This window comes from Nicotiana sylvestris, chromosome 8 (assembly GCF_000393655.2).
Source record: "Nicotiana sylvestris chromosome 8, ASM39365v2, whole genome shotgun sequence".
Taxonomy (NCBI): Eukaryota; Viridiplantae; Streptophyta; class Magnoliopsida; order Solanales; family Solanaceae; genus Nicotiana; species Nicotiana sylvestris.
The window spans coordinates 47,118,823-47,190,911 of NC_091064.1; the positions used below are offsets into that span (position 1 = coordinate 47,118,823).

Consider the following 72,089-nt stretch of genomic DNA (forward strand, 5'->3'; position numbering starts at 1 on the left):
AGAAGGCTAGAAGTGCGGGGATTCAATATCTAGGAATAATAGCGGCATCGCTAGTAGCATATCCTCCATCCTATGGTCTAGGTATCGAGAAGCCTGATTAAGAGAGTAAAGAAGAGTTAGAGATGATTTGATATCTCTCTTGATATTCCAGAAGGACATAAGGAAATCTTGTAACGACCCAGCCGGTCATTTTAAAAATTAACGCCCTGATTCCCTATTAACTGCTTTCTCTGTGTTTATTCTATTGTGAGTTGTCGGGAGGATTCGTTTGGAGTTTTAGAGTGTTTTGGGACACTTAGTCCCTCAATGAGAGCCTAAGCTTTAGAATTTGGACCGTGGTTGGAACAGTGTAAAAACGGCCTTAGAATGGAATTCCGTCGGTTCTGTTAGCTCCGTTGGGTGATTTCAGGCTTTGGGGTGTGTTCAGATTGTGTTTTGGAGGTCCGTAGCTTATTTAGGCTTGAAATGCCGAAAGTTTAATTTTGAAGTTTCCTGTTTGATGGTGAGATTTTGATATAGGAGTCAGAATGGAATTCCGGAAGGTTGGGTAGGTCTGTGGTGTCATTTGGGACATGTGCACAAAATTTTAGGTCATTCAGACGAAGTTTGATAGACTTTTTGATCGAAAGCGGAATTTTGAAGTTTTGGGACCCTTAGGCTTGAATCCGAGGATGTTTTGATGATTCGATGTTGTTTTAAGTGTTTTGAAGATTGGTAATATTTTGAATAGTGGTATATGACTTGTTTGTACTTTTAGTTGAGGTCCCGGGGGCTTCGGGATGATTCCAGATGGTTGACGGGAAGTTGGGAATTAGAGTGTGCAGCTAACGCTGCTGAATTACTATCATAACCGCACCTGCAGATTGGGGACCATAGGTGTGGAACCGCAGAAGCGTGTGGTCAGCCGCAGATACGGCCAGATGAGGGAAAGTCAGAAGTCGCAGGTGCAGGTGGTTTATCGCACCTGCAGGACCGCAGGAGTGGGTATATGGGCGTAGGTGCAGTCCTAGTGCATTAACCTATTTGGTTAGACCGCAAAAGCGACACCGCAGAAACGTAAAGAGGGCCGCAGGCGCGAAATCCCTGGGCCAGAACCTATATAAGGTTTCCTTCGCGATTTTCAGCTTTATTTCACCATTTTCAAGTCGGATTGGGAGCTTTTTGGGAGATTTTGGAGAGGGAATTCGAGAGAACTTCATGGAGGTAAGATTTTTGGAACCAAAACTCATTTCTATGGTGATATTCTTCTGATTAGACAAGAAATTTATGGAATTAGTGGTTAAAAAATGGGGGTTTAGGGTTTGAAATTGGAGACTTTGATTTAGGGATTTGAGGGGTTGTTTGTGGTCGGATTTTGATGTATTTTGTATGTATGAACTCGAGAGAGTGTAAGGATTCTAGTTTTATATAACTTTAAGTAACTAATTTAAACAATTAATTCGAAGGTAACACGCGAAATTAAGAATATCGCCAAAAAAGTCCCCCAGGCCCACGTCTCTGAAACAGATAAAATTTATTTACATTATGCAATTACTTTGAATAGATTTGAGCCATTTGGAGTCGGGTACTCATGGCAAGAACGTGAATTCGAGTTGATTGAGCTAGTTCGAGGTTTGTGGCTTGCCTAAACTTATGTGGGGGAACTCCCATTAGGATTTGGTATCATTGTTATATGAGTGCCGTGTACGTGAGGTGACGAGTGCATACACGTGCTAATTGTTGAAATCCCATTTTCATTAAGCTAATACCTATGTTTCTTGTAATTTAGGAAATACTTGTACTTGAAGCCTTTTGTTTATATTAGGAAAAGCATGCTTATGTGACTTAATTGTCTTACCTGCCTTAATTGCCTACTTGTACTCTTTGCAACATGTTAGATTAGAAATTTCCCGTTTAATTCTTGAGCAGAACTGTATATTCTTCTGAGATCGTTGTGTGTTTACTTTGGAACTACGGGACGATATCCAGGAGATTCCCCTACTTGTTTACTTTGGGACTACGGATCGTTATTCCGGTAGATCTCACTGCACATTTATGATTGGGACTACGTGACAACACCTGGTAGATTCTCCGTACTGGATCTTTACTTTGGGACTACAGATTAGTATTCCGGGAGTTTCCCTTTCACATTTATGATTTGGATTACTGGACGATATCCCAGGAGATCCTCTATACATTTACGTTTGGGACTACGGGACGATACCCCGGGAGATCCCCTATTTCTATTCCTGTGTACTGAGTTAGATTCTTTTTGTGATTTTATTCGTTATAGACTGTTAGCACTTTAATCATATTGTCGTATTCTATACTGCTTCACCTTATTTTTCATCTATAATCAGTAGGGCCCTGACCTTCCTCATCGCTACTCGACCGAGGTTAGGCTTGGAACTTACTGAGTACTATGGTGTACTCATGCCCTTTCTTGCACATGTTTTTTGTGTGCAGATCCAGGTTCTTCGGCTCAGCCATACCATTAGTGAGGCGAGACGATCTTCAGAGACTTCGAGGTATATCTGTTGCGTCCGCAGATCGAGGATTCCCTCTCTATTATCCCCTCTAGTTGTAGCTCTCCTGTATTTACTTTTGTTTAGACATTCTGGAGTTAGAACACTTGTAGTTATTCAATAGCTTGTGATTTCATGAGATTCCGGGTTTTGAGAGTTGATTCAGTTTGACAGTTTATATTTGTATATGTCGAGCGACATCTTAAACATTTTATTTATGTTTTATCAATAGTTTTTGGCTATTTTTATATTTTGTTTCATTTTTTCGCAAATTGTTAGGCTTACCTAGTTGTAGAGACTAGGTGCCGTCACGACAGTTTACGGAAGGCGAACTCGAGTCATGAAAAGTTGGTATCAAAGCTCTAGATTCATGAGAGTCATGAATCACAAGCCGGTTTATTAGAGTCTCACAGATCGGTATGCAGATATCTGTACTTATCTACGAGAGGCTATGTAACTGTTAGGAAAATTCCACTTCATTTGATTTCCTTGTCGTGCGAGATTTTTGGTATCACAATTCTAAACTTCTATCTTCTATTCTCTCAAAGATGGTGAAGACACGCGCTACCCGAGATGACTAGGCATCCGTGCCCCTACTAGAGCCATTAAAGGTCGGGCTGGGGTAGAGGTCGAGGACGCTCCCCTGGTGCAGCCAGAGCACTCACATGAGCTGCCATAGAGGAGCCACCAGCAGCTCCAACCAGAGTCCAGGTGCCTGATACGCCTACTGCTACTACTATTCTAGCCCTTCAGGAGACTCTTGCATTGTTCGTGAGCATGTACACCACTCTAGCTTAGGCAGGGTTGATTCCCTTTGCTGTAGCCATATCCTAGGCCGGAGGAGGAGCACAGACTCCCTCTGCCCGTACCCCTGAGCAGCGGGTCCAGGTTGATCAGATCCTAGAGGTTATACCGATACTGTCGGTGGCCCCAGTTTAGCCCGAGGACATGGCAGCGCCTTCAGAGGATGAGTAGTGGAGGCTTAAAAGGTTCAAGAAGTATAAGCCTCCTGTATTCAGTGGTTTAGCATCAGATGATGCCCTGGAATTTATGGAGGAGTTTTATTGTATCCTCCGCACTATGGGTATATCAGGATCAAGTGTGGTTTCTTTCACTGCCTTCCAGCTTCAAGGAGCAGCGTACCAGTAGTGGCATACTTTTGAGTTGGACAGTCCAGCTGAGGCAGCATCCCTTACTTGGACTCAGTTTTCAGATATGTTCTTCAGAGAGTTATCCCTCAGACCTCAAGGACGCATGACATGCAGAGTTTGAGCATTTGCGCCTGGGCACTATGGCTGTTTTGGAGTATGCTATCCATTTCACTGACTTGGCTAGGCATGTACCAGCCTTGGTTGCTACAGTTCATGAGTGGGTTCGTCGGTTTATTGAGGGGCTCATTCCCAGCATCAGGTCTAGCATGGCTCGTAAGTTGGAGATGGATATTTCTTATCATCAGGTGGTGAGCATTGCTAGGAGAGTGGAGGTATGCATGCTCAAGAAAGAGAGGAGAGGGAGGCCAAGAGGTCTCGAGAGTCGGGCCATTATTCTGGTGCCCGTGCTCTAGATGTAGTTCGTCATGGTAGGGGTTATATGGGTCTCCCCGTTCACTCAGTTCTTCCAATAACCAGTGGTATTTTAGCTCCTACTAGTCCTTAGGAGCCTTATTATGCACCTTTAGTATCTAGTGCGCCTCCTGCACGGGGTGATTTCAGTGGTTAGTCCAGCAGACCTGGCCCGATCTAGTCACAACCACCACGTCCTCTTGGATCTTGTTTTAAGTGTGGTGTCACACACCATATGGTTAGGGATTGCCCTAGACTTAGAAAAGGTGCACCTCCACAGACTCCTCAGCCACAACATACCCTGCAGAGTTCCCAGGCTATGGTTCAAGCACCAGTTGCTACCCCACCTGCTCAGCTAGCTAGAGGTGGAGGTCGGGGAGGTAGAGGTCACCCTAGAGGGGGAGGCCAGGCCAGATATTATGCCCTTCCTGCCCGTACTGAGGCTGTCACCTCCTATTCTGTCATCACAGGTATTGTCCTAGTTTGTCATAGAGATGCATCAGTTCTATTCTATCCAGGCTCCACTTATTCTTATGTGTCTTCTTATTTTGCCCAACATTTGGGCGTATCTCGAGATTCTTTGAGTTGCTTGTTTATGTTTCGACTCATATGGGGGATTCTCTTATTGTGGACCGCATTTATCGGTCGTGTTTTGTTGCTCTTAGTGGTTTTAAGACTAGAGCCGATTTTGTATTTCTCAATATGGTAGATTTCGATGTTATCTTGGGCATGGACTGGTTGTCACCCCATTATGCTATTCTTGATTATCACGCCAAAATTGTGACGCTGACTATTCCAGGTGTATCGCGAGTAGAGTGGAGGGGTACTTTAGATCACACTCGTAGTAGAGTTATTTCTTTCTTTAAAGCTCAACGAATGGTTGAGAAGGGGTGTGATGCATATCTAGCCTATGTAAGAGATGTTAATGTTAATACCCCCACAGTTGATTCAGTCCCAATCGGACTTCTCTAATGTATTTTCAGCTGATCTTCAGGGTATGCCACCCGACAGGGATATTGATTTTGTCATTGATTTGTTGCCGGGCACTCAGCCTATTTCTATCTCTCTGTACTGTATGGATCCTCCTGAGTTGAAGAAGCAGTTATAAGAATTGCTTGATAAGGGTTTTATTCGGCCCAGTGTATCACCTTGGGGTGCTCCTATCTTGTTTGTGAAGAAGAATAAGGATGGTTCTATACGTATGTGCATTGATTATCGCCAGTTGAAAAAGTTACAGTGAAGAACTGGTATCCTTTGCCTTGTATTGATGATTTGTTTGACCAGTTACAGGGTTCATAAGTGTTTTCTAAGATTGACTTGCATTCGGGTTACCATCAGTTGAATATTCGGGAGCCAAATATCCCGAAGACTGCCTTCCGGACTCGGTGTGGTCATTACGAGTTCCTTGTTATGTCATTTGGGCTGACCAGTGCCGCAACAACCTTCATGCATTTGATGCACAGTGTGTTCCAACCATATGTTGACTCGTTCGTCATTGTCTTTATTGATAATATTCTGGTATACTCCCGAAGTCAGGAGGATCATGAACGCACCTAAGGACAGTGCTTCAGACTTTGAGGGAAAAGAAATTATATGCAAAGTTCTCAAAATGTGAGTTTTGGTTGGATTATGTGGCATTCTTAGGTCACGTGGTATCGAGTGAAGGGATACAGGTGGATCCGAAGAAAGTGGAAGCAGTGCAGAGTTAGCCCAAATCATCCTCAGCTACAGAGATACGCAGTTTTCTTGGCTTAGCGGGTTATCACTATCGATTTGTTGGGGTTTTACATCTATTGCAGCACCTATGACCAGGCTAACCCAGAAGGGTGCTCCGTTCCAGTGGACGGAAGAGTGTGATCCGAAGAAAGTGGAAGCAGTGCAGAGTTAGCCCAGATCATCCTCAGCTACAGAGATCCGCAATTTTCTTGGCTTAGCGGGTTACTACTATCGATTTGTTGGGGTTTTACATCTATTGCAGCACCTATGACCAGGCTGACCCAGAAGGGTGCTCCATTCCAGTGGATGGAAGAGTGTGAGGCGAGCTTCCAGAAGCTCAAGACAGCTTTGACTACAACCCCAGTATTGATATTGCCTACAGGTTCGGGGTCTTATATTGTTTATTGTGATGCCTCGAGGATTGGCCTTAGAGCGGTATTGATGCAGCACAGTAGGGTGATTGCCTATGCGTCTAGATAGTTGAAGGTGCATGATAAGAATTATCCTTTCCATGATCTTGAGTTAGCTGCTATTGTTCACGCCTTGAAGATCTGGCGTTATTATTTGTACGGTGTTCCTTGTGAGATCTATACTGATCACCAGAGTTTGCAGCATCTATTCAAGTAGAAGGATCTTAATTTGTGCCAGAGGACATGGTTAGAGCTGCTGAAGGACTATGATATCACTATCTTGTATCACTCGGGAAAGGCCAATATGGTGGTCGATGCTTTGAGTCATCGGGCAAAGAGTTTGGGTGTTCGGCTAATCTACCAACAGCGGAGAGGCCTATGGCGATGGATGTTCAGGCCTTAGCCACCTAGTTTGTGAGATTGGATCTTTCGGAGCCCAGTCGGGTTCTAGCTTGCGTGGTCTCTCGATCTTCCTTATTTGATCGTACTAGGGAGCGTCAGTATGATGACCCTCATTTTCTTGTCCTCAAGGACAAGGTTCTGCACACTGATGCCAGAGACGTGACTATTGGTGATGATGGGGTATTGAGGATGCAAGGTCGGGTATGTGTACCTAATGTTTATGGGCTTCGGGAGTTAATTCTAGAGGGGGCCCATAGTTTGCAGTATTCCATCCATCCGGGCACCGCGAATATGTACTAGGATTTGAGGCAGCATGATTGGTGGAGGCGGATGAAGAAAGATATAGTTGGGTTTGTAGCTCGGTGCCTCATTGTCAGCAGGTAAAGTATGAGCACCAGAGACCGGGTGGATTGCTTCATCAGATAGAGATTTCGGAGTGGAAGTGGGTGCTGATCACCATGGACTTCGTAGTTGAACTCCCATGGACTTTGAAGTAGTTCGATGCCATTTGGGTGATTGTGGATCGACTGACCAAGTCCGTGCACTTCATTCTTGTGTGTACTACGTATTCTTCGGAGTGGTTGGCGGAGATTTATATATGGGAGATTTATTGTCTGCATGGTATTCCAGCTTCCATCATTTCAGATTGAGGTCCTCAGTTCACATCGCGGTTCTAGAGGGCCGTAAAACATGAGTTGGGTACTTGGGTGGAGTTGAGCATAGCATTTCCACCCTAGATGGACGGACAGTCCGATCGCACTATTCAGATTCTTGAGGATATGCTCCGTGCATGTGTGATGGAGTTTGGAGGTTCTTGGGATCAGTTCTTGCCACTGACGGAGTTTTCCACCAACAACAACTATCAGTCCAACATTCAGATGGTACCGTATGAGGCTTTATATGGTAGGCGGTGTATATCCCCGGTGGGTTGGTTTGAGCTGTGTAAGGCTAGATTATTGGGCACAAACTTAGTTCAAGATGCCTTGGAGAAGGTTAAGGTGATTCAGGATAGACTCTATATTGCCCAGTCCATACAGAAGAGTTACGCAGACCGAAAGGTTCGTGATGTTTCCTATATGGTTAGAGAGTGGGCCTGCTTCGAGTCTCGCCTATGAAGGATGTTATTAGATTTGGGAAGAAAGGGAAGTTGAGCCCGAGGTTTATTAGTCCTTTTGAGATATTGAGATGTGTTCGGGAGGTTGCTTATAAGCTTGCCTTACCTCCCAGCTTGGCAGGAGTTCATCCGGTATTTCATGTTTTGATGCTCCGGAAGTATCACGGTGACACATCACACGTGTTGGATTTTAGTTCAGTGTAGTTGGACAAGGATCTATCTTATGTTGAGGAGCCAGTGGCAATACTGGACAGGCAGGTTTGAAAGCTGAGGTCAAAGAATATTGCATCAGTGAAGGTTCAGTGGAGGGGTCAGCTGGTTGAGGAGGCGACTTGGGAGACCGAGCAGGATATGCGCAGCCGTTACCCTCATCTTTTCACCACTTCTGGTATGTCTCTATGCTCGTTCAAGGACGAACAAATGTTTTAAGAGGGGGAGGATGTAACGACCCGACTGGTCATTTCAAAAATTAACGCCCTGATCCCCTATTAACTGCTTTCCCCGTGTTTATTTCTGCTATTATGAATTGCCGGGAGGATTCGTTTGGAGTTTCGGAGTGTTTTGGGACACTTAGTCCCTCAATGAGAGTTTAAGCTTATGAATTTAGACTGTAGTCGGAGCAGTGTGAAGACGGCCTCGGAATGGAATTCCGTCGGTTCCGTTAGATCCGTTGGGTGATTTCGGGCTTAGGGACGTGTTCGAATTGTGTTTTTAAAGTCTGTAACTTATTTAGGCTTGAAATGCTGAAAGTTGAATTTTGAAGTTTCCCGTTAGATGGTGAGATTTTGATATAGGATTCGGAATGGAATTCCGTGGTGTCATTTGGGACATGTGCGCAAAATTTCAGGTCATTCGGGAGAGGTTTGATAGACTTTTTGATCGAAAGCGGAATTTGGATATTTTGGGACCCTTAGGCTTGAATCTGAGGGTGTTTTGATGATTCAATGTTGTTTTAAGTGTTTCAAAGATTGGTATAAGTTTGAATAGTGGTATATGACTTGTTTGTACTTTTGGTTGATGTCCCGGGCATCTCGAGATGATTCCGGATGGTTGATGGGAAGTTAGGAGTTAGAGTGTGCAGCTGAATTACTGTCATAATCGCACCTGTAGATTGGGGACCGCAGGTGCGGAACCGCAGAAGTATGTCACGCCCCAATCCTTGGGGAGCACGATCGGTGCACGACCGAGTGAACCCGGTTGAGCAAGCCTACCCAGCCTTCCTACCCGACTCATTCAATATCCGAAGGAGTAATGCATCGCCAATTGTTAAACACGGGGAAGAGTTGTTATATAAATGCATAAACGTTGCTAGTTAAATTTCTACTTAAATATAACATGCCATAGTTAAGTTTCTAATAGTACATACAGTTGACAATCTATTTGGAGAAAAGTTTCAAAATACACCATGAACCTATGACTACCCCAACACCCATACATGACCCAAATAAATGTCAACGGAGCCTCTAAGGATACAAAAGACCAAAATGACCATGTCGGTGCAAGGCCCCGGCTATAACTCAAAATATGGAAATTTGTATAAAAGAAAAACTACAAAACCCCTGGGAGAAATGGGGGCTCACCAAGACTGTTGTAGAGAGAGAAAGAGAGCACCATTATCTCCGATCGGCTCTATCAGCAACGGAACCACCTACATCCACTCAAAGATGTAGCGCCCCCGGCAAAAGGGACATTATTATTGTGGAATAGTACTAGTATGTAAAGCAAACACAATTCTTAATAGGATGAACAATGAACGAATATAAGGCAGTTATAACATCAACAAGTACTTTAAAGGGTTACAAGGAAAAAAACACCAAATAAGGTTCACATAGTTCCTGTTATGTCTTTCCATTCCTTTAGGTTAACATTCTTTAGTGCCAAGTGCCATAACCCATAATTCCACCATGATTTTACACGGATTCCGGTCTCGGTCCGACTGGCTAAGCTATCCCAAGTGAGACATATCCAAATCCACAATGATAATCAGAAATCCAATGTAAATGCCACCATGTTTACAGCATGGCGTCCGATCTCGGCCCGGTCGGCTAAGCCATCTCACTTGGGACATAGACTCTTTCAATTCTTCCTTAGTTCACATTTCTTTCCATTTTTCCATTACATGCCACAACACACCTCTTTTATTAATTAATTCTTGGCACTTGGATATCTTTTTAAAAATCAAGTCTTCCCCTTATTTATTCGTTCATAAAGCTTCATCATCCATGTCGATAAGGACTATCATATAAGGCATGCGCACATGAGGAAAGAAAAGAACACTTGAAGAACATAATCATATTTTTCAACTAGCATGGTTTCAGGGTAAACACATAGAACAATTTTGGAACAAAAATCTGTCAACCCAACACATTAATGCAATCCATCTAGTATGATCAATTTGGAAGTCACACCAACTATTTGGACACTGAGAATTCAATACTAAGAAGAAGTGGGTTATACATACACACCTCAACAAAGCTTTTTCTTAAATTCTTACATAAATTCCAGAACTCTTAGCCACTTCGATCTATTTTATGAGAATTACAAGTTGAACCAATAATTAGAGAGATAATCGAGATTCTAGCTCACTTGAGCACATTATCAAACACTAAGTGGGCGTTATGAATTTTAAGGTCTTTTTGTGAAAAATTCTATTATCCTATAGCCCATTTGTTACATTCGTAGTTCACAATCTCACCATACCCTTTTATCATACATGCATGCAAAACCATCAATCCTTATACCCATGAACCTATTTGTTGATTACTTATTTTAGTAGGAATTTCGAAATCAAAGGCTAGAGCACAAGTTCTTACCTCTTAGGATGAAGGCCTAGTACTTTTACTTGATAATCTTCAAGGATTTGGGAAATGATTGAGTAGAGGCTTGGTGAGGATCACTTTCTCCCTCTAGAAATCTTGCTCTCACTGTAAATGTAGTAGAAATTAGATCAAGAGGGTCTAACGGGGTGTTTTTAACGGAATGGGGTCGAGTTTTAAAAGTTAGAAAATAGGAGCCCCGATTTGATCTGCGGTCGCATATGCAACCACATAACTGATATGTAGCCCGCAAAAGGGACCACAAAAGTGGCCCTCAAGACTTGGATACTCTTCCCGGGTACGCGACCAATATGCGGTCCACATACCTGTTCTGCGGTCGCATAATGCACCGCAGAACTGCCCTATGCGAAAATCCCATGGAGGTTATGCGACGACTATGCTGCCCACATATCGATTATGCGATTGCATAATCGGCCGCATTATTGTCCTCAAATTGGCCAGCATACTAACTCATTCTGTGGCAGGTATGCGTCCCGCATTGGTATTTTGCCACCGTATAATGGGTCGCAGAAATGCGCTCCTCTAAAAAACATTTTTCCTTAACATTTTCATGCACATGTCAATCCAAAAGGTCCTAACACAGATTCTTAACTTGGGACTATGAGATTTCAGGTTTTTGGCTAAAATTTCATGGGGCCTTACATCCTCCCCCACTTAAGATCATTCGTCCTCGAATGAGGAATAAGGTTCACTTATGGAACCTTATGCAACTTCAGCTCCACATCACGCACCAGCAACCCCCAAATTTGACTAACTTTCTAGATTTCAAAATTTTTGCTAGAGTTTCCTTCGTATCTAGGCCTATCCACCTGCTCGAAATCCCTCGAAACACATCCTAACAACATATATGATCAAATAACACGACAGAATGCATAACAACACCAACTGAGGCCTCATGAAGGACATATAATTAGGAAGGAAGGTCTTTATATTAATTAAACAAGTAACACAAAAATTTAGGGGAAACAACTTCATAGAACTATTACATGGTTATTCAAACAGATGGAGGTACTTCTCTTTCATTTCATTCTCAGCTTCTCAATTAGCTTCTTCGACTTGCTGATTTTCCATAATACCTTTACGGATGCAATCTCTTTGTTCCTCAACTTTCGGACCTGTCTATCAAGAATAGCAACTGGAACCTCTTCATATGACAATTCTTCGCTAGCGTCAATGGTCTCAACTGGTACAATAACAGACGGATCTCCAACTACCTTTTTCAACATGGACACATGGAATACCGGATGCACTTGTGACATTTCAGGGGGCAGCTCAAGCTTGTACGCTACCTGACCTATCCTTTGAATGATTCTACATGGTCCTACATACCTCGGGTTCACTTTTCCTTTCTTCCTAAACTGCATGATACCCTTCATGGGGGATACCTTCAAGAACACCCAATTATCTTCCTTGAATTCTAAGTCTCTGCGAAAACATCCGAATAGGACTTCTGATGACTCTGAGCAGTTTTCATCCACTATTCTATAATTTTAACCTTCTCCATAGCTTGATGCACAAGGTCTAGTCCTATCAGCTCGGCTTCTCCAACCTCGAACCACCCAATCGACGACCTATATCTTCTACCATACAATGCCTCAAATGACACCATTTAAATACTGGCATGGAAGCTGTTGTTGTAAGCAAATTCTATAAGCGGCAAGTGATCATCCCAGCTATCTTTAAAGTCAAGCATACAAGCATGCAACATGTCCTCAAGAGTCTGAATAGTCCGTTATGCTTTCCTGTCAGTCTGTGGATGGAAAGTTGTACTGCGATTTATCTACGCACCCAAATCTTGCTGAAATTTCTTCCAGAAATTAGCTGTGAACTTGGCCCCCCAATCAGAAATAATGGAAACAGGAGTGCCATAAAGACTTACTATTTCCTTGATATACAATTAAGCATACTGTTCTGCAATGTCAGTGGATTTAACTAGTAAGAAGTGTGCCAATTTCGTGAGTCGATCCACGTTTACCCAAATTGAGTCAAACTTACTTGGAGTTCATGGTAACCCTACCACAAATTCCATATTGATCATTTCCCATTTTCATATTGGAATTTCTATACTCTGAGCTAACCCACCGGGCCTTTGATGTTCGGCCTTGACCTCCGCCACAAGTGACGATTCCGCCCTATTTCGCACAATCATTCTCCCTTCGTTAGAGTCCACAAGACGAACTCCCAAATTGGCCAACTGGTGAACCTCTCTGGCCAAGGGACTTTGACCTGCTTCCAAGTGAGCCAAACTACCCATAGATTTCCGACTAAGAGCATCCGCCACCACATTAGCTTTCCCGGGGTGGTACAGAATGTCAATGTCATAATATTTGAGTAATTCAAGCCACATTCTTTGCCTCAAGTTCAATTCCTTCTGTTTGAAAATTTATTGAAGGCTCTTGTGGTCTGTGAATACATCCACGTGGACTCCATACAAATAATGATGCCATATTTTTAATGCAAAAACCATCACTGCCAGCACTAAGTCATGAGTTGGGCAGTTCTTTTCATGATTCTTAAGTTTCCTTGAAGCATAAGTAATAAACTTATCATGTTGCATTAATACACACCATAGACCGATTCTTGAAGCATTGCAATACACCACAAACTCTTCTGTACCATCAGGCAGGGCCAACACCGGCGCCGAAGTCAATCTTGACTTCAATTCTTGAAAACTCCTTTCACAAGCATCGGACCACTAGAACTTGGATGCTTTCTGTGTCAATTTAGTCAATGGAGAGGCAAGAGTGGAGAATCCCTCCACGAACCTCCTAAAGTACCCGGCCAAACCCAAGAAATTGCGAATCTCCATCAGAGTGGTAGGTCTAGTCCAATCCTTTACCTCTTTGATATTTTGAGGGTCTACCTTAATTCGTTCTCTAGAGACGACATGCCCCAAAAATATAACAGATTCAAGCCAAAATTCGCATTTTGAGAATTTTGCATACCATTGGTGCTGATGAAGAGTCTACAAAACTGCCCTGTGGTGGTCAGCGTGGTCTTCTCAATTTCGTGCTTACACAAACATATCGCCAATGAATACTATCATAAAGGAGTCAAGAAACGGCTTGAAGACTCGGTTCATAAGATCCATGAAAGCTGCCAGGGCATTTGTTAGCCCAAAAGACATTACCATAAAAATTAAAATGCCCATACCGGGTTCTAAAAGCTGTTTTTGGGATATCCTGCTCCCTTATCTTCAATTGATGATACCCAAATCGCAAATCAATCTTGGAGAAGAACTTATCACCTTGTAATTGATCAAGCAAATCTTCTATTCTTGGCAATGGGTACTTGTTTTTGATTGTGACTTTGTTGAGTTGCCGGTAGTCAATACACATCCGCAACAACCCATCTTTCTTTACGACAAAGAGGACCAGTGTGCCCCAAGGCGACGCACTCGGTCGGATGAAACCCTTCTCTAGCAAATCCTTCAGTTGTTCCTTCAGCTCTTTTAATTCTTCCGGCACCATTCTATAAGGTGGATTGGATATAGGTTGGGTGCCTAGCATCACATCAATCCCAAAATAGATCTCACTGTCTGGAGGAATCCCAGGGAGCTCGTCCGGAAACACACCGTGGAATTCATTCACAATTGGTACAAATTCAAGGGTAGGCACCTCAGCAGTGGTGTCCGCAACTCGGACCAAATGATAATGCACCCCTTCCTTATTATCTTCATGGCCTTAAGGTAAGAAATAAACCTACCTTTTGGCATAACATTATTTCCTTCACACTCAACAGTTGGCTCGTTAGGAAAATCAAGCATCATGATCCTAGTTCGGCAATCGAGTTTGGCAAAGCATGAATAAAGCCAGTCCATTCACATTATTACATCAAAATTAATCATTCCCAGTTCAATAAGATCAGCCATGGTATCCTGGCCCCGCACTGTGACAACACAATCCCTATAAACCCGTGCGGCTGTAATAGACTCGCCATCCAGAGTAGATATAGAGAACAACTCATGAAGTTGTCCTGGTTCTATCCTGAAGCTTGTAGCAACATAAGGAGTAACATAGGATAAAGAAGACTCAGGATCAATAAGAGCATACACGTCATGAGATTGAACAATCAATTTACCTGTAACAACATCTTGGAAAGCCTCTGCACTTTGATGACCACTCATAGCATATAACCGACTGGGTCCTCCTGAACTCTATGTACCACCCCTAGCTACACCCCGCCTAGCGGGTGCTGGAGAGCCTCGAGCTAGAGGGTGTGCTGAAGATGTAGCATCTAAAGGACTGGATGACTGAGTTGTGCCCTTGCCCTCTCCCTGGCACGATGCACGACAATCCCTCTGAATATGGCCTCTCATTCCGCATCCGTAACATACTGGCATGTCTAGGTAGCAGACTCCCGAATGTATCCTCCCACATTTTGGGCATGGGACCCTCTGCTGCTGTTGGGATCTCCCTCCCGATCGTCCCTGATGGTGGGACCCCCTGCTGCCCTGGCTAGGCCTAAAGCGACTCCCATGCTACTGACCATGACTTGATGGTGGTGCACTAGCTGAAGGCAAAGCAAAAAACTGGGATGGTGTCACAACCCAAACCGATGGGCGGTGATAGGCACCCGGTACCTTACTCAACCGAGTACCAATGTAATGTATCTTTCTTATTACATAATCATATACATGTGACATATGAGCCTAATAGGCCAACATAATCTTTTATAAACTCAAAACATAGGCCGACAAGGCCGTACAATTTTTCACGTACATGACATATGTCTACAAGCCTCTAAGAGTACATAAATGTCATAATTGTCGAGATAGAGTCCTGCCATACAAAACAATACACGTCTAAATCATACTAACCAAACAAGCAACTCCGAAACAAATGGAGCGCACCAACATCTTCCGCTGAGCTGATAGCCCACTTGGAGGGCTCTCGACATGTCTATAGGGACCTGCAGGCATGAAACACAGCATCCCTAGGCAAAAGGGATGTTACTACGAATAATGTACCAAATATGTAAGGCACATAATTAAGTACATAAGGGACATGGAAGAAATATAAAGTACATGACTCAACCTGTAAGTCTGAACAACTTTGTAAATTATATATTACTTTTAGCGTCATGCATATGCGTATGAATGTCATGTCGTGCATAGGTACATGTTTCACAACATCATCAGCATCTGAGGGCATCCCATCATATCATATCGGCCACTGTGGGCAAAATCATCATCGTATACCAGTTGATCAGGTGGTGGTGCATATATAACGCCATAACCTTTCCCATATCCCATATATATATATATATAACACCATTTGAATCATATTTCAGCCACTGTGGGCAACATCATTATCATATACCAGCTGATCAGGTGGTGGTGCGTATATAACACGGTAACCTTTTACCATATCCCATATACATATATTACATATATACACGTATATAATGTCATCTGGTCATGGGTCAATATACATGTATGAAATGCTCTAAAAATACGTAATAATCTCAATATTCCTTCCGGATAAATTTTTCCAACTGCGTATTATTCTAAGACCCACAAGCAGAAGATAAAATATTATGACACACGGAAATTCAAGAACATAGATATCTCTAATACTTCTATGAATAGAGTCATTTATGGAATTTGTGCATTTGCACGTTTCGTTCGTATCGTATGGATCATGCCAAAAGAAAAAAGGGATAGCCTTAACATACCTGGCGTAGGACAAAATTCGTATAATATTCTTGGAAAAGGATGGACCGTACTCCTTTAGAACAGTAAATTTTTTATGTTGCCAAACATTCTAATACGTCTCGTTGTATTTTTTTTGTAGGAATTGGAAAATCCTCTGTTCAAGCTTTGTGAATTTATCATAGTCAAGTATTCCTAAGATTGTAATGTCTGGAGAATGAAATTTGGTTGAAACCCATTAGAATGGCTAACGCCTCCCACCTTCTCATTGTAGTCTTTGATATAGAAATTATTTAGGAATAAAGTGAATGTGTAAGACTTCACATTAGTTTCCAACTCATCCAAATTGATCAAGAGTCACTTCTCCAAGGTGTGGCTTGCTGCCACGTGGGATGGGGTAGGGTTTAATCTTATCCAAATATATCCCTAATTAATTGGGTAATGTCCCGTTACCCGATAATTAATCAATTACCCGCAAAATTGAGAATTATTCCCACTTACTAAAAATATTACTCACTTTTCACATACCTTATACACCTTACTATTATGGTCATGTGGTACCTCGTATGACACTAGTCCATAAATACCGGGTATTTTAGCTCGGGCCGTATTTTACCCCAAAATGCCAAACTTCGACAAAAAATCATTTTCTTTGACTTGCCCCCCCCCCTTCACCTTCATGAATTTAATACTCGCTTGTGAAATAGCATAATCCTATAATCTCCAAATAATTTTTTACTTGGATTGATGTCAATTACCTTACAACAAATTTAACGTACAATACTTCAGGGTGCAACATCATCGTAACTTAATACTGCGAAGCGTAACATCACCGTAATGTAATACTTCTTGGTGCAATATTGTCGTAACTTATTACTACGAAGCATAACATCATCACAATGTTTTGTTGTAGAGGGTAACATCATCGTAATATATTGCTGCAGAGCATAACATCAACGTACATTATTCCCCTATTTGGAACATTCGTCCTCGAATGTTGACTGATGCACTTATCATTTTCATAACTTATATCTTGCGAATACTTTAGAACTTCCCTTTCCATCTAGGCGACTGTTCTGTGAATGAGTCCAAAGTCCAGGGTATTCCCCCCTTAGGCCTCCTTCTCACACCACAACTTGTAGTCGGAATCTTTCCAATCTCGGAACTGTTGCTACCTTTCATCATGCAGCCTATACAATTTTGACCTTATAAGTGTGCCCAATCTCTAGTCTTTATATGTAGAGCTTGATAAGATGTACCTTTGGGAATATATGAGTATGTTGAACTTCTTCGCTCGGTACTTTATTGAATTCACGAATATTGCTATATCTCATCGCATAGGTCCATTTAGCTGTCTGTATGAATTTACTGCCATAACTCTTACTTTAATTTATCATTGCTGAGGTATGCTACCAAATCCCAGTTTACTCTCGTTGCTTATTCCATATGTATAAATTTAAGTCCTTTAATGCATCCTCATTACTGCTCATCTTTAGAATGACGGCCCAATCTCATCTCATACTTTGTGACTTTTGTCCATCAATTGTTGATTCACCTCAATATTTATCTACCATATACCAGTGATAACTTGAAATTTCTTATGTAATACTTTGCCCCTAGGGCTTACGTTACCTCAAGGAATATTTGAAATGATTCCCATAATCGTATTTCATAGTGTCTCAATGTGATTCACCTTATGGGGGTATCCTAATTTCGTACCGCCAGCGAAATCTTTTCACCTTCTCTTCTCTTTTTTTTCAAATCATTATTCAAACGAAGTCCCAAACGTCATTCTGTATCTGTCACAATTATACCCTCATTTTATTACCAGGTCAGCATTTCATTCCTTCTAAATGCTATTAATCTTAGACTCCTTTGAGTTCATTAAGGCTATAGTGAGCTTTGTATAACATAGAGAAATTGTCTTCGCTTCTTGTTTTTATGGGCTTAATCCTAAAAACTTATCCATTCTCGTCACCTTTTCACTTACCTTTCCTCATCCTTACTCATGTTTCCTTAAAACTTTATCGCTCTACCATACTTTAGCTTGCGACCTATACATATCCATTTATAAAATTTCCTTCAACTTGCTTGCACCATAGATTTTCTTATGTTATTTTGGAACGTCAAGCAAGACATCACATCGTCTCCAACTTTTTCTATTCTCTTAACTAGATCTCTCAGTACTTAGAAACTATAGGCTGGAAGACATGCCGCCGACGATGTTGCTATCATTCCCGGTTATTGGATCCTCGTGCTTATAGCCATCTATCCGAAGTATGGACTATTCAAAATCTTATGCCTTTGAGTATCTCGTACGTTGTTCACTTTTACCTTACCTTAAAATCTCGCATCGTATATTCTATTTCTTTCCTGACCTCCTTTCACCTATGTGTAATTTACGTCCATAACTCAAAGATCTATTATAATACTCGCACCTCTGGTACCTACATAATCCGGTGGGAGCTTCGTACTGACTTCTTATGAGGCTGGTACTTCTTCTAACTGGCTTCCTTGTAGAGCTATTATAGATTATGGTTGTTGTGTTATTTCTCTTGAACATCTAATATTAAGAGTGATTCTGTCATGTTCTCAAGCACAACTTATATTATTTTTCTAGGTCCAATAATCAGACTCCTGATTAACTTGGGTGATGTAATTCTTTAGTTTCCTCTTCCGTCCAATCAGCCTATACGTAGGCTTAAGCTATCTTCCAATCTGTGGCTCATGGTATTAGTTATTACCTTAGCTTTTCATGGGTGTTATGGAATGTCCATGATACAATCTTTTAACAATTCAATCTTTTGTCTATGCCCTGGGCTCAATTCTTTCTTTTAACTTATACCAGAGACTTCTATGGCTGCATGATTGTCAACAAATATGATGGACGGATAATGTTCCAAAATCTTGAGTGTATCCATAACGTACTAACTCTGGATCATTGATAGAATAATTCTTTCGTTCTATCTTAGCTTTCTTCCAACGTAAGCTATTACTTTCCTGGTCTTTCTGCCCCCTTGTTGCGTCCATACTTAGCTTATCTTAGTGCCCACACTCTCTAGAGTTTTCATACAACTCATATAATCTCGAATATTACTTTTAATTTTACTTCCTGTTCACTAGCTACGGTAGGTTCCTCTTTCTTATGGAGGTCGTACAATGTTGTTGTGAAACTGTTATTACAAGACCATTTCCTCTTTAGGTCACTATGCTTAGGTTGGACCTTCTTCCTCATTTCCTTAGCTAGTCTTTTATTGTAGTACTTAGGGAAACCCTCTGACTCTTGTAAGCCGCGAGCTTATTACATCGTATACCCAATAAAATTGTTGATGTCCTTCCTCGCCTACAATTATCTGTAGTTACTTACCTCCTCACCCTTGTGCTTGTAGGGTTGTTTCTGAACTGATACTTGACTGACTTCCCAGTGGCACTCTCTTTTATTTCCATAACATTTATAAGGTACCTTTAAGTACCCTGACTCCTATTTGAACATATCTCACATATTATAATGAAATTATAGCGAGGCTGAATTATCCATGTTGGGGTTTACTACATTTATCTTGCATGATTTGCTGATTTGTTTGTAACTTCTTGTCCAGTCATGACTAGGCTCTTCCTGAATCAACTACTAATTACTTGTCGGCCAATTCTCATATCCATATTTTGTGTAATCTTTCTTTGGTTATTTCCTTGTCTTAACTTAACTCACGTGCTGGCTCCTTATCTATCAAGAACATTCCAGGCAGGAACCCTTACTTCCCCCTTTTGACTTCGTACTTACATAACGTCCTGGAATCATAGCATATCTTTAACATTTGGATAAGTGCAATCTCATCCCTTTATCATTTCTATCGCATTCTTCCTTTATCATTCCATATTCCTAGAACCACTTAATTCTGACTTAATGCCACCTCACTCCACATCCCCCCTTTAGAGATGTACTAATATTTAGCGCTACAACGATCTACCTATAAATGATTTACCTCTTCATTATTGGCACTTCTCACATTACCGGTGACCCTTACTCGCCTTGCTGTAGTTCTTTTGTATAAAGGATAACGAAATTCCTTACTTGCGAGGGTGACACTTAGTGTAACTGGAACACATAGTCCCTTAAGCTTAACTGTGCTCACATTGCTTGCTTTAGGGAAGCGTCTTCCTAAGTGACCATTCTCTGAATTTTTCATAAATCTTCTTTTGTTGTCTATTCTATTATCGTTGGAACGAAATCTGAAATTCTAATGATGCAGAGTATTATCCAATCACTTTTTCCCTGATTCATGTTTAGTTTATCTTGTTCACTAGCCAATACTGATTCTTATTATTCTCGGGTCTAATTTTTCCTTCCTGCAGTTGCGTTGGAGTCACAAACTCATTTCTCGAAGTGAGGATACGACTTTATGGCCTATACTCTTTTGTTGTCTCAAGGCATGTCACCTCTCGCCTTTTCCTTTACTTGACTTTAGACTTTGTTATACCATCATCTTTTTGACCTACCATTGCCATCCATTTATCACATGTTACTCTTAATGATTCATTAACTCTTTTCTTATTTCTTGCTAACCTTTCTGTCTATCACTTTATTCTAAAAACTTTAACAAGATAGTCTTTTGCTTTTAGCTCCCCTTTGCTCCATCCACTGGCTCTTCAGGTTGCCTAGCATTATCTCTCTACTAGGGATAGGAGTCATACTAAGATAATATTTACCCTTTCCAGGCTTCCAGTGCCTATCTTTGTAGTACTCATATCTAGTGGTACTATTTTAAAATGCACCATCTAGGTATTTCACAAGGAGAACTATTAGCACTTTTTGCAATATCCTTTGAAATTATCAACCAATGCAAACCATCCATCCATCATTTTGGGTTATTCTAACCCCAGCCAGATCCTAATATCCTGTTCTTCTCTTAAACCATATCCATGAGCTCCCATAAGGCACAATTGAGATGGGTACGACCAATTATACATACCTTTGTTACTCATGAATATAACTCAAAAAGCTCATATTTCTCTATCTGAATTATAAATAGTGTTAACCTTCATTAATTGGGTGCCTCGTACTCTTCTTCATCTTTCTTCTTTTGCTTGTTAAAACTTGTATTTATCTTCTGAATCTCTCATTGTCTCTTACAATTAAGGTGTATAGGTATTCTTTCATTAAGGGCTCTTATTAGGAAGCTTACACCTTTCAGTACACCCATGATCAGCCAAAGACCTCACATCTACTTGTTGTAGGCATCTTACAAAAATCCAATTCCTCTGACTCAGCTCTTCCACAACTATCTCTCTTTCTAATCCTTCTATCCGGATGTAGGTATCGTCTTAATATGAAATAAAAAAAAGAATTTCGGAATTTGGATTCTTATAAGTAAGCTCTACCACACGATCTAAAGTAAGAAGGAATAGTGACAATCCTAAATACCTTGTAGCCTCCTACTTATAAGTGTGGTGCACGACACACCCATAAACAAGACTCTGCTAGACACAACTTGTAGACTCCCTAGGACAAAACTGCTTTGATACCACTTTTGTCACGACCCAAACCGATGGGCCGTGACACGCACCTGATACCTTACTCAACTGAGTACAATGTAACATATCTTTCTTATTACATCATCATATAGACATGACATACAGGCCTAATAGACCAACATAATCATTTATAAACTCAAAACATAGGCCGACAAGGCCGTACAATCTTTCACGTACACGACATATGTCTACAAGCCTCTAAGAGTACATAAATGTCATAAAGTCCGGGATAGAGTCCTGCCATACCAAACAATACACTTCTAAATCATACTAACCAAACAAGCAACACTGAAGCAAATGGAGCGCACCAACATCTTCTGCTGAGCTGATAGCCTACTTGGAGGGCTCTCGACCTGCGGTCATGAAACGCAGTGTCCTCAGGCACAAGGGATGTCAGTACAAATAATGTACCGAGTATGTAAGGCACATAAATAAGTACATAAGAGACATGGAAGAAATATAGAGTACATGACTCAACCTGTAAGTCTGGATACCTTTGTAAATCATATATTACTTTTAGCGTTATGCATATGCATATGAATGTCATGTCGTGCATAGGTACATGTTTCACAACATCATCACCCTCTGAGGGCATCCCATCATATCATGTCGGCCACTGTGGGCAAAATCATCATCGTATACCAGTTGATCAAGTGGTGGTACGTATATAATTCCATAACCTTTTCCATTTCCAATATATATATATATATATATACATATATACGCTTATATAATGCTGTTTGAATCATATTTCAGCCACTGTGGGCAACATCATTATCATATACCAGCTGATCATGTGGTGGTGCGTATATAACGCCGTAACCTTTTCCCATATCCCATATACATATATTTACATATATACGTGTATATAACACCATCTGGTCATGGGTCAATGCACATGTATGAAATGCATAAAAAATACGTAATAATCTCAATATTCCTTCCGACTAAATTTTTCCAACTGCGTATTATTCTGAGACCCAAAAGTAGAAGATAAAATATTATGACACGCGGAAATTGAAGAACATAGATATCTCTAATACTTCTATGAATAGAGTCATTCATGAATTTTGTTCATTTGCATGTTTCGTTTGTATCGTATGGATTAGGCCAAAAGAAAGAAGGGATAGCCTTAACATACCTGGAGTAGCAAAAAAATTGTATAATATTCTTGGAAAAGGTTGCACCGTACTCCTGTTCAAGCTTTGTGAATTTATCATAGTCAAGGATTGGTAAGATTGTAATGTCTAAAGAATGAAATTTGGTTGAAACCCATCAGAATGGCTAACGCCTTCCCCCTTCTCATTGTAGTATTTGATATAGAAATTATTTAGGAATAAAGTGAATGTGTAACAATTCACATTAGTTTCCAACTCATCCAAATTGATCAAAAGTCACTTCTCCAAGGTGTGGCTTGCTGCCAAGTGGGGTGGGGTGGGATTTAATCTTATCCAAATATATCCCCAATTAATTGAGTAATGTCCCATTACCCGATAATTAATCAATTACCCGCAAAATTGAGAATTATTCTCACTTATTTAAAATATTACTCACTTTTCACATACCTTACACACCTTACTATTATGGTCATGTGGTACCTCGTATGACACTAGTCCATAAATATCGGGTATTTTAGCTTGGGCTGTATTTTAACCCAAAATGCCAAACTTGGACAAAAATTCATTTTCTTTGACTTGCTCCTCCTTTCACCTTCATGAATTTGCTACTCGCTTGTGAAATAGCATAATCCTTATAATCTCCAAATAATCTTTTACTTGGACTAATGTCAATTATCTTACGACAAATTTAACGTACAACACTTTAGGGTGCAACATCATCGTAACTTAATACTGTGAAGCGTAACATCACCGTAATGTAATACTTCTTAGCGCAATACTGTCATCACTTATTACTGTGAAGCGCAACATCATCTTAATGTTTTACTGCAGAGGGTAACATCATCGTAATATATTACTGCAGAGCATAACATCGACGTAATGCTGCGGGGTGTAACAGATGGCCCTGATGATCCTCCCCTAAAAGCTAATCTCCCGCCTCCAAATGAATCCCCAAGGTTGCCTGTTGATCGGGCTCTACTATTACCTTCTCGTTCCATCCTATACTTTAACTTTCGAGCCTCAAAAGCTTGGGTAAAGGCCACCATCCTTCCGTAATTCATGTCGTTGCCGGTAGTCAATAAACATCCGCAGCGACCCATCTTTCTTTCTAACAAAGAGGATCAGTGCGCCCCAAGGTGATACACTCGGTCGGATGAAACCTTTCACTAGCAAATCCTTCAGTTGTTCCTTCAGCTCTTTCAATTCTGCCGGCGCCATTCTATAAGGTGGAATGGATATAGGTTGGGTGCCTGGCATCACATCAATCCAAAAATCGATCTCCCTATCTGGAGGAATCCTAGGGAGCTCGTCTAGAAACACACCGGGGAGTTCATTCACAATGGTACAAATCCAAGGGTAGGCACCTCAATAGTGGTGTCCGCAACTCGGACCAAATGATAAATTCACCCTTCCTGATCATCTTCGTGGCCTTAAGGTAAGAAATAAACCTACCTTTTGGCATGACATTATTTCCGTCCCACTCAACAGCTGGCTCGTTAGAAAACTCAAGCTTCATGATCCTAGTTCGGAAATCGAGTTTGGCAAAGCATGAATAAAGCTAGTCCATTGCCATTATTACATCAAAATCAATCATTCCCAGTTCAATAAGATCGGCCATGGTATCCTGGCCACGCACTGTGACAACACAATCCCTATAAACCCGTGTCGCTGTAATAGACTCGCCATCCAGAGTAGATTTAGAGAACAACTTATGAAGTTGTTCTGGTTCTATGCCAAAGCTTGAAGCAACATAAAGAGTAACATAGGATAAAGAAGACACGGGATCAATAAGAGCATACACGTCAAGAGATTGAACAGTCAATATACCAGTAACAACATCTGGGGAACCCTCTGCACTCTGACGACCACTCATAGCTTAGAACCGACTGGGTCCTCTCGAACTCTGTGCACCACCCCTAGCTGCACCCCGCCCAGCGGGTGCTATAGAGCCTCAAGATGGAGGGTGTGCTGAAGATGTAGTAGCTGAAGGATTGGATGACTGAGTTGTGGCACTACCCGCCCCTTGGCAGGATGCACGACAATCCCTCTGAATATGGCCTCTCATCCCGCATCCGTAACATACTAGCATGTCTAGGTAGCAGACTCCCGAATGTATCCTCCCACATTTTAGGCATGGGACCGTCTGCTGTTGCTGGGATCTCCCTCCTGATCGACCCTGATGGTGGGACCCCCTGCTGCCCTAGCTGGGTTTAAAACGACTTCCCTTCTGCTGACCGTGCCCTGATGGCAGTGCACTGGCTTAAGACTGAACATAAGACTAGGATGGCCCTGATAATCCTCCCCAAAAAGCTGTTCTCCCGCCTCCGAATGAATTCCCAAGGTTGCCCGCTGATCGGGCTCTACTGTTATCTTCTCGTTCCATCCTATACTTTAATTTTTGGGCCTCAGTAGCTTGGGCAAAGGCCACTATCCTTCCGTAGTTCATGTAGTTGCCGGTAGTCAATACACATCCGCAGCGACCCATTTTTTTTTTAACAAAGAGGACAGGTGCGCCCCAAGGCAACACACTCGGTCAGATGAAACCCTTCTCTAGCAAATCCTTCAGTTATTCCTTCAGCTATTTTAATTATGCCGACCATTCTATAAGGTGGAATGGATATAGGTTGGGTGCCTGGCATCACATCAATCCTAAAATCGATCTCCCTGTCTAGAGGAATCCCATGGAGCTTGTTCGGAAACACACCGAGGAATTCATTCACAATTGGTACAGATTCAAGGGTAGGCACCTCAAAAGTGGTGTCCGCAACTCGGACCAAATGATAAATGCACCCCTTCCTGGTCATCTTCATGGCCTTAAGGTAAGAAATAAACCTACCTTTTGGCATAACATTATTTCCCTCCCACTCAACAACTGGCTTTTTAGGAAACTCAAGCCTCATGATCCTAGTTCGGCAATCGAGTTTGACAAAGCATGAATAAAGCCAGTCCATTTCCATTAATACATTAAAATCAATCATTCCCAGTTTAATAAGATCGACCATGGTATCCCGGCCCCGCACTATGACAACACAATCCCTATAAACCCGTATGGCCGTAATAGACTCGCCAATCGGAGTAGATACATAGAACGACTCATGAAGATGTTCTTGTTCTATCCCGAAGCTTGTAGCAACATAAGGAGTAACATAGGATAAAGAAGACTCGGGATCAATAGGAGCATACACGTCATGAGATTGAACAGTCAATATACCTATAACAACATCTGGGGAAGCCTTTACACTCTGACGACCACTCATAGTATAGAACCGACTGGGTCCTCCCGAACTATGTGCACCACCCCTAGTTGCACCCCACCCAGAGGGTGCTGGAGAGCCTCGAATTGGAGGGTGTGCTGAAGATATAATAGCTGAAGGACTAGATGATTGAGCAGTGCCCCTGCCCGCCCCCTGGCGGGACGCACGACAATCCCTCTAAATATGGCCTCTCATTCCATAGCCATAACATACTGGCATGTCTTGGTAGCAGACTCCCAAACGTATCCTCCCACATTTTGGGCATGGGACCCTCTGCTGCTGTTGGGATCTCCCTCCCGACCGGTCCTTATGGTGGTACCCCCTGCTGCCATGGCTGGGACTAATGTGACTCCCTAGCTACTGACCGTGCCCTGATGGCGGTGCACTGGCTGAAGACTAAGCATAAGATTGGGATGGCTCTGATGATCCTCCCCAAACAGCTAATCTCCCGCCTCCGAATGAATCTCCAAGGATGCCCGCTGATCGGGCTCTACTGTTACTTTCTCGTTCCATCCTGTACTTTAACTTTCGAGCCTTAGTAGCTTGGGAAAAGGCCACCATCCTTCTGTAGTTCATGTCGTTATCTGTAGTTAATACACATCCGCAATGACCCATCTTTATTTCTGACAAATAGGACCAGTGCACCCTAAGGCGACACACTCGGTCGGATGAAACCCCTTCTTTAGAAAATCCTCTAGTTGTTCCTTCAGCACTTTTTATTCTGCCAGTGCCATTCTATTCGGTGGAATGACTACAGGTTGGGTGCCTGGCATCACATCAATCCTAAAATCGATCTCCCTGTATGGAGGAATCCCAAGGAGCTCGTCTAGAAACACACCAAGGAATTTATTCACAATTGGTACAGATTCCAGGGTAGGCACCTCAGCAGTTGTGTCCGCAACTCAGACCAAATGATAAATGCATCCCTTCCTGATCATCTTCATGGCCTTAAGGTATGAAATAAACCTACCTTTTGGCATAACATTATTTCCATCCCACTTAACAGCTGGCTCGTTAGAAAACTCAAGCCTCATGATCCTAGTTCGGCAATCGAGTTTGGCAAAGCATGGTTAAAGCCAGTCCATTCCCATTATTACATCAAAATCAATCAGTCCCAGTTCAATAAGTTCGGCCATGGTATCCCGACACTGCATTGTGACAACACAATCCCTATAAACATGTGCGGACGTAATAGACTAGCTAATCCGAGTAGATATATAGAATGACTCATGAAGCTGTTCTGGTTTTATCCCGAAGGTTATAGCAACATAAGGGGTAACATAGGATAAAGAAGACCCAGGATCAATAAGACCAAGCACGTCATGAGATTGAACATTCAATATACCTATAACAACATCTGGGGAAGCCTCTACACTCTGATGACTAGTCATAGCATAGAACCGACTGGGTCCTCCCGAACTGTGTGCACCACCCCTAGATGCACCCCTCCCAGCAGGTGCTGGAGAGCTTCGAGCTGGAGGGTGTGCTGAAGATGTAGCAGCTGAAGGACTGGATGACTGAGTTGTGACCCTACCCCTACCCCTGGCAGGACGCACGAAAATCCCTTCAAATATAGCCTCTCATCCCACATGCGTAACATACTGGCATGTCTAGGCAGCAGACTCCCGAGTGTATCCTTCCATATTTTAGGCATGGGACCCTCTGTTGCTGCTGGGATCTTCCTCCTGATCGGCCTTGATGGTAGGACCCCCTGCTGCTATGGCTGTGCCTAAAGCGACTCCCATGTTGCTGACTATTCCCTAATGGCGGTGCACTGGCCAAAGACTGAGAATAAGACTGTGATGGCCCAGATGATCCTCCCCGAAAAGCTAATCTCCTGCCTCCGAATGAATCCCGAAGATTACTCGTTGATCGGGCTCTACTGTTACCTTCTCGTTCCATCCTGCTTTAACTTTCGAGTCTTAGTAGCTTGGGCAAGGGCTGCCATCCTTCCATAGTTCATGTCAGAATTTAGAGTAGTTGTGGCAGCTTCATTGATAACCAAAGGGCTAAGGCCCTGCACAAATTGACGCACCCTAGCCTCCATAGTCGGCATTCTGTGAACAACATACATTGACAGGCACACAAACGCCATATGATACTCCCACACTCTTACTAACCTGTCTAAGGGTCTCAAACTCCGCAGCACGGACTGCCTTAGGCTCGGCAGGCATAAATGGTCTATGAAGGCATCCGCAAACTCACTCCATCTCACCAGAGGGCTCCCCTTCTCATATGAATCCTCCCACTCCATACGAATGGATAAGCAGGTCTATGAAATAAGATATAGCCATATTCGCAAATTCTACAAAGTACTGAGCGAAGAACTTCAGTACACCTATAGATGCCCATAGAGGCATCCTATTAAGCCTTGTATATGTTTATAAAGTAAGGCCTAGAGATTGGCTAAAAGCTGGAGGAAAAAGGAGAGAAGAGTCGCATAGGCACTCATATAAGGTCTATATCGTGGAGGCTGCATGATAGAAGGTAGCAACAGTTACGAGATTGGAAGGAATTCGATCACAAGTCATGGCGTGGGAAAGAGGCTAAAGGGGGGAATGTTCTGGCCTTTGGATATGACAAGGAGAGTATTAAGATATTTACAAGATTTATAAGTTATGAAAATGTTAAGAGCATCAGTCAACATTCGAAGACGAATGTTCCAAAAGGGGGAATGATGTTATGCCCCGCAATATTACGTCAACATTACATCCTGCAGTATTATATTATGATAATGTTATGTCCTGCAGTATTATATTACGATGATGTTACGTCCTGCACTATTATATTACGATGATGTTACGCCTTGCAGTATTACATTACGATAATGTTAAGCTTCGCACTATTAAATTACAACGATGTTGCACCCTGTAGTATTGTACGTTGAATTTGTCGTAAGGTAATTTACATCAGTCCAAGGAAAAGATTATTCGGAGATTTTAAGGATTATGATATTTCACGAGTGATGAGTAAATTCGTGAAGATGATAGGGGAAGCAAGTCAAAGAAAATGTCAAAGTTTGATATTTTGAGATAAAATACGGCCCGAGCTAAAATATCCGGTGTTTATGGATTAGTACCATACAAGGTACCCCATGGCCATGATAATAAGGTGTACAAGGTATGTTAAAAGCAAGTAGTGTTTTAAGTGAGCTAAGATAATTCTTAATTATGCGGGCAATTCGCTAATTACCGGGTAACGGGACATTACATAATTAATTGGAGGTATATATTGGATAAACATTAAATAGTATGATGTGGCAGCCCCATATTCAAAATAAATGACTCATAATATTGGCTTGAAAGGTGTCATACCTTAAAGTGACACTAAGCTTGCAATATGGCCCACCTAAGGTTAAGAATAATATTTCAAAAATAAAAGATCATTTCCTACATCTCTTAAGGAAAGAGTTCAGCAAGCTTTCATTACTTTAAAAATCCAAAAATCATTCCCTACATATCTTAAGAAAAAGTTCAGCAAGCTCTCCTTACAAATACACTAACGTTAAATCATTTCTCCAGTATACATCTGCATATTATATATCATATAAGCAATGCCCAAGACCTTCAGCAATTCAAATTAACGTGAGATTTTGCAATATTAAGGGAGCACGATGTAATCTTTCTCAAGAGACCCGACTCAGGTAAGTTAAGGCTATCCCTTCTTTCTTTTGGCATGATCTATACAACACAAATGAAACGAGAAAATGTACAACATCCATAAATGACTCTATTCATAGAAGAATTAGAGGTGCCTATATTCTTGAATTTTCATATGTCCTATTATTTTATCATTTGTTCATGGGTATTAGAGAAATATGTAAGTTGAAAAAAGTTTACTTCATGATATTACTCAAAGGCATAATGGTCTTATGACATTTCAAAAGATTTTATTGACGTACTTTTCATGCATTGAATTCAATTATACATGTACATTGACGCATGACCAGATGACATTATATACACGCATATATGTATGTATATATATATATATGTGTGTGTGTGTGTGTTTGTATATGTGTGTATGTATGTATATATATGGGGTAAGGGAAAAGGTTACATCGTTATATACGCACAACCACATGATCAGCTGGTATACATTGATGATTTTGCCCACAGTGGCTGAGATGATATGATAGGATGCCCTCAGAGACTTGATGACATTATGAACACATGTACTTATGCACGACATGACATTCACACGCATATGCATGCCACTATAAGTTTTTCATGATTTACAGAGTTGTCCCGACTTACAGGTTGAGTCATGTACTCTATATTTCTTCCTTGTCTCTTATGTACTTATTTATGTGCCTTACATACTCGGTACATTATTCGTACTGACATCCTTTTTTCTCAGGGATGTTGCGTTTCAAGCCCGAAGGTCCCGATAGACAGGTCGAGAGCCCTCCAAGTAAGCTATCAGCTCAACGAAAGATGTTGGTGCGCTCCATTTGCTTCGGAGTCGCTTGTTTGGTTAGCATGATTTAGACGTGTATTTTTGGTATGGCGGGACTCTGTACCGACCTTTATGAAAATTATATATTCTTAGAGGCTTGTAGACAGATGTCATGTACGTAAAAGATTGTATGGCCTTGTCGGCCTATGTTTAGTGTACGAGTGGCTATTTTGCTCTTCTGGGCCCGCATGTATTGTGTATTAGTTGGTATCACATGTTGTGCCCTACTTATCTCACGGTAGCCTTCCGGCTCAGTTATCTATGATAGTATGACACGAAAAGATATGTTATATTGGTACTCGGTTGAGTAAGGTACCGGGTGCCCGTTGCGGCCCATCGATTTAGGCCGTGACATAATCATGCTTTTTTTGATTATTATTCTACTTTTAACACTACTGAAGAATAAAGATAAGCTAAGTATGATATATTTGTAAAGTTTTCTCAATTGGTATAAAGGCACAAGGGAAGTGACTTACACTTAGGTGGGTATCTAACGGGGTCTAAAACTTAGGGCAAACTTGTTGTGATTGGGATCATGATATAGCCATTGCACATAGTTACTCACTCTATACCTCTTGGTAGTTTGAGTGAATTTGCCTTAATTGGCTCTCTCAAGCCCAATTGGGTGTTCAAATAATGCAAGCAAAATTGGCTCAAGTCGGGTATTACTATCTCTAGGTTTAACCCTTTAATTGGGGCTATCAATCTCTTGAATGCACCCCAATTCCTTATTGGCCTGAATTTCCTAGACTTAGTCTCTCTTTCTCAAGAAGAACCTAAGTCAAAAAGACACAAATCAGTGTTTGCAACCACCAATTCAACATTTAAATCATAAATCAAACAAAATATCATTCAACCATAAACATTTAAGCCCAAAAACTGAAGACCTGTTAAATTCCCACATTAGGGTTGAGCCACAATCCTATCTAATGGGTTTAGCTACTCATAATCAGAGAAGAAATCAAAGATTTAGATGAAATATAACCCATAAAAAGTAATTACAAGATTAAAATCTATGATTAATTGCTAAAGATGTTCTAAAATTACTCAAAAAGGCTAAAATCGGTTGTTCACGTGCTCTTCTCACAACAAATGACTTAAAATCTAAAAAAGAACTATTTATACACAGCAAAATTTTTCGAACAAAATTGCCCCTACGGAGGTTCTGCTGACAGCGAAAAATGGGCCGCCTCAGTGCTTGGACTACCGTGGCCACGCAAAAGCAAGCACGGATCGCGGTTCTCATATTCTGAGTTGGTTCTGAACTTGAGTCCACTGGGAGCGGAAAAACAACTGCCTCAGCTCTCCCTCAACCGCGGCCACGAGATATGATCGCTAACCGCGCCTTTTAATTTAAGCTCACAACTAATGGTCTCTAATTCTTCATTCCACTAAGGGCGACAAGTTGACCGTGGCCGCGCCAGAGACACCATTGCCGTGCAATTTCACCGCGGGCAGCGGTAACTTGTTAAGCCCAAAATACAACTCTTTGAACCGTGCCATTGCTGAGAACATAATCAAGACCGCCTCAGCGGTGAACCCTCTACGTCCGCATTTGTTTCTTTGTTGTCAGTGCCTTTTTGGCTCAACTTTGAATTTGTGAAGGTTTCACTCCTTTATGAGCTGGTTTTAACTTTTTTGTCTCTTTTTGACCAAACACTGCAAACAAGCACAATAAGTTAGCTTTCAGGAATACTTGTATACACTTTTAATCCAAAACCTAAGCAAAAAGGAGCATAAAATAGGCTAGAATCCATAGTTATCAGCAACCCAATCCCATCATATCAATCCACATAGGGTACCCATCGAGCCATAATACTCGAGCTCACTGATCACATGTGCGTCAATATCAAGCACAATAATGTGCACAAAATATAACAGTGGGAAAATTATTAGGAACAAACAATACTGAGAAGGACAAGCACAACTATGGTATAATAAGCAAGTCAACATTACGGAGGCCATCTTGCCCATAGCGCCATGAGGCCTAAACTAAATTACAATATGCGTGCAAAGACCCATGTAACTCTCACAATCCATTATAGCATAGAGAGGAACACATAACATAGACCAAGGCGCGAATAACATCTATTCTGCCTAATGATATACCTATGGTAATAGCCACGCAGGAGCAAGCAAGTCCAATCTGATACAAAAATACACGTCCTCATTGGGCCCACAAATGCCCCCCTCCAAATCAACTCTGATCATCCCCGAACAGATAAATATCCCTATAAAAGTCCACAATGACATAACCATAACACATACTGTCATCCGGCTAGCCTTGTCCATATTCGCAGTCCAACCACGAAACAATCTGCTTTTGAGAACTCCCAGTCTTCAAATCCATAGAACACACAAATCACCCTACCTGATCCCATCTGCACTGCCCAAATGTCTAACACATCTCTCGCATACAATCATCCCACAAGGAATACTTCTATAATTCTTCCGTGCCATATAACAAAGTCTGAACCTCAGCAGACGACCAACTAGGCGAGCACCACAATATCAATGAAGCATCCGTAAGTGAAAACACAATGCGCCTTCTGAAATGCACACCCTTCTTAGGCAATACCATGTAGTAATAGCATCCATCTAGACATCTGAAGCCGTACGTACTGTCTAAGAATTCATGACCTTCCCTTCAAAACTACATTGTGACCTTGCACATGGAAAACTCAATCCCGGTCAATCAGAAACCTTCTGTTTGATCTCATCTAGGAGGAAATACCAATACACAGCATGTTCCCCACACCACTAGGAAATATCCACCTCAAACCATGATAGAAATCATCGAGAACACCTTGGAATCCATTTGCACATAACCAATCTATCAGAACCGAATCCCTCTAAATCAACTAAGCTACGCAGTTGCCCAAAACCCATGAGCATTGGTATGAATCACCTGTGGAGACTCATCATATCACAAGTACCCAAACAGCCGGTCATACCATTACCGTGTTCATCCAATTTACTATCAAACTACCATGTTTTGTCCGAGTTCCTTCCAAATTACCTTCAAATTGATACCCCTCCTTGCGAGAACATCATGATCCTTATCCCAAAGCTCACCATAAGAGATTCTAGCATAAAAATCATACCGCCCTAAGGGCCAAAAGCTGCTGGAGTCCCTCTTAGAACCCCAAAGTATCACAATCGAGACGCTGACTCTGAAGAGACCTTCTGTGAATCTAAAGTCATTTCCTACACCTTCCTGATACTGAAATGCATAATCCACAATGATATGGAATGTAAGGCTCCGTGAAATTCTTTGCTAAAAAACTCAAGATCTTGTAGTGCCAAATTAGGAATATGTGTTAGAAATTATATGCGGACCCTTTTGATTGACTTGTGCATTAAAAAGTTAAGTAAAATATTTTTCAGAAGAGAACGTTTCTGTGGTCCATTACGCGGTCGCATAATAGCTATGCGGACTGCATAGTCACTGTAGAGTGAGACAGTTTTATGGTTAATTTTGAGGTCAACTATGCGGCCAATTATGCGATCGCATAATCAATATGCGGGCCACATAGTCATAACATATTCTCCTTGGAATTTTGCGAGTGGCAGTTATCCGGGGCATTATGCGACCGCAGAATAGGTATGCAGACAACATTCTTGTCGCATACCCGAGCAGTTTGTTTATGTTTTGGGAGCCATTTCGCCGTCCCTTTTGCGGGCCACATGTCAATTATGCAATCGCATAAGCGATCGCAGATCTGTTCCGGGGCTCCAAATTTCTAATTTTATTACCCGACCCCATGTCGATATATTATACACTACCTTCATTTTAGGCCTATTTCGAATGCATTTAGAGAGGGAGGGAGAGGGTCCTAGAGGGAGAAAGGGGTTATTCATCAACATTTCTCCTAAGATCTTGCGTAAACCTTTAAGATTTGTCAAGAAAAGCAACTAGGTCTTCTTCCTAAGAGGTAAGGTTCTATCACCCAAGCTCTTAAATTACAGATATAACTAGGATGGACCATTAGAAGGATAATCCATGAGGATGGGAGTGGATGTCTTGCATGCATGAGTTCTTAAAGTATTTGGTGAGGTCTTGAGCTAAGGATGGGATGAGGGATGGTAGGATCTTCCACAAAATGGTTTTAAAAGCATAATGCACACCTAGTGTTTGAAAATATGCTCAAATGAGCTAGAACTATGATCACCTCTCTAATTTGTGGTTCGATTTGTCATGTTCCTAAGAGATTGACATTGCTAAGAGTGTCGGAGTATAGTAGCACTTAAGGAAAGCTCAATCGAGGTATGTAGGCTAAAGTTTCTCTCTCGGAAGTGAATTCCATATTGTTTTGTAAGTTTAAGTGTGGTTTGTCTACCAAAATGGTATAGCCTTAAGTCACATTTTAAATGAAGCTTAGTATACTAATCGGGTAAGAAGAATTCGATCTGTTTAATGCTCCTAGTTTCTCTTATGTGTAATAAATGCCTTGATTGAATGTGCCTATTTGCTGATAAATTGTAAAGTTGTTTGGAAATGAAACGAATGAGAAAATATGAAACTAATTATGAAATAAGCCTCGACTCAACTCTTATGAACTAACTTCAAAAATAGAATGGCGTAAAGGCCTTGTACCTGAACTATGCTCATAAGTGGTTGTTTTAGATAATGCATTGCCTTATAAATACATTCAATGTAATGCTAGTCCTTACATATTCTGATGTTGAAATTGTGCATTTTCATGATGAAAAAGGGGTAATTCAAGGATAATTGAGGTGATTGCTTGCTTATAACTTCAATGTGTATTTCAATTGTTGGCTGGCATGTTTCCCTTTTGGAAGAATCTTTGTGTTTGATGATTTTATTACTATTGACTCGAAAATATATGATTCCCGGAATATTCGGTACATAGATATTGGTTGGTGATCCTTGGAAATAAAGGAGATGGAAAATGTGGAAAACCAAATGCGGCCTTCGTGCCATGAAAAAGATGAATCTTGTGAAAGGCCCAAATGGCCAAAGAAACACTGTTATCGAGAGATTTTGAGGACAGTAATAAATGTGAGCACGTGCTTTTTGCCTCATACGAATTACTACAAAAGAATTCCCAAAATTAGACTTTTTTTTCTTTCTTTAATTATGTGTTATTCTAGGAATTACTGTGCGATTTTCCTGATTGTTTGCATATTTTTCTGTGCATATTTAATTTTATTAATGCATTAAAAAAATACAAAAATATAGCATCTGCAATTAGGATTTGATTTTACATTTTTGGTTATTTTAGTAAATTGTTGTTTTACAAAAATGAAAAAAATAACAAAAAATAATGTATTCTGCATTTTTAGTGTTTAATGTCAAAATTTAATAATTTGGTATTTAATTATTTGTGATAATTATTATGTAGAGTTAATTAGTATTTTTAGGGCTGATTTGGTTTTATAGCTTAATTTAGGATTTTAATTAATTTTGAGAAGAAAAATAGTTTGGTAATAAATAGAAAGGGAAAAGAATTTTGGGCCAATTCAATTTAATCCCCAAGCCCAAACCATTTTTTTACCCCAGTCCAACCCAAGACCTGGATCCTTATTCTTTTTAAAAGACCTAAACCTATACAAATTAAACCCTAGACACACAAAATGACGCCTACAATCTGAAGAAGATCATCCGCCGCAAGAGAACAACGACCCCACCCTATCATCTCCTTCATGAAAAACCTGCAAAAACCTTAAAATCTAAGGAGATACACTGAAGGGCTAGAACCAGCCATTACACAAGACCCACTCCCCTGATTTTCATCTCCTTGACACCACCCCAGTAGACAGAACAGTGCAAAAACCCCACCCCATAGGTTTTGATCTCCTTCTTCAGAGAAGAAAGCCAAATTTCATGGCCTCTTCTTAATCAAAGAACGACCAAGGAGATGGACTGAAGAATCAGGAAATCGGCCACAATTGAGCAGAAATGAGTGACCCCTCACTTCTTGTCATCTTCTTCACAAAACACACACACTCACGTTGAAAACACACCCAGCGAACAAAAACCACAGACCCTTCGTTCTTCATCTTCTTCTCTGTTTCTGAATACACACACACATAGATATAGAGATGGGGAATTTCAGTCCGAAAAAATTGAATGAACCATAGTAAGAACAGATCTGGACGAGCCGAAAATAGGGTCAAACCCTTTCTGATTTCAAGTGAGGTTCAGTTGTTGAGGTTTCCGGTGCCGGTTTGGTCGGAATCTGAGGCTGTTTTGTCGAGGTCCGATCAAAGTTCAGTTCATTGTTTTGCTGTTGTTAGCTGACCTTGTGCGGAGGTTCTGTACTAATTCAATATTGATAAAGGAATTGTTGCTATTAAAAGGTCAAACTCTAACTTTACTTATCCTTCTAATTGCTAGATCTGGTGTCATGGCTCTTTGAATTTTTGTTTGATTTTGCTTGTTTCGGTCTTACTGCTTATGTGACAGTAGTAGTTTGGGGTTTCGTGAATACTTAAGGGAGGGGAATTATTGTGTGGATTCCATAGGGTGGAAAATAGAAAAACAGAAATAAAGTAGGCCTCTTGAGGTGACACATGCATTTGCTCGCTATTGAGTTTCTATACAGATTAGTATAAGATCTTCTCTTTTGCAAATTCATAAGGAAGTAAGAGAGATCCAAATGTACAGTAGTAGCCATAAGGACATTGAGATCCAAACTTATACACTACTTTTAATTTGTGAAACAAAACAATTTGGATTTAGTATATATCGACCATGTGTGGTTAATATGAGCTATTGAATGTTTGTTCAAAGTGGTAAATGGGGTTTGATATTGGGGTGCTTTAGAAGTTGAATCCAATTATTGAAATCATTTGGTGAAGATTTGAGTGAGTTTAAAGCCGTGTGTCCTACGCCTCATTCCTACGCCCTTCCCTACGCGACTACTCGACGCAACAGGTTTGACTTTTCTAAGTTAAAACTTAGCCTCATGAACTGAATTTGATCTTTGAGTTATGAGAGTTGAAAATAGCTTCTAATTCTGCTGTAGTCCGAATCCATTTAGTGTGATTAATTGAGGAATTTTAGTTGAGAAGCTGAGTGTAGAGGGTGTTGAACTATGTTTGTCTAAAAGGATTCAAATCCCAAATGTAGTTGAAAGTAATTAGAAAGCCTTTAAATATAGCCTAAGAATTGTTTAATAAAAGGGATTATCTACCTAACCAACTAAAGAAGCTTCTAGTATTGGTAGGGTTTAGATTTCACTATTGAAAAATTTAATTCAATAAGGGTTGAGTGGAATCAATTTTTAAAATGTTGAAAGGCCATTTTGTGAATCAAAGAGGCATTTTCTATTGGCCTATTTAAGCTAAGAGACGAATTCAGAGGGGGACACAGATAGACACACAAAAAACACAAGAGAGAACAATAGAGAGTTAAGAGCTGAAAAATACAGAGATAGAGGCAGCTGAAACTTCAAGAGAGAAAATTTAGAAAAAATCAAAAATAGTTGAAAACCAAAAAAAAAGGGAAGAATTACTGTTCCATTGCATTTTCTTTTCTATAATTTTAAGAGGCTTGTAGTTTTCTGAAGATTGTCCAAGGATCTAGTGTGGGAATGGAGTAGATTTGATTGTTTGAAGTTTTGTTGTGAAGTTGGTTGGTTATTGCTCAATTGAAACAGTTTTCTCTTACTTCCGATTCATTTTCCTGGGTTGAATTTTTGCTACTAGTGCTATTTTTCCTGCTGCGTACTGCTGACTCCTCACTCCTTTTGGCTTTGTTTGTCTTGCTGTTGTAACCAGGTACATTCCCTTGACTTCTGATGACTGTAGGTTTCATAATGAAGATGAAATGAGAATTGGAAGCATGACATCAAATCTGTGTTGTTCTTTTATGATGTTTATATGCTTAGTCACCCAGTTCAATGTAATTTAGTTGTTTTCAGTTGGATTTAACTAAGTTATTATGTTATATTTGAACCATGGACTGTTGAGGCAAAACTTGACCAAGCATGAATATGGTATGAAGATTCATAACTGATTAGTTATAATGTTATTGTTTCAAGTATAGAATAGAATGCATAGTTTTAGTCCAGGAATATGGTTTCCATACTTTGATGTTTAGAATTTCATGGTTAATTATTGTTGCTTGGTCATTAGTCTATGAAACCTGATTTTGGTATGCCCTTTCACTTTGATGATTGATTTGGTTAAGTACTGGATTGTTGTTCTTGCGCTTTGTGGATGTCTTCTACTTTATCTTTATCCCAAGAGAATGTCAATTAATTTTCAGGAGTCTTACTTATTCTAGTAAGTTTTGGTAGATCTAGAACATTTGTGTTACTTTTTTTTAATTTTCTGCACACAATGTGATACCTAATTAGGGTGATGAAGAAATACACTGCATAATGAGTAGATGTGTAACATGGAATTACCATTTGCATAGATGTACTTGTGTCAAATGGGAATGACACGGGCGTGCTACTTTGAATAGATCGCTCAAAACGTACTAATCAATTTGAAATGAAAGTAGATCTATTAATCTTGTTTCTTGGGAAGTTAAATAATCTTTTTGAAATGGAATTGAGGTGCGCCGATAAAATCTTAAATGCGTGGCTCTCGTTTAATTATTTTTTTTGAAAACATTAGAACTCGAGGAGCGCCATTTAGCAAATTTTCAGAGCCCTCGCAAAGTTAAAAACGCGTAGTTGCTTTAGGCGCGTTATTTTAAATAATTTACCCTCCTAAATTCGGGTGCGCATTTATGTGACCCAAATCTCAACATTAGATAAAATGTGTCGTGGACCGCGGGTGCATTTATGTTGCGTGGCTTACGATGTGTTTTAAATAACTTTAAATTTTTCCCGAAATATTAAAAGCGGCTAAAATAATAGCACCCTTTTGCTTTTACTTTAGCTTTATCTTAAACAAATGTACAACATATGCCAATTGTTCTTTGGAGTATATTTAAGTTTGTTGTCATTTGGCTGAAGCTCATGAATCAAAGTTTGGCTTTTAAATTAACTTTAGGTGCTACTGTTTTGAACTCATCATTGGATGTATATTAAATTGAGGTGATAAGAAATTTATCTTCCTTGTTTTCATTTAGCGTAGTATTTAGCGTACTGGATTATTTATTTTTAGTATTTAATGTGTTAAGTTGTACAGTGTCTTACATGTAAATTAGCAGCTCATAGTTCTTAGCTTATTATTTGCTATCAGTTGATTGTGCAGTAGTGAGAAAAATTGGAGATCAACTGGTGTATTATTATTATTATTATTATTATTATTATTATTATTATTATTATTATTATTATTTTGCCACAATTCCCTATTATTCTTGTTTGAAGTTCGTGTATCAAGTTTCAGTGACTCAACTCTGTTTTGCTTGGTGATGCTCGTTATTGGTTTCTTGGCACACATTTTGTATGGAAATTCGAGGTGTGTCGTGACAAACAAAAGTCTTAAATGCACGGCCCTCGTTTAATTAATTTGTTTGTTTTTTTTAGAAATCAAGGCGCACTGTTTAGCGAATTTTCCATGGCCCTCACGAAGTTAAAAACGCGTAGTTGCTTTAGGCGTGTAATTTAAAATTACCTTCTTAAACTCGGGTGTGCATTTCATGTGACCCAAATCCAAGTCCTAACAACGTTAAATAAATATGTCGCGGATCACGGGTGCATTTCATGTGGTGCAATCCAAAAACGTATTTTGTATAACGTTGAAATCTTCCTGAAAATGAATTAAAAGCGGTTTTAAGTATAAATGCACATAGGTTGAAATTGTTTTAAAATCAGATAATTAAGCCGAATATAACAGATGAGCGATCGTGCTAGAACCACGAAACTCGGAAATGCCTAACACCTTCTCCCGGGTTAACAAAATTCCTTACCTGGATTTCTGGTTCGCGGATAGTAAAACAGAGTCAATATTTTCCTCGACTCGGGATTTTAAACCGGTGACTTGAGACACTATAAATCTCCCAAGTGGCGACTCTGATTCTAATTTAATGTAAGTAATCCCGTTTCGATTGTCCTTTAATTGGAAAAACTCCCTCATACTCCATCCGGGGGTGTAGGTGAAAAAGGAGGTGTGACAGCTCTGGCGACTCTGCTGGGGACCTACGAACTCAGAATCTCTGGTTCAGGGTTCAGAATTCGAGCTTAGATAAATTGTTATATTTGGCTTTATCTGATTTTGTTACATGTTTGGGCCTAATGTGCTAAATGTTGCTTTTTACCGCTTTGATATTATCTGAACTGTATATATAAACTACTACGAAATCCCTCTCTTTTTTCTCTTGAGGAGTGAATGCTGGTCGTGACTTCTTTCTGTTAGTGTCCTATTCCAAATAGAACGAGGTTTAGACAAGTTGCAAAGCCGGATGATCTTTTGGTTACCGGTACGCAGCCCCTCCTCGGCTCGAGTTGTCTGCTCGGGTAAGCCAGGTCTAGAACAACTAAACCCAAGTTTTAAACCTAGTATAACAAAAACTTATGCCGGATCCCTAGTAGGAACGTTTGTCTGCATCACGTGCATTTTGACTTTGGAGACTCAACACAGGGGTTGGGTCTGTCTAGGACAGGTGTACCAAAAATAAAAAAGACCATCCTGATGCATCTTACTTGCTACTTGTGCATTTATTTGCTTCGGATTTGCATGCTGACCGGCTTTTGAATAAAAGAAAAGAGTTTGGAAAAGAAAATAGCAGTGTGAGGTCTAAGGGAGGTAACTACCTGTTTTGAAAACCTATATCCCAAAATACACCGAAACTCTGCCGAAATTTGAAAAGAAAAAAAACAAAAAGAGAATTTTTATTGTTTTCAAGAAAAAAAAAAGGTGGCTTTTTGTTTTGTCAAAATTGCCCAAACTACGCCAGTTTGATTCTCACAGGATGTGGTATACGTAGGCAACCCCCATGGGGTCCAACTGCCTTTTTTTCCAAAATAGCCCAAAAAGAACAAAAATTTTATTTTTCATTTGAAAATAATTAAAGTAATGTCATTCTTGTCAAAAATAGTCGAATGTCCCCAAAAGGGCGCCGGAAGGTTGCTTTTGCAAGAACATCCACCTTTGGTCATTTTTCAATGTTTTGGCTGGTTAGCTGACACAACCTTAAAATCTCCGTTCTCGAAATGCTGAAAGGCCATATTTGCAAACCAGATTTTTATTTTATTTTGAAAAAAATGTGTGTTAATTTTATTTTTGAGTCAAATAAGTCGTAATTTTTGCCTAAACACCCTAATAAACATGCAGAATGAGAACGAGTCAAAATTTGACGTTAACAGTTATGAATAAAATCTCTTTGGAGTTGCGTATGGGTGGGAAGATCTAGGCAAGTCAGAGCAAGATAAGGTCAATCTGCATTTGGGAGGTCTCACCGGGTTGATGAAGATAAGGCCTAGGGGAGACATCATAAAGGCGTTGGTCACATTTTGGGAACCGGCTCACAACGTCTTGCATTTCTCGGATTATGAACTCACACCCAGCTTGAAAGAGATAGAAGGTTACATGGGAAGTACTGAAGGTCTGAGGCATAAGTATCTGATCGCTCCAAGAGCCGTTAACTCTCACAAATTCATGGAATTGTTAAAAATAAGCAAGGAAGTCCCATATTTCGAGTTGGATGGTGGTTTTTCCACTCTACATTTTATATACCAGAGGTACGGGCATATAGAAGGGTTCAACGATCTGGAAAGCGGTGCTTGTATCAAAGGAAACCAAGCAAAATGGGATGAACAGAGGCATTTCGCTTTCATGGTAGCTTTCTTAGGCCTTGTGGTGTTTCCCCAGAAAGATGGGAATATCGATCTGCGGGTGGCTGGAGTCATCAAAGTTTTAATTACCAATGCCAAGAGCACCCTTGCCCCTATGATAATATCTGAGATATACCGAGCTCTTACAACTTGTAAAGCTGGGAAAGATTTCTTCCAGGTATGCAATTTGCTACTACAAATGTGGATGATCGAACACCTGGGTCACCACCCTCAGTATATGAGTTATGGGTCTGCAGAGAAAAGTTGCATCGAAGAGCTCGACACAAGGATTTCAGGGTTCAAGTTATTGGAGGGGTTTGGAGAATGGATAGCCCACCTTCGCACCATCACTACAGGACAAATAGAATTGACACTAGGTTGGCTTCCTATTGAAGAAATTGTGTATATACCCGCCACTGGTCCTTACTTCCTCCTAATGGGTCTTGGAGGTATTCAGCCTTACGCTCCCTACTGAGTGATGAGATAATTGGGAAGGTGTTAGGTGATGCATCCTGATGAAGATCTCAGCATTTACGCGGTTGAGATTAGCTCTGATGGCCAATTTCATGAAGAAATAGTTTGTTCTATTTGCATCGAGTGCCAGTATTTGACAGCGAGCACTCGAGTGCGGGACCTATCTAGAGGCGAGGTCTCACCCGCCTATCTTGCCTGGTATAGAAAGAGAACACTGCAAAAGCCGAACCAGAAAAACCGGCCAAAAAACCGCACATTCAGGAATTCATCGAGGCATCGCAAGAACCGTGGGCTTGGTTGGCCAAAGAAAATGAGTACAGGGCCACAATAGGAAAGTTGGAAAAGTAAGTCAAAGACCTTCAATTCAAGAATGGCTTACAAGCAGCGTCGGATGAGGGTGAAAAGAAAAGGCTAGCCAAAGAAAATAAGGCCCTTCGAGCGCAGATTCAGAAAATGAAAATAGCGGCAGAAAATCCTGTCAGAAGTGCCAAAGATGAAAATCTCAAATATAACCTGAGGCAGAAAGTGGGTGAATATAGTTTTGATCTGAACAAAGCAGAAGGTGAACAAGCCAGGGCTCGAAAGTAATTGGCTAAAATTGCGGAAGAACGAGCATGCCCGGTAAAACAATTAAAAGAAAGGTACGACAATGAGGTTGCGGGGTTAAAAAAAAGGGTCGTCACCATTGAGGACAAAATGATCAAACATGCGAAAGAATTCAAGGCTGAAAGAAAACATTTGGAAAGAGATTTGCAACAACTTCAATAACAAAATCAAGCAGCCGAACAAACTCTGGAAGCCAGGGCACGGCAGATTGGGCGTTTGTTGCAAGAGAAGGGTGTCATAAGAGAGAGAGTCAGAAAGATCGCCGACTACATCACAATGAAGTGCAGTAGTTGTGAGGATATGACTAGATTTATGTTTTTTGCCACTGTGATGACCTTTGTCCACCGGATAATGGAAAGTCTCTACCACCTCCAAGGGGATTTAGCACGTCTGCCCGAGGCGAGACCGAATGATATCCCGCGGACCCCAGGAACAGTTGAGGCACTGATGTATTCGTGATTTTCACTTGAGTCTGTATTTTCTTTCTATTGGAGTCTGTCAGTTTGTTTTCAAACCTGTATTTTCTTCTGTTATAATATGTTGGCTTGTTTTTCCTTTCATCAAAGTCCGTTAGTTTGAGTAGTTATAATCAAAATAGTTGCTTTTTATGAAAATTTGAGCATCCCAAAAAAAGGTTTTGATACTTGTACCCCAGAACTACGCTTGGTCTGATTCATGGGGGGTCATGATACATAGGCAATCTTCATAGGATTCGACCACAACCAAAAGAAAAAGAATAAAATTGAAAAAGCTAAGGGGAATAAAGGATAGGCGTGAGTAACAAAAAAAAGGGAAAGGTCATAAAAAGGAATAAGCCGGGATGACACAAACAACCGAGTAAATACATGATAGAAATGACTATTTGCCTAGGTGCATTGCATTCCTATGTGCGGTTGCCTATTTGTTAAAGCTCTAATCACTAACAAGTTTTATTGTTATCCCAGAATTCAAGCAGTTAGTTCACCTAAGCATACTGGCAACCCACCCATACCAAACCAGATCCAAAGGTGAAATAATCATGTCTATCCCAGATGTAGCACCAGTGTCATCGAAGGAGAAGAATTGGACATTAACGTCATGAAAGAAAAGATGTACAAATTGAAACAACAAATGGCTGAAATGTATCAGGCTTGGGCTAAAGGACAACCGCCATCATCTTACCCAACTAACCCTACCTTTACTCCACCACCGGCTCAAACTCAAGATCATCCTACCACCGATCTATCCCTGAGATTTCCCATTTACCAACACTACTGGGGCACCACTTCTCATACACCACAATCTCCACCCCCTATACCAATTCCATACCCTCCTCCACCAGTAACTCCTGTCTTCGTAGCACCTCCACCAGCTACACTCCACAAATCTCCTAGCGAGCCTATGTTCCAGGCCCAGGACAACCAATACTACCCCTCGAAGCCCACTTTCAAAGCTCCAGAAACCCATTCTTATACTCCTCGCTTTGACCTCCCGATAGAAGCTGATAAACCAGTCAAAAATCCCGAAAATGAGGAGATGTTCAGGAAAGTTAAAAGCTTAGAACAATCATTCAGAGACATGCAGGGATTGGGAGGGCAAGTAAGCGTGCCCTACAAGGACCTATGTCTGTTCCCGAATGTGCAATTACCGGTAGGTTTCAAGATGCCCAAGTTCGATCTATACAACGAGCACGGTCATCTAGTAGCCCACTTGAGGGGTTTTTGCAGCAAGATGAGGGAAGAGGGAGGAAACGATGAATTGTTAATGGCTTACTTCAGTCAGAGTTTGAGTGGATCAGCATTGGAATGGTATACCCGCCAAGACCATGGAAGATGGTACACATGGGATGATCTGGCGCAAGCATTTGCTTGTCACTTCCAATACAATCTTGAGATCATTCCAGATCGACTGTCCTTGACTAAACTAGAGAAGAAGCACAGTGAAAGCTTCAGAGAATATGGTTTCCGATGGAGGGAGCAAGCAGCAAGAGTAGATCCCCCAATGAAGGATAGTGAGATGGTAGATTACTTCCTATAGGCTTTGGAACCTACTGACTATGGCCATTTGGTCTCAGCTGTGGGAAAGTCATTCAACAAAATGGTAAAGATGGGGGCATGGTAGAAGAGGGCCTCAAGTCGAATAAAATCATGAGCTATTCGGCTATCAAAGTGACTTCTCAGGCTATTCAGGGCGACATAGGAGGGATTGGGAAAAAGAAGAGAGAGGAAGAAGCAATGGTTGATTCAGGAACTTGGTCCAGATCCATAGGTTCACCTTACCACTACAATCAACCTCGACCCCACCAACAAACTTATCACCACAATCCACCCCAACACTACTATCCCCCACTAGAACCTCATTTTTCCGTCCACCATGCACAAGCATACAACCAACCTCCTTCCCACACTCAATGGCGTGCTCCCGTCCTACAAAATACTTATCCACATCCACGAGCCTACCAAAACACTCCCGGACCAAGTTTTCGGCCTAGTCAAGCATTCAAGGGTGAAAGGTTGCAGAAAAAGAAAACCTTTACTCCATTGGGAGAATCATACACTAGTCTGTTCCACAGGCAAAAACAACTAGATATGCTAAGGAAGATACAGTCCAAACTGCCAAATCCTCTTCCAAAGAATCTTGACTATACTGTCAGCTGTGAGTATTGTTCTGGTACTCCGGGTCATGATACAGAAAAGTGCTGGCACTTGAAAAGTGCGATACAGGAGCTTATTGACACCAATAGAATTGAAGTTCAAGCTCCCGAGGTCCCCAATATTAACAGGAATCCAATGCCAGCCCACCAGGAGGCAAATATGATCGATATAGTGCATGCGGAGGGAGAGCCCAAGAAGCCATCACAGACCATCATGATGATTCGGTCTAGTGGAGTCAAGACAGATGAACAATCAGTAGGTAAGAAGTTGGTACTCAAGCCGAGCAAAAAGAGTGTTGAGCCATCTATGGTAGTTGAGAAGGGGTCTTTGAGCAAAGTTGCAAAGAAACAGAAAGTGGTGAAGGTGATTGTACCAGAAGCGGACAACAAACCTGTCATAATCGTGGAAGGTGTTCGCGTAGATTTGGTTATTATCAAGTAGGTAACCCAGTTACCAATAATCAACAGCAAGGCTATTCCATGGAATTACGAACGGGTAACAGTGATGCACAAAGGGAAGGAAGTCAAAGAAGAAATTTGTGAAGTATAAGGTTTGACTCGCTCGGGAAGGTGTTTTACCCTCGAGGAGTTAAGAAGATCTAAAGATAATCCAACACTAGTAAAGAAAGCCATAACTGAAGAAGAAGCAGAAGAATTCTTGAGGAAGATGAAGCTACAGGACTACTCTATCATGGAACAATTAAGAAAGACGCCTGCTCAAATTTCCCTATTGTCATTACTGATCCATTCGGATGAGCACCGTCAAGATTTAATGAAGATCTTGAATGAGGTGCACGTTCCTGATAAGATCTTCGTGAATCACTTGGAAAAAATAGCCAACAAAATCTTCGAAGCAAACAAAGTCATGTTTTCCGATGATGAATTGCCTGTAGAAGGTACTGAGCATAACAGAGCTCTTTACCTCATAGTAAAATGTGAGAACTCTGTGGTGACCTGGGTATTGGTTGACAACGGGTCAAGCGCAAACATCTGTCCTTTCTCCACTTTAAGCAAGTTAAAAATAGAAGACGAGAGGATCCATAAGAACATTATTTGCGTTCGAGGATTTGACGGCGTAGGTAAAGATTCAGTTGGGGACATAGTGCTAGAGCTGACGATAGGGCCAGTTGAGTTCACAGAGTTTCAGGTGCTGGATATAGCTATTTTCTATAATTTGCTGTTGGGTGGACCATGGATCCACGCCGCTAAAGCAGTCTCATCAACACTACACCAGGTAGTCAAATTTGAATGGGATAGACAAGAAATAGTTGTGCATGGGGAAGACAGTTTATGCGCTTGCAGCAATGCCATTGTACCGGTCATTGAAGTGGAAGATGACCAGGGACCATAGGTCTACCAGGTTTTTGACACGATGTTGGTAGAGAAAGTTCCAGAGGGGAAATACATTCCAAATCCAAAGATAACCATCGCATCAGTCATGGTAGCCTATGAGATGTTGACGAATGGTTTTGTACTCGGTAAAGATTTGGGATCATCTTTGCAAGGCATCATACAACCGGTGTCCCTTCCTGAAAACATAGGAACATTTGGTCTGGGATTCAAGCCCACTGCCGCAGACATAAAAAGGCCAGAAAGCTAAAACATAAGATATGGGTCTTTCCAAATCCAGTCCCACGTCTTTCCAAATCATTTGTAAAGTTCGGTCCCAGAAGTCGCCCAGTAACAGTAATTCCTAGTTCTGTGATTGATCCTGACAAGGAGTTAATTGAAAGATTTGAGAAGTTGTTCGACAGTGTGAACATGGTGAAATTGGAGAGGGTTCTAGCAACACGGGAGTGCAATTTGTAGGGCCAAAAACAAAGCTTAACAATTGGAAGGCTACTCCTCTCCCCACTCGGAAGAAGTCTTGGTAGTTTATTTTGAGTTTCCTTCAGTTTGTTTGGGTTATTCCAGGGTTGTAATCTAGATTTTTTTATCTTTCAGTCTGTTTGAAGTGTGCAAACCTTGTTATCTTTCATCATTCAATGAAATGTAGTTTCCCTTTCTTTATCATTCCTGATAGTTTTTCTTTTGTTTTTCTTTTCTTTTCTGTACAGTTCTTTTTACGATGGTTCTAATGACATGGCATGCATGAGGAATCCTCAGCCTAGTCTTAAAAATCAATCTGATTCTGAAATAATAGTTCACTAAGTAGATTCCGACTATGAATCAGAATACGATGAAGATGAAGCCTTCGAAGAGATTAGTAAGGAGTTAATTCCCTTTGAAGAAAAACCCAAACCCAACCTGAATGAAACAAAAGCCGTCAATTTAGGGGACACAGATAATATCAGAGAGACAAAAATAAGTGTCCATCTCGAGCCAAAGATCCGAGAAGAGTTAATCAAAGCACTCATCGAATACAAAGATGTTTTTGCATGGTCGTATGATGACATGCCGGGTTTGAGAACTGATTTAGTGGTCCAAAAATTGCCCACTGATCCAGCGTTTCGTCCTATCAAGTAAAAGTTGAGGAAATTCAAAACTGATATGAGTGTGAAGATTAAAGAAGAAATCACCAAACAGTTGGATGCAAAGGTTATTCTGGTCAATCGATATCCTGTTTGGTTGGCTAATGTCATGCCTGTGCCGAAGAAGGATGGCAAGATCAGAGTATGCGTCGATTACCGCAATCTCAACAAAGCAAGTCCGAAGGATAACTTCCCACAACCCAATATCCATATTTTGATCGATAATTGTGCCAAGCGTGAGATTGGACCTTTTGTGGATTGCTATGCAGGGTATCATGAGATTCTAATGGATGAAGAAGATGCAGAAAAGATGGCATTCATCACACCATGCAGGACTTACTGCTACCGGGTAATGCCATTTGGTTTGAAGAATGCTGGGGCAACTTACATGAGGGAGATGACTACTGTGTTTCATGATATGATACATAAAGAGATCGAGGTATACGTAGATGATGTGATCATAAAATCAAAACATCAGGCCGACCAAGTTGGGGATTTGAGGAAATTCTTCAAGAGGCTTCGTAGATACAATCTCAAGCTTAACCCTGCCAAGTGTGCATTTGGTGTTCCATCCGGAAAGCTGCTGGGGTTCATAGTCAGTCGGCGATGCATCGAGTTGGACCCATCAAAGATCAAAGCCATCCAAAAATTGCCACCCCCGAGGAACAAGACTGAAGTGATGAGTCTGTTAGGGAGGTTGAACTATATTAGCAGGTTTATTGCTCAGCTCACGACAATTTGTGAGCCGATTTTCAAGTTGCTGAATAAGGATGTTGCGGTCAAGTGGACTGATAAGTGTCATAAAGCATTTGAGAAGATAAAAGGATACTTGTCAAACCCACCCGTGTTGGTTTTGCCAGAACCAGGGAGACCTTTGATTCTTTACTTGACAGTCCTGAAAAATTCATTTGGCTGTGTACTGGGGCAGCATGACATCACTAGCAGAAAGGAACAGGCCATCTACTATCTTATCAAGAAGTTCACAGCTTATGAGGTTATGTACACTCATCTGGAAAGGACATGTTGCGCCCTAACTTGGGTGGCTCAGCAATTGAAACATTATTTGTCATCCTGCACTACTTACCTCATTTCACGCTTGGATCCGTTGAAATATATCTTTCAAAAGCCTATGTCGACAGGAAGACTTGCGAAGTGGAAAATTTTGCTCACAGAGTTTGACATCATCTATGTGACTCGGACTGCGATGAAAGCCCAAACATTGGCCGATCATTTGGCCGAGAACTTGGTCGATGAAGATTACGAGCCATTAAGAACTTATTTTCCCGATGAAGAAGTGATGCATATCGATGAACTGGAGCAAATTGAAAAACTAGGCTGGAAACTTTTCTTTGATGGGGCTGCCAACATGAAAGGAGTCGGAATAGGAGCTGTGCTTATTTCTGAAACAGGGCATCACTATCCTGTTACGGCTCAGCTTCGGTTTTATTGCACCAACAATATGGCTAAGAATGAGGCCTATATTTTGGGTCTAAGGCTAGCTGCAGACATGGATATCCAGGAAGTCTTGGTCTTGGAAGACTCGGATCTTTTGGTACATCAAATTCAAGGAGAATGGGAAACGCGAGATTTGAAGCTCATACCGTACTGACAATGTTTGCATGATCTTTGTCAACGATTTCGATTAGTGGAGTTCAGGCATATTCCAAGGGTCCATAATGAGGTCGTCGATGCTTTGGATACCCTGGTGACAATGTTGCACAATCCGGACAAAGCTTATGTCGATCCTCTGCATATTCAAGTCCGAGATCAGCATGCTTATTGTAACATGATTGAAGAAGAACTTGATGGCGAACCATGGTTCCATGATATCAAGGAGTACATCAGAATGGGGATATATCCAGTGCAAGCCACGGGGAATCAAAAGAGAACAATTCGACGGTTGGCAAGTGGATTCTTCTTAAGTGGAGGAGTTTTGTATAAAAGAACACCGGACCTTTGATTATTAAGATGCATATATGCTAGACAAGCTACGACTGTCATGTCTGAAGTACATTCGGTAGTCTGCGGACCACATATGAGCGGATATATGCTGGCGAAGAAAATTCTCCGACAAGGTTATTATTGGCTCACCATGGAGAGAGATTGTATCAGTTTTGTGTGCAAATGCCATCAGTGCCAGGTACATGGAGATTTGATTCATTCTCCACCATCAGAATTGCACACAATGTCAGCACCATGGCCCTTTGTTGCTTGGGGCATGGATGTCATTGGACCAATTGAGCCAGCAGCATCCAACAGGCACAGGTTCATTCTAGTAACCATTGATTATTTCACCAAATGGGTTGAGGCCAAAACTTTCAAATCAGTGACCAAGAAAGTAGTGGTCGATTTTGTTCACTCAAATATCATCTGTCGCTTCGAAATCCCAAAGGTGATCATCACGGATAATGGTGCTAATCTTAACAGCAATTTGATGAAAGAGGTATGTCAACAGTTTAAGATTACACACCGCAATTCCACCCCATATCGTCCCAAGGCGAATGGAGCTGTCGAGGCAGCCAACAAAAACATAAAGAAGATACTTCGGAAAATGGTAGAAGGTTCCAGGCGATGGCATGAAAAATTACCATTTGCATTGATGGGTTATCGCACTACTGTCCGTACTTCAGTAGGTGCAACTCCTTATTTGTTGGTATATGGCACTGAAGCAGTAATACTTGCAGAAGTTGAAATCTCGTCCCTTCTGATTGTCGCTGAGGCTAAGATTGATGATGATGAGTGGGTCAAAACCCGTTTGGAGCAGTTGAACTTGATTGATGAAAAACGATTGGCAGCAGTGTGTCACGGCTAGTTATATCAAAAGAGAATGGCAAGAGAATACAACAAAAGGGTGCATCCCCGAAAGTTTGAAGTAGGTCAACAAGAGTTGAAGCGTATTCTTGCACACCAGGCTGAAGCAAAAGGCAAGTTCGCCCCGAATTGGCAAGGGCCATTCATTGTGACCAGAGTATTGTTCAATGGTGCTTTATGTTTAACAGATATCGAAGGAAAATGCATAGACATGGCTATCAATTCTGATGCAGTCAAGAGATATTATGTATGATTTCTTCGTTATAATTGTTGATTGTTTATACTTGGCATTGTTTCGAAGAATGAAATGACGAAGGCAATTTGTTCTTCTATCTAAACACTTTGCCATTTTGTTTCCCTTTTTTGAGCCTTATTTAATTCTTTTATACCCCTCTTTTGGAATCAATAATGAAAAAGAGAGAAAAGAAAAAAGAGAAAAGAGAAAGTATAACAACAAGGAAATACAGGTGTGAACTATGTTTGACCTGATTCCTGTTAAGGATACGTAGGCAGCCTCACGGCTCGGTCATAGTAAAATAAAATATCAAAAGATCCCCAAGCAAGAAACTGGGGCAGAAGTTGTGATTGTAATAAGAAATGTGATTCCAAAAGTTGTAATTCTGACCCATGTGAAGTTGTTTTGAGCCCATTTTATACCCTTTTCTTTCCAAACATATCCAAGAACCCACATTGTTGTCCAAAGAAAGACCTCCCAATCAGTCTTCGAGAGATGCAAAGTCAAGCAATGTAAAGAGAATTCATATCAGGGGCAACACTCTGGTTTAAGCAAGAGAAATCAAAAAATGAGAGTCTTATTGGTGAAAACCCTCATGGGCATCATGAGGCGACGAAAGCCGAGAGAAAATAAAAATGAGAGAGTCTTATTGGTGAAAACCTTCACGGGCACCATGAGGCGACAAGGAATTTAGGAATGAACAAATGAGAGTTTTGTCGGTGAAAACCCTTCAGGGCACTGCAAGTCAAACAAGGTCCGTAAGTTGGCGGAAAGTAAATTGGTTTGTGGAGATCTTGGAGCACAAAGTAAAACAATTGGAAAAGAGATTGGTTAAATAGACTGGGCTGATTAATCCAAAATGCATACCATGATCATTGGTGCCAGTGACTCCACTCGGATAAGTTCCTTTTCCTATCTCCAACAGTCATCCAAATTTGGATTTTCTTCTTTATTCTTAATTCTCAAAATCATTGCATTTCATTGCTGTTAATTTTTACTCTTCTAAACCTCTCCCAAGGTTAGCTTTGTTTCAACAAATAAGAAGGAATGTCAAAGTGTACTACTAGATTCAAAATCGCACAAAGCAAAATACGGCTAGGACATGCTGGAGATAGTATGATGAAAAGTGGGACATAGGGTGTAAGCAAAGGTTAAATCGGTTGAATGGTTCAGTAATGTCATGAGAGATGTATGGTTACGAATAAAAGGGTCATAAGTGAAAAACAATAGTTGGGGATCCTGCAGTAAGGATCAGTCGGGAGGTCAAAACAATTCTCGACCAGTTCAAGGTAGTCGGTCGAAGCAAAGTATGGCAAAGAGAAAACCATCCCTAGCAAGAATGCCACAACTAACCACCACGTTTTAAACTGACATGATTTTTGTTTGATTTGAAATAGGGACAAAGATGGCATTTGTTTCAGGAAGCACTCGGTAAGGAAAAGCATGTACCATGCAGGTTTGATCGCAGAATTCTCAGGACCCTCCTGTAAAATGGGACTTAGTTTAAGATCTAAAATAATCATAAGTAGCAGAATTTGGCATAAATGCACCCCCAAAGGATTATAAGTGGAGCTTTGAAGTTTGCGTGTTTGAGATACACTTTGGACATTACCCCAGAGGCCTCGAATTTCAAAGGAATTTAGGGAGACTCTCATAGCCTCTATCTCTCGGGTTGGCCAACAAAGGGACCGAAAAGAACCCGTTTCTGCTTTACTTCCTCAAGAAATAAGAAAAACCATCTTTTTCCACCTTTTTACCCCATGAGAACAAAGATTCTGACTTCTTTTCTGTCCCAGACTGGTGGTTATGATTTTCTGCTTCCTCATCCTTTTTCCCCAAGAAGAAACACCATCCTTTTCCACCTTTTCCCTCGAGTTAATTGGAAAATTTCAGGACCCTCCTGGAAAATAGGACGTAGCTTTAATTCGAAATATTCATGAGTACAATATCTAGCATAATCTCTACTTTGTGAAAATATAAGTTGGTTTGAAATTTTCATTTTTTAAGACAATAATCAATTCGAAAATTCAGGTCCCTCCTGGAAAATGGGACCTAGGTTAAAATCCAAAACAAACATAAGTAGTGAATATAGGACAAATGTGCACCAAAAGGGATATAAGTTGGCTTCAAAGTTCACATAAGGGTTTTCAGGACCCACCTGAATAATGGGACATAAATTTAAGCATTCCATTAGATAAGTAAGTGTTGTTATAAGAGAGTACAATTTAGCGTTGAAATTGTCATTCGTAAGATAAGCTTTAATTTGAAATTTCAGGATCCTCCTGGATAATGGGATGTAGTTTTAAGACTGTCTTAGATAACAAGATTCGACAGAAATCATACCTCTAAAAAATATAATGTAGCTTTGGAAACTTGCTAGAGATTTTCAGGACTCTCCTGGATAATCGGATCTATCTTATAGATTGTTCGAGATATTTGGTAACAATTAACACTTACAAATGCGCCCAGTTACCAAACTGGGGCAGAAAATTTTCTTTTGTTTTATCTATTTTGTTAAAAATCAGGCACCCACCTGGAGGAACGAGGGAGAACAAGCCAAAGGAAGGCAGTTGCGAAAAGAAGATGGACCAAGTTTCAGCAATCAGGCATCCACATGGAGAACAAGGAGTAGCAGTTAAAGATTCATCAATCAGGCATCCACTTGGAGAACAAGGAAAAGCAGTTAAAGATTCAACAATCAGGCATCCACCTGGAGAACAAAGAAAGACAGTTGAAATATCATCAATCAGGCATCCACCTGGAGACCAAGGAACAACAGTTGAAGTATCAGCAATCAGGCATCCACCTGGAGAACAAGAAGAAGCAGTTGAAGATTCAATAGTCAGGCGTCCACCTAGAGAACAAGGGAATACATTTCGAGTTTCAGCAGTCAGGAGCCCATCTGAAGAACAAGGGAATGCAATTCAAGCTTCAGCAATTAGGCGCCCACCTGGATAGCAAGGGAATACAGTTCAAGTTTCGGCAATCAGGAGCCCACCTGGAGAACAAGGGAATACATTTCGAGTTTCAACAGTCAGGAGCCCACCTAAAGAACAAGGGAATGCAATTCAAGCTTCAGCAATCAGGCACCCACTTGGAGAGCAAGGGAATACACTTCAAGTTTCGGCAATCAGGCGCCCACCTGGAGAGCAAGGGAAAACAATTCAAATTTCAAATAATCAGGAGCCCACCTGGAGAACAAGGGAATACATTTCGAGTTTCAGCAGTCAGGAGCCCACCTGAAGATCAAGGGAATGCAATTCAAGCTTCAGCAATCAGGCACCCACCTGGAGAGCAAGGGAATACACTTCAAATTTCGGCAATCAGGCGCCCACCTAGAGAGCAAGGGAATACAATTCAAATTTCAAATAATCAGGAGCCCGCCCGGAGAACAGAGGAACGGAAACAATAGTCAAAGGAAGACATTTAAAAAGTTCAGCAATCAGGTACCCGCATGGAGAAAAAGAGGAAAGCATTTCAAAAAATACCATTCAAGTCAGCCACAAAGGAACTTCTGAAGAAAATACAAGTCAACAATGCAACAACAGTCACAAGACCCAGTTTTAAAATAAATCCTTGTAAAGCATAGATTATAGCTAAGTCTAGCTTCTTCATTTTGTCATGGTGTAATAAGGAGGTCAGTAAGCAGTATCAATAGTAGCAACAGTAAAAGTGAAACCACAGCTTCATGGTAGTCCCAGCTACCGAAACTACCTGAACTACATTGACCTGATTCCTTTATAACCAAGGATATGTAGGAAACCTTTGAAGCAGAGAGGGGCAGCTGTGAGAACGTGATTTTTGCCTCATACGAATTACTCCAAAAGAATTCCCAAAATTAGACTTTTTTTTCTTTCTTTAATTATGTGTTATTCTAGGAATTACTGTGCGATTTTCCTGATTGTTTGCATATTTTTGTGTGCATATTTAATTTTATTAATGCATTAAAAAATACAAAAATATAGCATCTGCACTTACGATTTTATTTTACATTTTTGGTTATTTTAGTAAATTGTTGCTTTACAAAAATAAAAATAAATTACAAAAAATAACGTATTCTCCATTTTTAGTGTTTAATGTCAAAATTTTGTAATTTGGTATTTAATTATTTGTGATAATTATTATTTAGAGTTAATTAGTATTTTTAAGGCTGATTTGGTTTTATAGATTATTTTGAATTTTAATTAATTTTGAGAAGAAAAATAGTTTGGAAATAAATAGAAAGGGAAAAGAATTTTGGGCCAATTCAATTTAATCCCCAAGCCCAAACCATTTTTTTACCCTAGTTCAACCCAAGACTTGGATCCTTATTCTTCTTAAAAGACCTAGACTTATACAAATTAAACCCTAGACACACAAAATGACGCCTACAATCTGAAGAAGATCATCCGCCGCAAGAGAACAATGACCCAACCCTATCGTCTCCTTCAAACCCTTTCCGATTTCAAGCAAGGTTCAGTTGTTTAGGTTTCTGGTAGCGGTTTGGTCGGAATCCGAGGTTGTTTCGTCGAGGTTCGGTCAAAGTTCAGTTCGTTGTTGCTGTTAGCTGACCTTGTGCCGAGGTTCTGTACTAATTCAATATTGAGAAAGGAATTGTTGCTATTAAAAGGCCACACTTTAACTTTACTTATCCTTCTAATTGCTAGATCTGGTGTCATGGCTCTATGAATTTTTATTTGATTTTGCTTGTTTCAGTCTTACTGTTTATGTGATAGTAGTAGTTTGGGGTTTCGTGAATACTTAAGGGAGGGGAATTATTGTGTGGATTCCATAGGGTGGAAAATAGAAAAACAGAAATAAAGTAGGCCTCTTGAGGTGGCACATGCATTTGCTCGCTATTGAGTTTCTACACAGATTAGTATAAGATCTTCTCTTTTGCAAAGTCATAAAGAAGTAAGAAAGATCCAAATGTACAGTAGTAGCCATAAGGACATTGAGATCCGAACTTATACACTACGTTTAATTTGTGAAACAAATCAATTTGGATTTAGTATATATCAACCATGTGTGGTTAATGTGAGCTATTGAATGTTTGTTCAAAGTGGTAAATGGGGTTTGATATTGGGGTGCTTTAGAAGTTGAATCCAATGACTGAAATCATTTGGTGAAGATTTGAGTGAGTTTGAAGCCGCGTATCCTATGCCTCATTCCTACGCCCTTCCCTACGCGACTACTCGATGCAACAGGTTTGACTTTTCTAAGTTAAAACTTAGCCTCATGAACTAAATTTGATCTTTGAGTTATGAGAGTTGAAAATAGCTTCTAATTCTACTTTAGTCCAGGAATACGTTTTCCATACTTTGAAGTTTAGAATTTCATGGTTAATTATTGTTGCTTGGTCATTAGTCTATGAAACCTGATTTTGGTATGCCCTTTCACTTTGATGATTGATTTGGTTAAGGACTGGATTGTTGTTCTTGCGCTTTGTGGATGTCTTCTACTTTATCTTTATCCCAAGAGAATGTCAATTAATTTTCAGGAGTCTTACTTATTCTAGTTAGTTTTGGTAGTTCTAGAACATTTGTGTTACTTTTTTTTAATTTTCTGCACACAATGTGATACCTAATTAGGGTGATGAAGAAATATAATGCATAATGAGTAGATGTGTAACATGGAATTACCATTTGCATAGATGTACCTGTGTCAAATGGGAATGACGCGGGCATGCTACTTTGAATAGATTGCTCAAAACGTACTAATCAATTTGAAATGAAAGTAGATCTATTAATCTTGTTTCTTGGGAAGTTAACTAATCTTTTTGAAATGGAATTGAGGTGCGCCGCGCCAAATAAAATCTAAAATGCGTGGCCCTCGTTTAATTATTTCTTGTGAAAACCTTAGATCTCGAGGCACGTCATTTAGCAAATTTTCAGGGCCCTCGCAAAGGTAAAAACGCATAGTTGCTTTAAGCAGCGTTGTTTTAAATAATTTACCCTCCTAAATTCGGGTGCGCATTTATGTGACCCAAATCTCAAGATTAGATAAAATGTGTCGTAGACCGCGGGTGCATTTATGTAGCGTGGCTTACGATGTGTTTTAAATAACTTTGAATTTTTCCTGAAATATTAAAAGCGGCTAAAATAATAGCACCTTTTTTCTTTTTCTTTAGCTTTAGCTTAAACAAATGTACAACATGTGCCGATTGTTCTTTGGAGTATATTTAAGTTTGTTGTCATTTGGCTGAAGCTCATGAATCAAAGTTTGGTTTTTAAATTAACTTTAGGTGCTACTATTTTGAACTCATCATTGGATGTATATTAAATTTAGGTCATAAGAAATTTATCTTCCTTGTTTTCATTTAGCGTAGTATTTAGCGTACTGGATTATTTATTTTTAGTATTTAATGTGTTAAGTTGTACGGTGTCTTACATGTAAATTAGCAGCTCATAGTTCTTAGCTTATTATTTGCTATTAGTTGATTGTGCAGTAGTGAGAAAAATTGGAGATCAACCCGTGTACCATTATTATTTTTTTTGCCACAATCCCCTATTATTCTTGTTTGAAGTTCGTGTATCAAGTTTCAGTGACTCAACTCTGTTTTGCTTGGTGATGCTCGTTATTGGTTTCTTGGCACACATTTTGTATGGAAATTCGATGTGAGCCATGACAAACAAAGGTCTTAAATGCACGGCCCTCATTTAATTAATTTATTTGTTTTTTTTAGAAATCAAGGCACGCCATTTAGCGAATTTTCCATGGCCCTCACGAAGTTAAAAACGCATAGTTGCTTTAGGCGCGTAATTTAAAATTACCTTCTTAAACTCGGGTGTGTATTTCATGTGACCCAAATCCAAGTCCTAACAACGTTAAATAAATATGTCGTGGATCGTGGGTGCATTTTATGTGGCGCAATCCAAAAACGTATTTTGTATAACGTTGAAATCTTCCTGAAAATGAATTAAAAGCGATTTTAAGTATAAATGCACATAGGTTGAAATTGTTTTAAAATCAGATAATTAAGCTGAATATAACAGTTGAGCGATCGTGTTAGAACCACGAAACTCGGGAATGCCTAATACCTTCTCCCGGGTTAACAGAATTCCTTACCCGGATTTCTGGTTCGCGGACTGTAAAACAGAGTCAATCTTTTCCTCAACTCGGGATTTTAAACCTGTGACTTGGGACACCATAAATCTCCCAAGTGGCGACTCTGAATCTAATTTAATGTAAGTAATCCCGTTTCGATTGTTCTTTAATTAGAAAAACTCCCTCATTCCTTCCGGGGGTGTAGGTGAAAAAGGAGGTATGACAATAAAAACTATAAAATGTGAAAGGTATTGAGGTAAGCATGGTTCTATTTATGCTATAGTTGTATACTTGTATTTATATTACAATTGTGTGCAATATCAAATCACATCAAAAATATTTTTGGCAGTATCATTAGCAAAACCAAGGAAGGGTGGGTCATAAGGCTCACACCTGAAACTACACGTGCCGGTGTAGGGACGAACCTTGATTATTTCCCTTAATTGGGATGAACTTGGTAACATTTATAAATTGGTAACGCCAACCCATACGGCATATGTGGGAAGGCAGCCTAGCCAATCGGGCTGTGATCGGACGCCATGCCGTACACATGGTTGTATTGTGCTGGGAATCAAAAACTGGAAATTCAAAAACTTGAAATTGTGATTGTGGTACATCTCTCCAAATGGACGACCTAGACAATCGGGTCGTGATCGGACTCCGTGCTAACAAAGACGGCGGTATAACTCATATCGGTGGTAATGATCTCCCAACCAAAAATTATATATATTATTTTCGTAAACTAGAAGACTTACATGTTTCAAATTGGATGCTAGTATATTGTTGATTTTGACTTACTGTTTTGTGGTTTCTTTGCTTGTATGGTTATTCTATTCTGAAAGAGGACTTTTAGCCTTACATACTAGTGCTATTCGACGGCGCTAACATCCTTTTTGCCGGGGGCGCTGTATCGTTTAATGATACAGGTAGTTTCACAGTGGGCGGCATCGGCCAGTGATAGCAGTATTCTCTTCCCAGCAGACTTGGTGAGCCCCACTCCATCCCGGGATCATGTCATGTATCTTTTGATCATTTTCTAATCACGTTTTGAGGTATAGCCGGAGCCTTGTTGTCGGTGTTTCCCTATTACTCTTCCATTATATTTAGAGGCTATGTAGACTGTTTGTGGGTGGTAGTTGATATAGGGAGTCCAGACTAGAAAAGTTGGTACTTGATAAGCATGTTTTTCATTAAACTTGTAAACATGTAATATTTTGTGAACTACAAATGAAGTCATTAACGGAAATGAAATGAAAGTTGCTAATGGAAGATTGCTTAGTGTTTTGATAAATGGGATAACATTCCCTCTTTATTCATAAACTAGCTTGGGTAGAATAAAATCTAACAGGTTTGTTCAGTCGGGTTTACTCAATTGAGCGACGGTCGCGTTCCACGGTTTTTGAGGCATGACATAGAAATACCTCGAGTCTCGACACTATCCAATGTAAATCTTATATTCTAGCCACAACTACTACGCCATCACTTAATATCCTGAATCTGAACTCATCAATAAGACATAAGAATCAAATTTGTCTCAAAGTTAAACAACATGAAAAACCTTTCAACACACTCATAACTCGAGACTACACGTCACATAAAAATAGAAATCAAGCACCCATTAGTCCTTCTTACATCTCAAGCATACTCTTCTCGTCACATTCAAATCATCTGAACATAACCCGCAGTCACATTCTACTCATCATTTAGTCATCTAACCACAAATTCCACTCATTGGGACACTACCGGACTTATAAGTCCAAAAGCACATGCACACATAACTGAATTTTCCGTGCTCAAGCTGCAGTCAAAACCCTGCCTCAAGTCCTCCAGACTGATCCACAGCACACATCTCGCACCTCATCCATGGAATCATATGCCATCGATGCACAGTCGATAACGAGCGCTCATATACGCATACGAATGCGTGGAAAAAATTCAAAGAGTTACGCTTTAAGCTGAATCAATGTCGCATGATAAGGAAAGAAAGATGTGAAATTTAGCCTAAATGCCCTGTAGCGTCTCGAAGATGGGTATGGATATCATCATACTGATCCGCAAGACTGTACTAGAAACTTGCTCATGACTCATAGAACCTATGAACCTAGAGCTCTGATACCAACTTATCATGACCCAAATACCACTAGTCGTTATGGCACCAAACTCGATATGCTAGTTAAGCCAAATAACAGTCAATACAATCCAACTAAGATTATAGGAAAATAGAGAAGAATTATCTAAACATTTAAAAATTAACCTAAGAACTAGTAGTACGAATCATGAGCTTCTAAGATTTGAAATTTACAAAAATGATACAAATAAATACATGATCTCTTTGAAAGTTACATAAACATATTAGCAAAATCTAAAGTTACCAAGGACAAATGGCAGTTATATCCGGAATGCACGAGCATCTTCAGAGTCAGCTTCCAACATCACCAGCAGCCCTGCTCCAAAAATCTGCACGCAAGGTGCAGAAGTGTAGTATGAGTACAATTGACCCCATATACCCAGTAAGTATCTTGTCTATTCTCATTGAAGTAGTGACAAGGCTTTTTAGTTAAAAGATACTCACTGATAAAACCTGCACCAAAAACCAGCAATAGAACTATACTACGATATAATAAAAAGGAATACATGAAACTAATATACAAAACAATAACTGAGTGCTAACAAAGATCACAATTTAGCTACTTCCGATACCTTGACCAATCTTTCCCTTAGAAAAAAAACTAATAAACCATGATAGTCACTCCATAACTTTCATAGCATGAGGAATGTACTTAATGCTTACCGTGAAAATGGTAATAACAATTAAATTTGTTTATGGGACTTTAAAAATACATGATCTAATTTTATGCTGGTTGATAAGTAGTAGATGCTACGTATGTGAGATTTAGAAATGAAATAAGAGTTTAGGATGGGGCAATAATCAAACCGTTGAGCCAATTATCGGGGCCTCGAGCCTGTTGATTCGGGGCCTCAAGATCGATTCTGGAGCTCGGTAGGGAGCTATCGAGGGGGTCAGAATACGACTAATAGTTATAATAAAATTAACGGAGGCTCCTTACGGCCAATGATAAGCAAAAATGATGAACAAATATGAAGATGATAAATGAAAACAATAATAACTAGAGAATATGTTAGAGATCAAAATGGAATGTTTCTTGTATATTTCGTGTGGAGTAATTGAAGCAATGGGGGTTTACAAAATGACAATGATCCCATTTATATAGGAGGGAAATCCCAACATAGTACAAAATGCATTAATGATAAAGATAAAGGAATAGGACAATTATATAACACCTTGATTCATGTTTAGAGTAGCTCTCTAGGCTCTATTAGTCCTACCATGTGCCTTGCAAACTTCCCATTTCTACTGTTATCGAGATCGTTGCTATCATGAGTCCGAGTGTCGATGACCCTTGAGGGAGGGTACTCGGTTCATGGTTTCGAGCCTTTGAGGTGATCTTCTAAGATGCCTTAACAATGAGAAATTGGCCTCTCTGATTTCACCGTATACAGATAGTCCCCACATTTCTTGGAGAGGAGCAATAAGAAACGACCTTGACATCCGATTCTTCGGGCATCCTATGATGGTGCCATACTGATGATGTCAACTCATGACGTAAGCCTTCGCAATAGCCGAGACATATCACAGACTTGCCTTTTTGACGTCATTCAATGCACTGTCGATTCCCATTCTCCAAAGCGACAGTAGCACCGTCGATTTGGTTTTCAATAATTCATTAATTATGCCTGCCGATCCATCTTTCAAAGGTATTGATGGTATTATTGGCCATACTATCTCCCCTATAAATGGGGGCCTTCTGATGTTATATTCTTACCAAGTGCCTTTTAACATCTATCCATCCTTTTCTCCTCACTATTTTCCTCCATCGTTGACCACCTTGTTTGGGGTTCATGGCCTTAAGGTTGCATGAAAGCATTTTCATCGGCTACGTGATGGACTTTTGCCTGAGCTTCCCTTTGCCGAATGAGATTATACTATCTTGTCGCTGTTATTGTTGTTGTTACGACTGCTACTGCTGTCGTTATTGGCTCGAGGTGATGAGATAAAAAGGCTGATATTTTTTGTCTTGGGAAGGTATTTGAACTATACACTGTTGCTCACGAGGGTGCTCGAATTATACACTACTACTTACCTTCTTACCGCAGTTTGGTGTGGCACTTCGCCCCCGACCGGTAGCTTGCATCGCTCAATGTCCCAAGAAGTGGACTCAAAGTAGCCGTGCAAGTAAGGTCGACGCTCGCCAAGTCTCTTACCGGTCCGAGTTTCTCTTGGCCGATGAGGGTCCTCGTCCTTTGGCGGGCGATGGCATTTTTCATCCCCTCCTGCTTCTCCACTTTCCTCCTCTTCATCTTTTCCATTGAAGACACTACTCTGGATGACCGAGACGATCCCCCTAAGGCGGTGGTTGTAGAAGATACTACCGCTTTTGATGCATACTCGAGGGGATGCCGCTCAAGAAGACGGTGCTCTAAGATGTTGCTGTCGAGGATGCACCTTCAAGAGTAGGTTGGGCTCTTAGGCTTTTACCATATATATACCTTCTTGCTTCCTTATTTCTGTGTAAGAACCCCTTGTGGGCTTTTGTAATCACATTAAAGGACCCTTTGTGGGCTTCTGCAATCAAGTGTTTTCTGAATACAAAGATATTTTCCAGTTTTGTCTTTGATGTTTGCTATATTTCCTTTTATATACGTTTATGGAGACTCTGAATGCATGATTGTATCAGCTACTATCAATGTCGAACCCAGATGCGAGTGTTTTTCCTTACCTTTGATTGACTAATATGACCTTCCACGGAACCTTTCGTCGTCCCTTGGATCGAGCCTGGATTGGACAGATAAACTTAGGTCATCGTGCCCCTTACTTCGAGTCGAATGAAAGTAACGCTTCGAGCCTTGAAATCGTGATTTATCACTTAATCTCCACGGTAATTTTTGAGGAGAAATTTGCTCGGAGGCTCGCGGATATGGACTGCCTTTTAACTTAGTGCAGACAACCTTAGGGCGCTATAGATAGATCTAGAAAAAGTGTTTATCCGAGCTCAGATGGTGCCCCAGGGCCAAGACCATATGGGTGGAGTTTAAATGATTATTTCCTTGGAGCCTAATTCCCTTTTGACAAAAGCCCCCAAGGTCGGGTACCACCTCGGGTCTCGTAATGATGTCATTAGCTTCCTGGAGCCTAACATTCCCTTTTGAAAAAAGCCCCCGAGGTCGGGTACCACCTCAGGTCTCATAATGATGCCATTGGCATCCTGGAGCCTAATCTTCCCTTTGATGTAGGTCCTCGAGGTCGGATACCACCTCGGGACTGGCGAAGGTGTTGTTGGCCTTTCAGAGCATAACTTCTTTTTGATGGCGGTCCTCGAAGTCGGGTACCACCTCGGGACTGGCAAAGGCATTATTGGCTTCTTGGAGCCTAGCCTTGTTCTGATGGAGGTCCTCGAGGTCAGGTACCACCTCGGGACTGGCAAAGGCATTGTTGGCTTCTTGGAGCCTAGCCTTGTTCTGATGGAGGTCCTCGAGGTCGGGTACCACCTCGGGACTAGCGATGATGACATCGATTAGTGTTTCTAGTCGGCTTTGACGTTTCTTCCATGTATAAATAGGATTGCTTCTGCTCTTTCGGAGATCCTACCATTTTAAGTAGTTAACCTTCTTTTTTTTGCGTCAAGTCTTACATTACTTCAGCACTATTGTACTTGCACAAATTTCTGCATTAGTTATCTAATCTCGTCATAGCCATGACTACCGCATCGGGGTCTGTCCGGTAGAGAGGGGAGAGCTCTGCCTCCGGCATTCAGGACCAATGAGAGTATACCTTGAAGACTACTTCTTTGACAGGAGAAGAGCATCTTGAGTTAGTGAGAAAAGATAGTGGATGGTGGGAGAAAATGGTGTTACAGGTATTTTCCCCAGGTGAGGGCATCACGGATCGTGCCGACAAGTTCTTGAATGTGTACACGTATCCTTTCACACAGACCCCTCTTGATAGGGTTGTGCTCGACTCCTGCTCAGAGTGTTGGGTTACCTTGGCACATATCCATCCGTCATTTTGGCGAACAATATTGACTATGTGATTTTTCGCGGATAAGACGAGGCTTGAATTTATGCTCGGTCATCTTATTAGGCTATACCAGCCCTTTCATCCGAGTATGGACTGCTAACATTATCCCCGTAGAGCTTATGCCATTCCCTGAGGATTGGAATTATACACGTAAATAGTGTATTTCCCCTTCTTAGTTTTGCCTATGGCGAGAATTGGTTTCGTAACCGTGCCCTCCTTTCTCTTTCTACAGCGGTTTCATGGGCGTCGGGTGACGTTCCTGATTTGCCGGACTGGGTCCAAAAGTTGGTGACTCACTCGACCTGTGATGAGCGCAAGTGGAAAGCTTTGTCCCGGGGCAGATGGGAAGAAAAACATAATGGTGAGTGTTGTGTTATATTTTCCCCTCCCTTCCTTCATTTGGAGAGGCATTTTCCCTTTATGCATATTAAGCTTGCTGTTATAGGCATCGAAGAGCCTTCTGAGGCTATGTCGTTATCCTATGGAGAGGGGAAGGGGTCGCCAGCCCCCGGGCTAATGAACGACAATAATAAGCGAGAGATGTTTTTTCAAGGAGGTGGCGCTCAAAGAAGGGCAAGACGGAACCGGGGCTTCGGAGCGGAAGCATCGTCCGAGCCTGGAACGTCCGTGATTTCTAGTTCTGTAAAGAAGATTTCTCCATTGCTGTCGCCTTCTTTTTCCGTCTGTACTACTTCGGGAGATGCTAGAACCCCGGGATCGCATACACCGAGCGATCGTGCTTCGACCGGAATCGCCTCTTTCAAGGATGAAGGAACTAGATTAGTAGGTGTGATCTTGGCCTTCAAGGACGGCCGACGGCTTCATTTTGTAGTTAGTTTTCTCACATGCCTTTAAAGCTTCATGCCTTCCCTTCCTTACTGGGTTTTCTTTTGCAGGCCTTCGACAAGCTTAAATCCGAGCTGCTTCATCATGAAGCCAGGTTGCGGAGAGCTTTGGATGAGGAGAGATCCCTTAGTCTCCTTTGCGATGAAAAGGAGGTTGAGTTGGTATACTTGCGGTATGAGGTGGGTCGGAGCTTGAATTATGAGAGCTACTTGAAGGAGCAGGTAATTTTCTGTTCCAGGTGAGTGTGCATTCCGTCTTCTAGTTTCCGAGGCTAATGCTTCATTTATTTCAATTGCAGAAAAAGACGGAGGCCCTGGATCGGCTTCGGGATGAAGTTGGCCAGGCCAGGCATAATCATGATGAGCTAAAAACTCGGGCGGTGGCTCGGGCTTTAGAGGGTAAGGATGCTCTAGCTAAAGTTCCTGCCTTTGAGGCTCAACTTTGCTTAGTTCACGATAACGCTTCGGTTCAAGCAGATATGATTGCGAAGCTCGAGTCTGAGCTTTTGAAAGCTAGGGCTGAGATCGTCGATGCCCGGGTAGAAGCTGCAATGAGCCGGACTAAGGCTGACCAGGAGATGGCGATCTATTTAAAGGATGTTGTCGATGCTCAAGCTGAGCTGAGAAGGATCCTTGACCATGAAGAGAGGATTGAAGAATATGCTCAATGCAAGTCTCGAACAATGACCCTTAAGGAGATTTGTGCTAGGGGCTTCATCTTCTCGGAAGAATTGGCGCTAGCAAGGGCGGACGAGCATGATGCTCTGTTACTTTTGCTCGATGCTGAAGAAAGTGAATACGAGGCCGACAGGCCGTAGTCCCCGGGGGGCATAGATTTTTTAATATGTATATAGCACTTTTGTAGCATGTTTGTAGATGGAGATTGTGCTTTTTCACACATGTGTATGAAAGAATACCTAGCGGCTTTATTTCTTTCGTATCTTTTTTTGTCATGATGTGGCCTCGGGGCTCATTAGACTGGCCTGTGGGATCTTACGTACGTTTGCTCTTAGGCATATTTAGGCCACCCATTTTGGGCTCAGTCCCCAAGTCAGGCATCGACTCGAGCTTATTTGACCTTTGAATGGCCAAAATTTAGGCTGGAGACAATAGCTCTCATGCTTTTGGTCGATGCGACCTTTTAGTGTATGTGGGTTGGTGATAATGGCTCTCACGCCTTGGGTCGATGCGGCCTTTTAGTGTATGTGGGTTGGCGACAATGGCTCTTACACCTTGGGTTGATGCGTCCATTTAGTGTGGGTTGGCGACAGTGGCTCTTACGCCTTGCTCTTAGGCATATTTAGTTAACTATTTTGGGTTCAATCTCCGAATCAGGTAATGACTCGAGCTCATTTGACCCTCAAGTTTTGTATTTGTTGGGCTGGCGACAATGGCTCTTAAGCCTTGGGCCGATGCAGCCTTTTATGTGTATGGCCTTGAGGCTCATTAGGCTGGCGACAATGGCTCTTACGCTTTGGGTCAAAGCGACCTTTTACGTGGGCTTTGTTTTTCCCTCGATAAGGATAAATAGTGTTTTCCTGACTCTTCGACGTCTTAACAAAAAACCTTGATTGTGAGTCATTATATGGCGATGATAGAGCACATTGGAGGTTTGGCTCGGAGGATGAGTATCTCGAAGCCAATGTTTAGGAGTTGACATGGTCGAAGCTCTTTTGCCTGTATCAAGGGTAGCCTATTTAACTGGTTATTTCCGAAGTAGATTCGAAGTAATAGAAGGCCTATGATTTTATAGCGACAGTCGGGCGTCCCCGAGTTGAATTAGTTTGGCTGGTACAGCCTTGTGACCGGAGCTATTTGTGTTCATCCGGAGCCTTTGAATCCCAAGTAAAGTAGTTTCGGCATCTATATCGAGGGTATGACTTTTAGGGGTCTTACAAGTTCGATCTGTAGCCGAAACTTTGAGATCGAGTTTATGCCTTTAGCAAGGTCTTACAATTTTTTCATGCCTTTGATGTCTTACAACTTTGGATACTTGGTACAAGTATTGTTCATGCCTTGCTTGAGGTATTATAGATATTGTCACTTGGTACAAATGTGGTTCATGCCTTGCTTGAGGTTTTACAGATATAGTTGCTGCCTTATGTAGGTCTTACGAGACCGAGTTTGCCTGCTCGAGGACTTATGGCCTCGGGTTTTGATAAGTTGATGGAGGTGGTGCTTGACGGCTGTCCTCGAGTCGTCAAGGGTTTCTTCACTCAAGAGCCATTATTTGCAAACTTTGTATTTCCTCATCGAGGGCTTACAATTTTGGAGATCCCAACCCTGAGGTCGTGCGTTTTTTGAGATTTTGACGCCAGTCCCAGAGTATTCGGGGTACTTTTGGCATTGGAGATGTCTCGCACTTTTCATGTTGCCTCATCTGAGGGCTTATGATTTTGGAGTCCCGACCCGGAGGTCATTCAGGTGTTGAATTATTGATGCTAATCCCCGAGTGTTCGGGACGTTTTCGGCGGAGGAGTCATTTTTGCGAAGGTGCTGAGCTTCTTTTGGAGTGTGAGATGCTTTGATAAAAGATATTCTTCAATTATTTGGTACAAGTGTACATGTTTTCGCCATTGGGTACCCGGCCATACAGACACGGTTTGTTCGACCGTTTGGCCCGATACTTTATTTTCCTATTGGGACCCAATCGTTTCTTGGCTTTTCTGGGCGGATGGCCTTCTAGGGGGATGCCACCCGGTGTTTGAGGTTTATTGCAAAAGAAGCCTCGAATACTTGTTGAGTCTCCCTTAGGTAGCATGCAGATGTTGCCTCGTTAAAAACCTTGCCGGTAAAACACTTTTCGGGATAAAAAACTCGGTCGAAGGAAAATAGTGCAACGGATGCTTTAAAACCTTAAGGTCTTCGAGTTGGGTTAGCGCTCTAATTACTTCGCTCGGGCGCCTGCATAAGGGTTAGTATGAAATATGAAATGAAAAGGGAGATGGTTATACCATCGTGTGGGATGTGCTGTCGATGTTTTCGAGGGCCGATATGTCATAGTTACTCGAGATGAGGACGCGATACAATCCTTTACTTTGTTTAATCGGGCTTAATCGAAGGTGTGGCTTGATTACCCTTCAGCTCTTTTGCGGTCGGAAGTATTGGTGCCGGTGCCACATCGTGCACCGCGAACATTTCCCTTGCTGCATGCTATTCCCCATAGACTGTTTTAATCCCATCCTTTGTCAGTAATTTCATCATTTGGTGAAGAGTGGACGGTACTGCTCTCATGCAATGTATCCACGGCCGTCCGAACATGGCGTTGTACCTCATGTCTCTTTTGATGACATGGAATTTAGCATTTTGGGTTGTTCCGGCCACGGTGACTGGGAGGGTGATTTCTCCTTTCATTATTTCACTTCCCATATTGAATCCGTTGAGGACTCGAGTAGTGGGCATGATTTGGTCAAGCAGTCTGAGTTGCTCTATCACCCTCGACGTGATAATGTTGGCCGAGTTACCTGGATCCATGAGTACACATTTTATTTGAAAAGAATGTACAAGGAAAGAGATTACCTGTGCGTCATTGTGAGGTTGAGACAAGGTCTCGGTGTCCTCTTCGCTGAATGTGAGGGCATCCTCGGATATATACCCTCGGGTTTGCTTTTCTCTAGTGATGGATAATTTTGTCCTTCTCATCACGGGTTTCTGCGGGGCATCGACGCCTCCTAAGATCATGTGGATGACATGTTGTGGCTCATTTGTTTCATTCTTCTTGGCCGCCTCTCTTTCTCGAAACTGATTTTTGGCTCGGTCGTGGAGGAATTCTCGGAGGTGACCTTTGTTAAGTAGTTGATCTACCTCTTCTCGGAGTTGGTGGAAATCCTCGATCCTGTGGCCATGCGTGTTGTGAACCTCCCACACTAAGTTATGATTCCTTTGTGAAGGATCTGATTGTACAGGCCTGGGCCACCTGGCGTCTCTGATTTTACTAATGGCGAACACGATGTCCGATACATCGACGTTGAAGTTGTATTCTGATAAGTGAGGTGCCTCTGTTGGCCCTGCGTTCCTATCGAATTTGGCTCTATTAATGAGTCCCCGAGGATCCTGTCCTCGATTTATCCTTTGATCATTGCTAGGTGGGTTGAGCCTTGGGGCCTTCCTCCTATCTTTGGTGTATGGCTCGTATCTTTCTTTGTTTGGTTTTGGCTCCTTTGCGAGGAGCCTGCTTGGGTATACTGAGCCCGAGGAGGGTCCTAACTAGTTATCTTCGACCATGATTTCGACTGATATCAGTTGTGGACGTCCGACCAGGTCACGGTGGGATATTCGACCAGATTCTCTTTCAGCTGTTTCGAAGCCACCAAGCTTCATTCATTCAGACTTTTAGTGAAGGCCTGCACCGCCCTGTCGTCAGAGACCTGTGGTAGTTCATTCGTTCTGTTTGGAAGTGAGATATGAATTCTCATAGCATTTCGTTCTCTCTCTACTTGATCTTGAACACGTCAGATTTCCTTGCTGCTAGGTTGTGATACCACATCATGGCCCCTTCGAGAGTGTTTCCCCGAACTTCTTTAATAGGATGGATTCGATCTCGTCATCCTTTATGTCATTGCCCTTCACTGCACAAGTGTAAGCAATATCGTGCTCATTGGGGTCTGAGGTCCCATTGTATTTTGGGAGTTCTGGCATTCTAAACGTCTTTGGAATGGGTTTCGGGGACGCATCCTCTAGGAATGGCCTTTGTATGAACTTCTTCGAATCCACACCTTTCAGGACCGGGGGTGCACCCGAAATTTGATCGACCCTGGAGTTGTAGATTTTGACCTTTTTGTCGTTTGCTTCTATCATCTTCTCACTCGATTCGATCCTCCTGGTGAGGTCCTCAAGCATTTTTACGATGATGGGATCGGTCATCGACCCGTTATTGCTCGATCTCTCTGATACTTGTTTTGCCGGGGGGCTATCCCTGGTGTTACCGTGCTAGGAGTTTTCTTGTGACTTTGCATATGAGCAATAGCCAGTTGTTGTGCCTACAACATTTCAAAAATAACATATAGGCTAACCTCATGTTCTTCCCTAGTTGGGGTTTTTTGAGCTTCTTGTGGATCTCCTAAACACACGCTCATGTCGGTATGCGAGCTTATATCGACTTGTTGGGCGTCGCGTTAGACCGCATCTATGGGGATTAGTTCTAGCGCATTCCCAGGGTTTTATGGTGGTACACCAATACCTATAATATCCACACCATTTTCTCTGTGGTCCTTGAGACTGTTGTTTTCACCTCCATTCACCGAGTTAGACATTTGACCTGCAATCGAAGATCTTGGGCAAGAAAAAGTGTGAAAGATAACTTGCATTGTGTGACGAAACAAACAAGAAAATAATCACTATTATTTTTAGCCCCATGGTGGGCGGCAAACTGTTTATCATTGAAGCACGTGATTTTTGCCCTATGAGAGAAATACTCCCAAAAAAATTCAAAATAAAACAATTTTCCTTTGTGTGCAATTTTGAGAATTTTCCTCTCAAATTTTGATAATTATTTGTATTTTTGTCCATGCATGTTTATTTGTTAAATTAATAAAAAAATACGAAAAATATGTCGCATTTGCATTTAGGATTTAATTCTACAATTAGGAGCAATTAAGTTTGTTTTTACAAGAACAAAAAATCATAAAAAATATTGTACGTTGCATTTTTAGCATTTAATGTCCAAATTGTGTGGTTTTATCGTAATTGCTATTTAATTGTGTGTTAATTGTTATTGAGAGTTAATTTATACTTTTAAAAATCGATTTAGTTTTATAGATTAATTTAGGATTTTTTAGAATTTAGTTTTAGTTTAAGAAGCAATAAAAGAAGAAGAAAATCGGATTGGGCCACCTTTAATTTAAATCAACCAGGCCCAAACCAAATAAACTCGGTCGACCCGGTCCGCCCCACAACCCCAAGCAAACACCCCCCACACTTTCTTCCATTTGGACATTTGTTTTGAAAAAACCCTAAAAAAACCCAAAGTCACCCGCCCCCCCTCTCTTCTTCTTCTCCAAAACCACCCCTCTTCCCCTCGTCCCAAGCTCCCATGGCTGACCCCAACCCAGCAGACCCCCCTCTCTTCATCTTCTTCGTCCAAACGAACCAGTCCAAAAACCAGTCGACCCCCGCCCCCGTCCGCCATTGACGAGCTCCGCCGACCTACCATGGCTGCTGCTTCACCTCCCATGGATGCCTGCGTCGTCCACCCAAATCCCCATCGTGGCTGCTTCTTCTTCTTCGTCCCCATAGGTCCCAAACGACCATCTGCTAAATAACCTCACGTCCAAACGACCTCCAACCTCGTCCCAAGCTCCTTTCTGCCCTCCCATGGCTGAAACCATAGCTGCCCTCTCCCGTCAAGCTCCAGCAGCCATTGCTGCTGCTTCACCTCAACACACACACGCACAGCCTAGCTCACGACCAAACAACCATCGTCCAACCACTCCAACCCTCAACCAAACGACCACCATCGCTCCTGCTACGTCCAACTCTCGTGGCTGCCCTCCCATGGCCACTGCCTCGTCGACCTCCAGCAAAGAACACACAGCCCCACTACTGTTGGTTCCACGACCACACGCACACACACGGAGGAAAAGCGAGGCAGTCTGGTTAAAGTCCAACGAAGTTCTGTCAAGGTTTCGTTTGGTT

At 41.2% G+C, this 72,089-nt stretch overlaps 1 protein-coding gene across 1 annotated transcript; it reads right to left on the reverse strand.

The window, feature by feature from the left end:
* Positions 1-25,340: 25,340 nt before the first annotated feature.
* On the reverse strand, positions 25,341-26,105 carry LOC138874993 (uncharacterized). Its single transcript, XM_070153796.1, has one exon. It carries the CDS (start codon positions 26,103-26,105, stop codon positions 25,341-25,343), a length of 765 nt encoding a protein of 254 aa, XP_070009897.1.
* Positions 26,106-72,089: the final 45,984 nt, after the last annotated feature.

What these genes read in the sequence shown, in the direction of transcription:
- LOC138874993 (XM_070153796.1), bottom strand. Translation starts at nt 26,105, where the DNA reads ATGAGTGGTCGTCAGAGTGTAAAGGCTTCCCCAGATGTTGTTATAGGT.